The sequence below is a fragment of the Phacochoerus africanus genome, chromosome 11 (genome assembly GCF_016906955.1).
Source record: "Phacochoerus africanus isolate WHEZ1 chromosome 11, ROS_Pafr_v1, whole genome shotgun sequence".
In the NCBI taxonomy this organism is placed as follows: Eukaryota; Metazoa; Chordata; class Mammalia; order Artiodactyla; family Suidae; genus Phacochoerus; species Phacochoerus africanus.
Window position 1 is genome coordinate 29495604 of NC_062554.1, and position 72089 is coordinate 29567692.

The following is a 72089-nucleotide window of genomic DNA, read 5'->3' on the forward strand; positions in this document are numbered from 1 at the left end:
TTATTATAAGAGATAAAATGGCAAAATAGAGAAATCAGAAAACTCTGCCTTAGCCTCATTGCAGCAGAAGCTGGATGAAAACAGAAGCCTGTGTTTTTTCAAAATCCAGACATCAGATATTATTTCCTGAATTAGGATTAAACTAGCAATGGTACAGAAGAAGACAGAATTGATTGTGAAGCTATGAGCTATCTCTCTGGCCATAAAATATAAATGTCCCACCATAAATATACATACAATTTTAAACACACTATTTTGACATTAATCTCAGGTGAATACATATACCTCTTGTGGGGGATCACTTCATTTGAATAGCTTATCTTGCAACCTGAAAAAAATAAAATGTATAATTCATCATATACTGTTTCCATATATATATGTATATATACACACACACACATATGGAATGAGAAAAATTCAGAATTTAATTAAAAATGTAAATGTCTACTCTTTATTATATGAACATACTCCAACTGTGAAATAATGTTATTAGACTTATTTTTTGGCACAAGACAGTTAATTTTCCTTTTATTTTTTTTTATTTTTATTTTTTTTTTGTCTTTTTGTCTTTTTTGTTGTTGTTGTTGCTATTTCTTGGGCCGCTCCCGCGGCATGTGGAGGTTCCCAGGCTAGGGGTCCAATCGGAGCTGTAGCCACCGGCCTACGCCAGAGCCACAGCAACACGGGATCCGAGCCGCGTCTGCAACCTACACCAAAGCTCACGGCAACGCCGGATCATTAACCCACTGAGCAAGGCCAGGGACCGAACCCGCAACCTCCTGATTCCTAGTCGGATTCGTTAACCACTGCGCCACGACGGGAACTCCTCCTTTTATTTTAATGTGACTAAGCTAGATATATTTCAAGTGAGACAAAAACAGTGAGGTCAGTAGTCTTTCTGTGATTATTAAAGATTTGAAAGCAATCTTTAAGCGTGGGAGGGTATTTCCCTTCTATATCTGGATGAGGTCCAGTTGAGGTAATTACACTCCACTTGCCAAATTTCTCCCTGTAGTTTTCAGTCTGCAGAGCTGTTAAGCAGCTGCTACAAGTTATCCCAGCGATGGTAGCAAATTTATGATGAAGGAAATGGCCCTTTCTTATGTCTTTACATATTTGAAGATTTAATAAACATCAATAGTATCAGCAGTTGTCTTGGGGAAAAAAATATTATGTCTATCGTACAACATTTTTGTACAGACATGCAACCTCTAGGCCATTTAACAGTAAAGTTTAAAAATGATAGTAAGTTATTTTCCTAGATGACTTCTATTATACAAGATAAAGAAGTCTCTTTGAATGCAGGGAATAGGGGAAAATAAACAAATTGTTTTGAAAACATAGATGAAGACTTAGTGAAAATGATGGCTAGCTCTACATTATGAAGGGCATAGCTATTCATCCTCATCATGAAGAGTTAAAATTCTAAGTCTTAACCTACTATGTAGATTTTGGTTTTCATCACTTTACAAGAATGCATTTAAAACATTTAAAATGATCTCAGCTGACATATTAACTTAAACTTTCCCAGTGTGAATGCCATTTTATTTTTCTGTCCTCATATTTCTTGTCTTTAGATTCACATCATGGACCTGCCTTGGTGAATATTCTCAATTCTTTTCCATTTCAGATTTCCATTTCCTATTAATCTCGCTAACTTCTCCTTTGCTATTAATCATGGAAATTACTCAGATAGGACATTTTCCAATTCAGGATTTCTCAACTTTAGTTTTATGTATGTGTGGATTATGAAAAGTTATTTTGCAGGAAACAAGAGTCACATTCTCTCTGGAAAATTAAGTAAACACACACACAAGTATTTTTTTATTTATTGAACTTGTACTCTTTACATTTTAATTCGAGTGTTATCTCCTTAGAAAAGAGTTCTTTTTTTTTTTTTCTTTTTTTTTTTTTTTAGGGCTGCACCCATGGCATATGGAGGTTCCCAGGTTAGCGGTTGAATAATCAGAGCCACAGCTGCTGGCAATCACAGTCACAGCAATGCAGGATCCCAGCCACATCTGCAACCTACACCACAGCTCATGCCAACACCAGATCCTCAACCCACTGAGTAAGGTGAGGGATAGAACCAGCAGCCTCATGTTTCCTAGTTGATTCATTTCCACTGTGCCCCAATGGAAACTCCCTTAGGCCAGAGTTCTGATTGACCCACACATAGTTCAATTCAGATTGGTTTGTTATCTCTTAGTATAGAAATCTTTTTTATTTTGCTTTTACTGAAGTTTTTTCCTAGAATTTAAATTTATGGATGTTTTTATGTAATTTCATGGTTACCGTCTTCTCTATTGGGAAACGGCATTTTGTGTAAATACTTTATAAACATTTTTAGTTAATCAGTTACAATTTGGGAAACGTTGCTCTAATTCTATGTTGTTTGCCCTTATAGCTTAGCTTTTCAAAAAAACTTTTGTGTATTTGATATTGAGCATTTGATAATTATTAAGCACAATACTAATTTATTTCTCGTGTATCATTTAGCTTTCACAATTAAATGAATGACATGTTCATATTATAATTTTGCAAATTAGGAATTGGAAATGTAAAAAAGCTGTGTAATTTGGAAACAATTATATCAAATGAGCAACTTTTGTATTAGAACACTATAGTTTCGGGGTTGAAATTCAGTGAACATTTTCTTTTTTTCTGGCAAGCTCTGTTACAATCAATGTACATCTCTAGAAATTTCAAAAGCCAAGGAGCTGAAAGCAATCTTTTAGCTTTAGGCAGAAACTACTAAAATACATTTTTCAGTGCAATATTTCAAAAGTATATATTGATAGGGTGAAAGAAAGTCTCTCCTAAATCAACTCAATATAATCCAAAGGACTAAGTGACAATCTCATTAATCATAATAACCACTGTATTCTCAGTACATACTAGATCCCAAGTCTCAACTAGGTTAGTTTTCTACAAAAATTTCAAAGGCATATGTATATTGAATGGTTATTTACTTTCTAGGCTGATGTTAGATCTTTAGCACATGCATACATCACCAGGAATGCACACAATAGTTCAACGTTTCCAAGATCTAGGCTGTCCCTAAAATAATTAAAACAAGAGTCTAAGAATGGGAACCCAAAGTCAGCAGATGACTCCAGTGTGCAAATAAAATGGAAAAACCACTGCTCTAGTGAAGTGAGGACATCCAGGGGTCATCCATTGAACACCAAAGCAGGAATGATGCATGGTGGGTTAGATTTGAGTTTCTTCTATCATAAATTTAATCACATTGGTGGGTTAGATTTGAGTTTCTTCTATCATAAATTTAATCACATCTTCAATGTCTTAATTACTTCCCATAATTATCTACCTTAATTGAATCCTGCCATAGCATGAAGAAAGAGTCTTCTGGAACTCCAGGTTAGGTGGGATCCGTTGATATTCCTACATCTATTTTCTCCCACAAGCAAGGAGACAGGGTCATATTTTTTATCTTTCCATTCCTCTCCCAGTCTAGTTTCCTAGACTTACTTGCAATTTTTTTGTTGTTGTTCAAGACTCTTATATCATCTGTGGTGCACCCTCTGTCTCGTTTCATTTTGTCCATCAAAACACATAGTTCTAAATGTTTCCTCAACAAGTTATTTTGGAAAATTCGTATATTGACGTTTGAGCAAGTCAACGAGAAATTGAACAAGTCAAGGACTGTGAAGTCCACAACTGTGAAGACTGTATATCATTTATACATTTGGCTTGTGCACCACTGTGGAAGACTTCACTTCCCCATGGATGATTCATTCATCATAGAAGCTCTCACACTCCTTGACTTGCTCAATATCTATGATTTTTGACTCAGGTCCACTTAAATCCCTCAAACCCACATTTAATCTTTATTTTCTCAGCATATAGAGTGTTCACATATACTAGAATTTGAAAATAACATTATCCAGAAACTTAAATTATTTCAGAGTATTAATTTCTTTGGGGGGGGGGGGCGCTGCACTCATGGCATATGGAGATTCCCAGGCTAGGGGTTGAAGGAGAACTGCAGCTGCCAGCCTACAGCACAGCCACAGCAATGACAGATCCGAGCCGCATCTGTGACCTACACCACATCTCACAGCAACGCTAGATCCTTAACTCACTGAGCTAGGCCAGGGATTGAACCTGCAACCTCATGATTCCTAGTCAGATTCGTTTCCACTGCACCATGATGGGAAATCCCTGAGTATTTCTTACTCCCACTAAACATGTCTTTCAAATTAACCAAAAGCATTTATTGGTTCTCCAATTTATCACTATATATTGGCCTCCTACAGCACTTAATAATTTTCCAACTTACCCAGAACTCACAATCCATCAGCTAGACTACCTTGTTTCCATCCTTAGACTTTAATCATTTTATTTTTACAATTTATCATTTCTTTAAATTTCTTCATCAGAAAGATCCCCTTCAAAAATTGCCAAGGGTGATTTTTCTCAGCATTTGAGAAATAAGAAAAATATCAAGCAATCAAAGACGGAAACTTTCTTGGTTGGCGTGGTTAAGGGAAAGGCTAAGAATATTTATTTTATAATTGCTTTGCTCTTACAAACACAAACCTCATCATTTCACCAAAGCATAATCTGCCTTTGCCTTTATAGTTGGGTCAAGATTTTCTCTGTATTGACACTAAAATATTAATTGTTATATAATAGCTAAAATAGATGGATAGATAGACAAAAAAATGTTGAGTGAACATTTGGGTAGATGAAAGAATGGATGATTGGAATGTATACCTGCTAAGTTACTGACATTTTATCCTCCAGGCAAGTAGTTGTCCCATAGGAAACTGACCTAATTTTATCAACAAATAAATTGCAAGCTAAAAAGAGGAAAGATATATACAGATTAAAAAGACAAGATATATTTAAACTATTTGAATCATGGAAATTAAAGTTTCAAAAAAATATAGCTTTTATGTGATAAGAAAATACGAGCACAGCCTAGATATTACATTATATAGTTATGTATGTGAATGGTATTTTGGCTATCATTTTAAGAAGGAACTTTTTTTTTTTTTTTTTTGGTCTTTTTAGGGCTGGACCCACTGCATATGGAAGTTTCCAGGCTAGAGGTCAAATCAGAGCTGTAGTTGCTGGCCTACACAGCAGCCATTTCAACACTAGATCTGACTCACGTCTGCAAACAACACCACAGCTCACAGCAACACCAGATCCTAACTCACTGAGCGAGGCCAGGTATCAAAACTGTGTCCTCATGGATACTTGTCAGGTTGGTGGTTATTGCTGAGCCATGATGGGAACTTCAAGAAGGAACTATTTTTAGAGATGCATACTGTAACAGTTACATATGAGATGATGTAAAGTCTTGGATTCCAGGAAGAATCCAGGTTATCTGGGGCAGGAAGAGAAAATAGCCATATAAAGGAGAAAGAATAGCTGAATTTGATGATAACTAAATCTTTATTGTATGTGTATGGAAGTCCGTTAACCTACTCTTTCTCCTTTTATATGTGATTGAAATGTTCCAAAGCAAAATGTTAAAAAGCACAATTTCCTAAAATAAATGTTGAACTCATCTTTCATAAAATTTTGGATAGATATTCAAATTATTGGCAGCATTACTAATATATTCTTTAATAAAATCAAGAACTATTATTATTCCTCCCATCAAATATTCAAATCTAAAAATAATTATTTTATATAATTATATAATAAATATGTTATTTTATATATTAATATATAAATATAAAAATACATAAAATAAAGTAGTAATTACATATTATTTTATATTATAATAAAATTCTTATCAGAAGCGAATATTCTTTTTCTCGTCTCTGAAAATCGTACTATTGACTTTCAACCCAAAGACACTGACACAGTCCCGTTTCATACCAGTCATGAACCAGTGACAAACCTGCCTGCTGGAAGTGCAGGAATCCAGATACCATGTGACTATACAGTGAGAAGAGAACACCTTTTGAGAAATTGAGAATAACTTTGTTGGGTAAAACTTTGCTCAAAATACCATTGTTCTTGCACATTAATGTTTATGAAAAGGTTATGTAAAATGAAAACTTGAAAATAAATTAGCTTCCATGTGATTCTGGAAGGCATGTCTATGTGGAGACAGGCCATGCAATCCAGTACATAAAATAAAATGAGACAAGATAAATAAGAATCAGCAAATAAACTGAAACATTGAATACAATTTGTCTATCTCTCTATCTCTTCCTATCCTACTCAACTTTCTCTCTCTGGTTCTCTCTCTCTCTCTCTCTCTCTCTCTCTCTCTCTCTCCCCCCTCTTTTTTCCTCTTAACAAGACTTCTGTTTAATTGATGTTAGAAACTAATTGCAATCCTCAGCAATATATTTTACTGGATAAGCAAGGACCAGCAAGGGGGCAGATGAGGAATAATTCTGATGTATCCCTAAGTAGGATATTTTTGCTATTCTTGCTTAAGGAGGATTAATGGGCTCTGAAATAATATCTGAAAGACAATTCAAAAGACAAAATGAATTGACCATTCATTTGTACCTAAGACTACTTTTAAAGAATCTCCATGAGGTATCATAGTATCCACGAGGGGTGTTCAGGTGTTTCCGTCAGAAAGTTAGACTTCTCACATGGCAGCTCAGGTCTTTAAGGAACAGGACAAAATCTGACTATTTTCTTGAAGAATGGCCCTGGAATCAGCATGGTGCTATATCTACTGTATTTTACTTGTTAAAGCAGCTATAGGCCACTTCCTAGGTGCAAATTATTACATTTAGAATGGATAAAACATGAGGTTCTACTGTATAGCATGGGGAACTATTTCCAGTCTCTTGAGATAGAACATGATGGAAGATAATAGGTGAAGATGATTATGTATGTGTGTGACTGGGTCACTTTGCTGTGCAAAAGAAAATGTCACAACATTGTAAATCAATTTAGTGTCACTGAGCATGCAGTTTTGATCCCTGGCCTAGCTCAGTGGGTTAAGGATCCACTGTAGCTGCAAGCTTTGGCATAGGTTGAGGATACCGCTTGATCTAGAGTTGGTGTGGCCGTGGTGTAGGCAGCATCTGTAGCTCTGATTCAACCCCTAGCGTGGGAACTTACTTATGCTGTGCCATAAAAAGAAAAAAGAAAGAGGGAGGGAAGGATGGAAGGGAAAAAAAGAAAAGCAGAAGAAGAAGGAAAGGAGGAAAGAAGGAGAAAGACTCTTCTTGATTGGAGAAATGTCAAAGATTTTAGCTTCTTATTCAGTCCACCATAGAAAGGAAAGTGAAGAAAAATTCCCCTGAAAGATAGATTTAAAGGACAGCATTTTGAAAACATTAAATCCAATATATCATCTTTCCTATACAGTGGATTCTGTGATCTAGAGTCTTCTGTTAAAAATTCAGAGACTTGCTGCTGCTGCAGGGAATTCTGCACATAGCTGAATTCTTGTTCAAATATCGTTCCCAAAGGAATCTTCTCTTACTCAAAATTTAACCCCTCTATGGTGCGTATCACATCTGATGACTGGCCAATGTGGGGCACAAAGGCCTAGGTTTCTTCCACTCAATTTGGGATGGTGCTGAGTTGCCATTTCAGCTCCAGAGTTCCCTGTGGAAGTACTTAGCAGATCAAATCCTCCCTGTGCCCACAACAGAGCCCTTATCTCTCCCTGGTGGTGTTTTTGAGAGTTCCTCCCAGAAAACAGCATCAGAGAATTTCCTGGGTAATTGCACCATTATGACACTTTTTCTATGTTAGATAAATGAATATGCAGCAATCTAAATCATAAAACATAGTTCATTACTGTTTTTTGACACAAAATGTACTATATGCATTGTACTATTTTTGATGTACAAACCAGTGATAAGAACTTTATTTGATATATAATACATGTAGTTAAATTTTAATTATTTTTCTACTATTTTCAAAAGAGACGGATAGTTACCTAAAGTCATAACTGGCAACTGCATAGCATTTCTCTGAGTGTTTTTAAGTGATATTTTTAAAAAGTAAATTCAACAATCAGACAGTTCCTCTTTCAAAGATCAAATACATTATGGTGTCATTATTTATAATACTCTGCTGATTCAACTGTCTATTTTAAAGGAATTAGGGCTTATCCTAAAACAAAATCTTCACAATCAAGCAGCTTAAGAGTACAAAAGAGAAAAAGGCAATCAGAACAGCAAGTGGGCTGTAAATCACATTGATTTTTAAGATTAAAGATTGAGATTGAATGAGTCAAAAGTAATGCAAATTTCATGCCAAACCCAACCTGAACAAAGTCATTTTATTTTAGTTCACAAAATTGTAGTCTTTGTAATTTTTCTCTGTTTTCTTTTTTTTTCACCTGCTTTAGCTATTTCTAGGTTTTGAAGAAAATAAAAGCACTGACAGACTGTGAGACCACATATATTGACACTAAGTATTTTGTTCCCAGGGTAAAATGATTAGAATCATCATATTTGAAATTTTCAATCTAAATATTTCTATCTAGGGACTCTATTTATTTATATAACTGACATCATTTTCCAAAGAAGCCAAGTAGGACCTCTTACTGTTCTCTGTACCTGATCCATTCCTTTGCCATCAGTATTCCTGGTTCCTTTGCTTCCTTCCTTTTTTTTCTCCTTAGATACTAACTTTCCTCAATGTTAAGGCCCTTATTATCAACACACTCTCTTTTCAGGTATCACTTTCTTTTAAATTTCACACATCCTTGAATATGTTAAAAAATAAAAATAATACGCTTACATTTGTATTTCCAGTCTTAACTCTCTTCTGAAGTCTGATCCCATTTTTTAATATGTATCTAGAGAATTTCCACTAAACGTTTCACCATTGTCTCCAGTCAGTATACCCCAACTTGTATTGACTCTTCTATCTACATATGATTTTCTCATTATTATTATATCAATTTTAATAACATCATCATTTTTATACTTTTATCATATTTTCAATCTAGCATTCTTTGGTACATTCTCTTCTTTTGACTCTTGTATCACTTTAAGTCAAATTTCATTGTCAAGACTTCCTGGTCTCTCTAGTTTCTTTAAAGAATCTTTAAACTAGGTTCTTATAAACTTACACCTGGAATACCAGATTTTATTTATTCAACAATGTTAGTTAAGCTCTGATAATTTGACAGATTCTATCCTCAGAATTGAGGAAACAGTTATTATAAAGATATGTTTAGTGCTTGAAGTCAAGTACCTTACCTTCTCCAACAATAAAATAGTATTGGTAATATGGCAAGTGCAGGGGTTCTGGGGATATAAAGAAGTTTTCTGGCTTGTTCTTAAGCTCTTATTCTTTAATTCACAGCTGGTAAAGGGAGTATGCAATCTTTTTTTTTTTTTTTTTAAGTAGTATACAGTACTACTAAATTAGTAGTATTAAAGGAAGGAAGAGGATAAAAATAAAAATTACATGACATTTTAACTGCATGAAAATGACAGCCTGTGTGTAAGCACTTTTAGATGAGGCATAAACGTTTAAAAAATAATTGTTTAATTTCAGTAGCACATAGATAATAGAATCATCAATTTAAACAAATGTTCAGGGTACATTTTTCTTCAACTTAAAATGCCTGCTTTTCATTTGTGTTTAATCACCCCAATTAATCAGATACCTTATTATAAATAAGAGGCAATTGTTTTGAAATAATTCTATAGATACTTGATTTTTGTAAACTCTTATCTTTCCTTTAAACTTACCTAAAGTTCTTTGAGAGAGCGATATCTGACTCATATTTCTATGTCTTAAGTGACAGTTCAGTACTCTGTACTTAATATCATTTAATGTATTATTATATATATTTTTTGTTTCTATTTTTAGGGCCTCACCCATGGTATACGGAGGTTTCCTGATGAGGGGTTGAATTGGAGCTGCAGTTGCCAGCCTACACCAAACCACAGCAATGCCAGATCTGAGCCATGTCTGCAACCTACACCATAGTTCACAGCAACACCGGATCCTTAGCCCACTGAGGGAGGCCAGAAATTGAACCTGCTTCCTCGTGGATGCTAGACTTCTTTGTCCTGAGCCACAATGGGAACGCCCATTTAATGTATTTTTTTTCCATCTTTTTTTATTACTCAAATGAATTTATCACATCTGTAGTTGTATAATGATCATAACAATCTGATTTCACAGGATTTCCATCCCACAGCCCAGGTACATCCCCCCACCCCCAAACTGTCTCCTCCGGAGTCCATAAGTTTTTCAATGTCTGTGAGTCAGCATCTGTTCTGCAAAGAAGTTCCGTCTGGCCTTTTTTCAGATTCCACATGTCAGTGAAAGCATTGGATGTTGGTGTCTCATTGTATGGCTGACTTCACTTAGCATGATAGTTTCTAGGTCCATCCATGTTGCTAAAAATGCCGGTATTTCATTCTTCTTAATGGCTGAGTAATATTCCATTGTGTATATGTACCACCTCTTCTGGATCCACTCCTCTGTCAATGGACATTTAGGTTGTTTCCATGTCTTGGCTGTTGTAAATAGGGCTGCAATGAACATTGGAGTACATGTGTCTTTGCAAGTTGTGGTTTTCTCTGGGTAGATGCCCAGGAGTGGGATTGCTGGATCAAATGGTAGTTCTATGTTTAGTTTTCTGAGGAATCTCCATACTGCTTTCCACAGTGGTAGCACCAATTTACAATCTCACCAACAGAGTACTAGGGTTCCTTTTTCTCCACACCCTCTCCAGCACTTATTGTTTGTAGACTTTTGGATGATGGCCATTCTGGCTAGTATAAGGTGGTACCTCAGAGTGGTTTTGATTTGCATTTCTCTAATAATGAGTGACGTTGAACATCTTTTCATGTGTTTCTTGGCCATCTTTATGTCTTCTTTGGAGAACTGTCTGTTTAGATCTTCTGCCCATTTTTTGATGGGATTGTTTGTTTTTTTGGTATTGAGCAGTAGGAGGTGTTTATAAATTTTGGAGATGAATCCCTTGTCAGTCGATTCACTTGCAAAGATTTTCTCCCATTCTGTGGCTTGTCTTTTTGTTCTGTTTATGCTTTCCTTTGCTGTGCAGAAACTTTTAAGTTTGATTAGGTCCCATCTGTGTATTCTTGGTTTTATTGTCAATACTCTGATAGGTGGATCTGAGAAGATGTTGCTGTCATTTATGTCAGAGAGTGTTTGGCCTATGTTTTCCTCTAGGAGTTTGATAGTGTCTGGTCTTATATCTAGGTCTTTAATCCATTTGCAGTTGATTTTTGTGTATGGTGTTAGGGAGTGTTCTAATTTCATTCTTTTCCATGTGGCTGTGCAGTTTTCCCAGCACCACTTATTGAACAAGCTGTCCTTTCTTCATTGTATATCCCTGCCTCCTTTGACATGGATTAGTTGGCTGTAGGTACGTGGGTTTAATTCTGGGCTTTCTAGCCTGTTCCACTGATCTATATGTCTGTCTTTGTGTCAGTACCATGCAGTTTTGACGAATGTTGCTTTGTAGTATAGTCTGAAGTCCGGAAGCCTGATTCCTCCAGCTCCATTTTTCTTTTTCAAGATGTCTTTGGCTATTCTGGGCCTCTTGTGCTTCCAAACAAACTTTAAACTACTTTGTTCAAGTTCTGTGAAAAATGTCCTTGGTAATTTGATAGGGATTGCATTGAATCTGTAGATTGCCTTAGGCAGTATAGTCATTTTGATAATATTAACTCTTCCAATCCACGAGCATGGTATATCTTTCCATCTGTTTGTGTCATCTTGGATTTCTTTCATCAGTGGCTTGTAATTTTCAGAGTATAGGACTTTTGTTTCTTTAGATAGGTTTACTCCTAGGTATTTTATTCTTTTGGATGTGATGGTAAACAGGATTGCTTCCTTAATTTCCTTTTCTGCTTTTTCATTGTTAGTATATAGAAACGCTGTCGATTTCTGCATATTGATTTTGTATCCTGCGACTTTGCCAAATTCGTGGATGAGCTCTAACAATTTTCTGGTAGAGCCTTTAGGATTTTCTAGGTATAGTATCATGTCATCTGCAAATAGCGATAGTTTTACTTCTTCCTTTCCAATTTGGATTCCTTTTATTTCTTTGACTTCTCTGATTGCTGTGGCTAGGACTTCCAGAACTATGTTGAAGAGTAGTGGTGAGAGCAGACATCCTTGTCTTGTTCCTGATCTCAGCAGGAATTCTTTCAGCTTTTCACCATTGAGAATGATGTTTGCTGTGGGTTTGTCATATATGGCCTTTATCATGTTGGGGTAGGTTCCTGTTATGCCCACTTTCTGAAGGGTTTTTATCAGAAGTGGGTGTTGGATTTTGTCAAAGGCTTTTTCCACGTCTACTGAGAGGATCATGTGGTTTTTATTCTTCAGATTGTTCATGTGGTGTATCACACTGATGGATTTATGGATATTGAAGAACCCTTGCATCCCTGGGATAAATTCCACTTGATCGTGATGTACAATCCTTTTAATGTATTGTTGGATGTGGTTTGCTAGTATTTTGTGGAGGATTTTTGCATCGATGTTCATCAGTGAAATTGGCCTGTAGTTTTCTTTTTTTGTGGAATCTTTGTCTGGTTTTGGTACCAGGGTGATGGTGGCCTCATAGAATGAGTTTGGGAGTATCCCTTCCTCTGCAATTTTTTGAAATAGTTTCAGAAGGAGAGGTGTGAGCTCTTTTCTAAATGTTTGATAGAATTCGCCTGTGAAGCCATCTGGTCCTGGACTTTTGTTGGAAGTTTTTTAATCACAGTTTCAATTTCAGTACTTGTGATGGGTCCATTCATCTTTTCTCTTTCATCTTGGTTTAGTCTTGGAAGATTGTACTTTTCTAAGAATTTGTCCATTTCTTCTAGGTTTTCCATTTTATTGGCATATAGTTGCATATAGTAGTCTCTTATGATCCTTTGTATTTCTGTGATGTCTGTTGTTACTTCTCCTTTTTCATTTCTAATTTTATTGATTTGAGTCCTCTCTCTTTTTTTCTTGATAAGTCTGGCTTGGGGTTTATCAATTTTGTTGATCTCTTCAAAGAACCAGCTTTTCATTTCATTGATCTTTTCTCTGGTTTTCTTTGTTTCTATTTCATTGATTTCTGCTCTGATCTTTATGATTTCTTTCCTTCTACTAACTGTAGGTCTTGTCTGTTCTTCTCTCTCGAGCAGCTTTAGATGTAAAGTTAGCCTGTTTATTTGGGCTTTTTCTTGTTTCCTGAGGTGGGCTTGTATTGCTATAAACTTTCCTCTTAGAACGGCTTTTGCTGCATCCCATTGGTTTTGGAGTGTCATATCTTCATTGTCATTTGCTGCTAGGTATTTTTTAATTTCCTCTTTGATTTCTTCAGTGATCCATTGGTTGTTTAGTAGCATGATGTTGAGTCTCCACGTGTTTGTGTTTTTTGCTGTTTTTTTCTTGTTGTTGATTTCCAGTCATATAGCGTTGTGGTCAGAAAAGATGCTTGATATGATTTCAGTTTTCTTAAAGTTACTGAGGTTGGATTTGTAGCCCAGGATATGATCAATCTTAGAGAATGTTCCATGTGCACTTGAGAAGAATGTGTATTCTGTTGCTTTTGGATGAACTGTCCTATAAATATCTATTAAGTCCATCTGGTTTAATGCTTCATTCAGGGCCTGTGTTTCCTTATTGATTTTCTGTCTGGTTGATCTGTCCATTGCTGTAAGTGGGGTGTTAAAGTCCCCCACTATTGTTGTGTTATTGTTGATTTGTCCTTTTAAGGTTGTTAGCAGTTGCCTTATATATGGTGGTGAACCTGTGTTGGGTGTGTAGATATTTAAAATTGTTATATCATCATCTTGGATTGATCCTTTGATCATTACGTAATGTCCTTCTTTGTCCCTTAAAATAGTCTTCATTTTTTTTTGTCTTTTGTCTTTTTTTGTTGTTGTTGTTGTTGTTGTTGCTATTTCTTGGGCCGCTCCCGCGGCATATGGAGGTTCCCAGGCCAGGGGTTGAATCGGAGCTGTAGCCACCGGCCTAAGCCAGAGCCACAGCAACGCGGGATCCGAGCCGCGTCTGCCACCTACACCACAGCTCACGGCAACGCTGGATCGTTAACCCACTGAGCAAGGGCAGGGACCGAACCCGCAACCTCATGGTTCCTAGTCGGATTCGTTAACCACTGCGCCACGACGGGAACTCCACAATATTCTTCATTTTAAAGTCTATTTTGTCTGATATGAGTATTGCTACTCCAGCTTTCTTTTGATCCCCGTTTGCATGAAATATTTTCTTCCAACCTCTCACTTTCAATTTGTATGTGTCCCCAGCAGTGAAGTGGGTCTCTTGAAGACAGCATATATATGGGTCTTATTTTCCTATCCATTCAGCCAGTCTATGTCTTTTGGCTGGGGCGTTTAGTCCATTGATATTTAAGGTAATTATTGAAATGTATATTCTTATTGCCATTTTATTAATTACTTTGGATTTGTTTTTGCTGTTCTTTTTCCTTTCCTTCTTCTCTTATTCTTTTCTGCCTATAGAAGTTGCTTTAGTATTTGCTGTAAGGCTAGTTTAGAGTTGCTGAATTCTCTCAGCTTTTGCTTATCTGTGAAGATTTTGATTTCTCCTTCAAATCTGAACGAGAGCCTTGCTGGATAGAGTAATCTTGGTTGGAGGTTTTTCCTTTCATCACGTTGAGTATATCATGCCACTCCCTTCTGGCCTGAAGAGTTTCTGTTGAAAAATCCGCCAATAGCCTTATCAGGGTTCCCTTATATGTTATTTGTTTCTTTTCCCTAGCTGCTTTCAAGATTTTCTCTTTAATTTTGGTCAGTTTGATTAATATGTGTCTCGGTGTGTTCCTCCTTGGGTTTATTTTATATGGTACGTGTTGTGCTTCCTGGATTTGAGTGAGCGATTCCTTCCCCATGTTAGGGAAGTTTTCGGGTATTATCTCTCGGAATATTTTTTCTGTCTCTTTCTCTCTCTCTCCTCTCCTTCTGGCACCCCATAATATGGATGTTGGTGCGTTTCATGTTGTCCCAGAGTTCTCTGAGACTCTCTTCATTTGTTTTCAATATTTTTTCTCTTCTCTGTTCTGCATCCATAATTTCCACTAATCTGTCCTCCACCTCGCTTATTTGTTCTTCTGCCTCCTGTATTCTGCTGTTAGCTGCTTCTAGTGAATTTTTAATTTGTTATTGTATTTTGCATCTCTTCTTGTTTAAGTTTTATATCTTGTATCTCTTTGGTCATTGTTTCCTGTAAGTTATCCATCTTTGCCTCCAGTTTATTTCCAATGTCTTGCATCATCTTCAGCATCAACAGTCTAAAGTCTTTTTCCTGGAGGCTGAGAATCTCCTCATGGCTTAGCTGTTTTTCTGGAGTTTTTCCTTTCTCCCTCATCTGAGTTATAGTCCTCTGTCTTCTCATTTTTATAGGTTTTTGGTGTGGTGACCTCCTTTCAGATAGTAGAGTTGTAGCCTGTCTTACTTCTGATGTCTGCCCCCCTGTCGCTGAAGTCAGTATGGGGGCTTGCTGTAGGCTTCCTGATGGGAGGGCTGATGCCTGCCCCCTGGTAGGAGGAGGCGATTCTAATCCCTCTTGTGGGTGGGGCTTAGTGTCTGGATGGGATTAGAGGCAGCTGTGTGCCTGAGGGGTCTTTATGTAGTCTGTTTACTGAGGGGTAGGGCTGTGATCCCACCTGGGTTTTTGTTTGCCCTGGGGCTTCTCAGCAGCTGACTGAAGGGTGGGGCCAGATTTTCCCAAAATGGCCACCTCCAGAGAAAGGCACTGCTCCTGAATATTCCAGAAAGCTTTGCTTTCAATGCCCTTCCCTCACAACAAGCCATGTTCACCCCTGTTTTCCCAGGATGTCCTCCAAGAACTGTGGTCAGGTTTGACCTAGATTCCCTTGGAGACTTTGCTCTGCCCTGGGACTTGCACGTGAAAGTCTGTGTGTGCCTTTTATGAATGGGGTCTCTGTTTCCCCCACTCCCATGGAGCTCTTGTGCACAAGCCCCACTGGCCTTCAATGCCAGATGCTCTGGGGCTCTTTCTCCAAGTGCCAGATCCCCACACGTGAGAGTTTGATGTGGGGCTCAGAACTCTCACTCCTGTAGGTGAGTCTCTGTGAACCAGTTAGTTTCCAGTCTGAGGCGCTTCCCACCCAGGAGGTATGGGGTTGTTTATATAACGAAATCACCCCCTCTTACCTCTTGATGTGTCCTCTTTTTCTTCTGGAGTAGGGTATCTTTTTTAAGGTTTCTGGTCCATTTTGGTGAAGAGTGCTCAGTCTTTAGTTGAGAATTTTGTTGTTTTTAGGAGAGAAGTTGAGCTCCAGTCCTTCTATTCTGCCATCTTAATCCCGTCTATCCCATTTAATGTATTATTTGTTGATTTTCTTCCTCAGACATTTTAGTTATATCATTCTTCCAATCAGAAATCCCAACTTTAAATTCTTATAAATGGATTCCTCCAAAACTAAGTCAAAGCCAATGTATTTTTTTCTTTTTCTTTTTTTCTGTCCATACCCATGGCAAATGGAAGTTCCCAAGCCAGATATTGAATCTGACCTGCAGTTGTGGCAACACTGGATCTTTTAACCTGTTGCGTGGGGCCAGGGATTGAACCCAGACCTCTACAGCAAACTGACAGCTGCAGTTGGATTCTTAATCCACAGCACCTGAGCAGGAATTCCACAGCAAATGTATTTATTGTTTACTGTATCTACAAAATTTTAACAAAACTCTTCAGAAGTGAAATTAATTTATTTAAAAAGGAAACTTTCAACTTTGAAATTTCATAGACAGTTGTCAGTGTAAGTCATTTTTCAAGAATCATGATTTAAATATAGAAAAAGATGGTCAGCTTGAAGAATGGATCTTAAGTCATCTTGTTCATTTGCCCAGAGTTTTTGGTGAACATAGTTCTACATGTCACAGCTGCTATTAAAAAGCTTTTGTTAAAAATACACACTGCTGCCTCTGCAGTGTTCCCAGGACAGCCTTCCTGCTGTAGGTTCTGGCATTGGCAAACCACTATTTGAATTAATTAAGATAATTGTTTTCCAAAAGAATTGCCTGGCCAAGAAAAAAATGAAGTCACTAGGCAGGCTTCTTCTTTTTTTTTGATTTATCTTTATGATGCTATAGGATATTAATTACAGTTCAAATAATTTGAAATTTATGACTCTATACTAAGGAGAGATCTCCTACAGTGAAGAATTGGCCAATTTTTCCTATTTTCGCATTAAACTTTTTAATATATATTTGAGACTCAGAGGGATACTAGCTTATTTTCTAAAGATATTTTCTTTAGCAGGGGATATGCATTTGAACTACTCATATAAAAATGTAAGGAAATCTGGGAAGATGGGCAATAAGCGCAAATAGTTAATTTCAGCAGGTTATAGGGATATAAGGAATCATTACTTAACCTATAAATTAATTCTCCAGAGAAATCAAGGGTAATGTTTACATCCCAATATACAAACTTTTACAATTCATATTATAATTGTAGCACTGAATTGATAATGATTTCATTAATTTTCTTGCCAAAATTTTAGCTTCATTTTCAAAATGTATTCTCTTGATTAATTCCTTTCACAACCTCTATATTCCAGCCAAATCCTTTTTTCCCATATGTGAAATATACTGACTTCATAGCTTTACCCAAGTTATCGTCCCAGATTTTCACACGTTCTTATTTTCATAATCTACCTATCTTTAAAATTCAATACTCAACTAAAGGAGTTCCCATCGTGGCTCAGTGGTTAACAAATCCAACTGGGAACCATGAGGTTGTGGGTTGGATCCCTGGCCTTGCTCAGTGGATTAAGGATTCAGCGTTGCTGTGAGCTGTGGTATAGGTCGCAGACGCGGCTTGGATCCCATGTTGCTGTGGCTCTGGCATAGGCTGGTGGCTATAGCTCCAGTTGGACCCCTAGCCTGGGAACCTACACAAGGCACAGGTGTGGTCCTAGAAAAGGCAAAAAAGACAAAACCAAAAACAAACAAAAAAAGCACTCAACTAAAAAGTCTCTGTAATGTCTTTCCTAAAACTTTACCCCTGATTAATTTTTCTTCTGTTGTATTATATTAATATAACAATTTTTATGTCATCAATAGTGTCCTACTAATTCAAGAACCAAGTACTATTTCTATTGGAGACATCATCCTAAACAGATAAGATAGGACGTTAAGAATGAGTGTGCTCCATGCCTTTCAATATCTTGCATCATGAAAGTTGTCATCAAATTTGAAAGCTGAATAATAATGCTGAAAGGTGAATGGGGTTATGCTAATGGAATTATGTCAGTTATTTAAAATAAACCCAATATATAAAGCATCAGAGTGACTTCTCTGAGGCCATCTGAAGAATAAGGAAGTTCCTGCTGGGGTGCACTGGGTTAAGAATCTGACTGCAGAGGCTCAGGTCACTGCTGAGGTTTGTTTTCAATACCTGGCCGGCACAGTGGGTTAAAGGATCCAGCCTTGCCAAAGTTGTAGTGTAGATCACAGCTGTGGCTTGGATTCAGTTCCCGACCCAGAAACTTCCATATGCTGTGAGTGAGGCCATAAATATTAAAAAAAAAAAAAATTAAAAAGTAAAGTAAGAAGAATAAATTTCAGTGTGAGGAGTTAGTGTACCCAAAGGAGAAAGAATCTGATGGAAAGCTAGGATTGGGTGACATAATGACAAATTTGAAGAATTATAAGACATGAGGAAAGCCAGAGTGAAAGTACTCTTGAGAACTAATTCAGAATGACTTATGGAGAACTTTGTATAAAAGAATCTGAAATCTCAAGAACAATTTAATAAAGTGAATAATATGAAATTTTCAGTTTGGGAGTTCTCTCTAATTATACTGAAAAAATGAGTTGGCAATTAGTAAGTGAACCTTGAGAAGTGGCAATCATCATGAAGAAAATGACAGGAGTTTTGTATATTTGTAGGCTGTGATTTGCAAAATATTTTTGGAAATTTGTAGAAAGGGATATTTACATTTTTCTCTTGGGCAATTAGTGCCACACTACAAGATACAGTTTATTTTGACAAAGGTGTAGGGGATATTTGAAGCTGATGAGTTGACTGTTTTATTAATTTTAAATGTTTGTGCTGAATATTTCTAGTGAATATTTCTAGTGTATATAAATATTTCTAGTGTATATACATACATATTTATAGTGTATATACATATATATTACTCTGTGAAAATGTATATATGAATGACATCTGTATATGTTATATATGTATATGTAGAGATCTAGAGAGAACTATATTGATATATAGTTTTATATATGGATTTGTATACTGTTTTCATATATTTATATATGTACATGAAGATCCATGTGATTTGGAAATTTACACATCTATAAATATGAAGAAAAATATAGATCTTAAAATTGAGTTAATTAGCCTCAAATTGAATAAGTAAATTGAATAGGTAAAAAGAACTCTATAGAAGGGGGTTTCCAGGGAAGTTCTTTCTAAGACTGATGTTAAATGAGGTACCGTCTTTATAAAACCATATACAATCTTTTATTAGTTGAATTTGGTTATATAAACATATGCATATACTTTATAAAACCTTTTATGAGTTGATATAAAAACCAGACAAAAACAACTCCAATTAAGAAAGTAGATGCAAAAATTCACCAATGTATGTAAGTAAAACAAAATATCATGCCACAGGAATTTGCTCCCTTAACCCTCACCCAGAGATTTAGGATGAATTAGTATTAGAAAATTATACAAAGACTTTCTGGCTTGCTTTTTGGCAGATTAGATTTTGGAGGGTCCATCTTGTCCAAAACTATTAAAATGCTGTAATATATTACATATATATAACATATATAAGTGCTATGTAATATATGTATGTAATAATTACATATTGTACATAAATTACATGTATAATATATTGATACATATGCTATGTATGTGCAATATATTCTATGTGGTGGTATTATAAAATGTGTTAAATATTATAATTTAACATTATATATAATATATAATATGTGTAATATATATTGCATATGTGTTAATGATTCATGATATTTTAATTTTTCCAGTTTTATCAAAATATAATTTATATACAGCATAGTATAAATGTAAGGAATATAGTATAAATAATTTGACTTACATATGTTGTAAAATTATTACCACAATAAATTCAGTTAACTTCAGTAATCTCATATAGATATCAGAAAAAGAAAAAATGTATTTTTCCTGTGATGTGAACTCTTAGAATTTATTATTTACAACTTTCATATGTACCAAAATCAGTGTTAACTATAGTCATCCTGCTGTATATTACATCCTTAGTACTTATTTATCTCATAGTTGGAATTTTGTACCTTTTGCCTACCTTTGTTCAAATTCCTTCTCTCTCCTTATCCTGCATCATATCACAAACAGAGCTGATCTCTTTTACCATGACTCTCTTTTTTGTTGTTATTTTTTTAAAAAGTTCTACACACAAGTGAAATGATACAGTATTTATCTTTCTCTGCCTGACTTATTTCACTAAGTATAATGTCCTCAAGGTCCAAACATTTTGTCACAAGTGGGAGGAATGCCTTCTTTTTTATGGCTGAGTATGTTCCATTCCATATATATAACATTTTCTTTATCCATTTACCTATCATTGGATATGGAGGTGGTTTCCATGTCTTGGCCATTATAAATGATGCTACTATAAAAAGGTGGGTGCAGATATCTCTTTGGCAGTGTTTTCCTATCCTTCAGATATAGTCCCATAAATGAAAGTCCTGGATCATATGGTAGTTATACTTTTGATTTTTTGAGGTACATCCCTATTGATTTTTGTGATGGCTGTACCACTTTACAGTATCACATTTTTTGTGTCCTATCCCTCACTGATAACTGTACTCCCTACCTGATGTCTAAGATTCCAAGGAATTTTGTCTTCTTACTGAGATGATGAGATGAAAATGGATATATGCTAAGGCTACAAAGGCTAGATTTCATAGGGCAGAGTTCCAAAGAAAAGAGAGCTACACAGAAATAACACTTTAGAGGTATGAAGAGGATCCTTCTCAAGTCTTTAGCTGATACTAATATATGTATATATGAGAAAAACCTCTAAAGCCTGGGAAAATAATTCAAAAGCAAACAAACTCGAAAGCACGCATTGAGCTAGAGATAGTTTCTTTTACCTCCACCAATGCATGAGATTTCATAAATTCACCCTCATTGGGTAGAATATTCAAAAGAGTATTGAAATATTAGCTCTAAATTAAACTTAGCTCAACACAGACTAACAAATATTTTTAAAATTCCTGTATTATACCTGGGAGTGGGAAAAAGCCAACCATGATAACACTGGAAAAATTTGAATAATTTCTTAGTTTAATTAATAATATTTTATGAACATTATTATTGTAATTTTGATAATTTACTATCATTTTGTAGTATGTTAACACTAGTAGAAAATGAGTTTAGAGTCAAGCAGAAACTATCTGTAGTAACATTGCCACTCTTTTGTAAATCTAAAATCATGGGTAAATTAAAAGTAAATACCAACAATAATAAATAGAAATAAAGGAAGTGTACTATTTCCAGGTAGTTTAACTGCATCTGTGAATAGACCTCAATAATATTTATAGAAATAGGAAAATATTTTGCACCCAAGGAAGTAAAACAAAAATTACCAGACATGCAAATAATTAAAAAATACCATGAAATAACCCATTCTAAGAAGAAAAGACAATCAATTGAAAGATACCCAGAAATTTCAGAACTAGAATTAGTAGACAAGGACATTAGCACTTGTTATAAGTCTATTCTACATGTTTAAGCACTGAAGGGAAAAATTGAATATGACACTGAAGATATAAAAATTACCCATTTTACAAGTCTAGGGATTAAAAAGTCTTATTCAGGGTCGATATAAAAGAATACCATAGACTAGGTGGCTCAAAAACAAACATTTATTTGTCACAGTTCTGGAGACTAGGAGTCCAAGATAAACATAATAGTAGATTTGGTATTTGGCCAGAGCCTGCTTTGCCAGTCATCAATAGTCCTTGTCACTGTACCTTCACATGCTGAAAAGGAGCAAGAGAGCTCTCTGGGGTCTCCTTTAAAAGTCCTATCCTATTCATGAGAGCTCCATACTCATGACCTGATCACTCCCTATAGGCCCTTTCCTAAACACTGTCACAGTGTGGATTAGGCTCTAGGATATGAATTTTAAGAGAACACAAATATTGAGTACATAGTAAATGCTAAAATGCATCAAATGAAAATTACACTGAATGTAATTAATGGCTGATTAGATATTGCAAAGAAAAGATTACCAGTTCTTGAATAAATAATAGGAAACATTCTCAAATGGAAATGAGAGAAAAAGATGGTTAAAAAAGAAAAGTTAATAGAAACCAAGTGAGTGGTTTGTAATTTTTAATGTGAGAGGGGATAGGAAAAAAAATCAGAAAAATAATAGCTAAAATTTCAAAGTTTGAGATACAAGAAGCTCAGAAATATGAAGCATAAGAAATAAGAAAAATAGTTTAATGATACCAAGACATAGTATAATCAAATTCCTCAAAATTAGTGATAAATAGAAAATAGGCAAAGTAACGGGGAGGGAGCATAGTGAAAAGAAGTAGTATGTACAGAGGCACAGCGATAAGAATTACAGTTTACACCTGGCTAAAAACAGTGCAAACCAGAAGACAACGGAGCAAAATCCTTAAAGTGATTAAAAAAAAAGGCAAAACAACAACCAAAAAAAAAAAAACCTGTCAACCTAGAATACGATACACAGTTAAAATATATTTCAAACAAGCAAGGGAAGTAAATACATTTCCAATGTGTGAAAAATGAAAGAAATAACCACCAGCAGAATCACAAAAATGCTAAAGCAAGTTCTAAGGAAGAAAGAAAATTTATAACAAATGAAAATCCAAATCTAGGAGTTCCCATCATGGCTCAGTGGTTAACGAATCTGACTAGCATCCATGAAGATGCAGGTTTGATCCCTGGCCTTGCTCAGTGCTTAAGGATCCAATGTGCTGTGAGCTATGGTGTAGGTTACAGACGTGGCTTAGATCCTGAATTGCTGTGGCTGTGGCATAGGCCAGCAGCTACAGCTCTGATTTGATACCTAGTCTGGGAACCTTCATATGCCATGGGTGCAGCCCTAAAAAGCAAAGGAAAAAAAAAAAGGAGAAAGAAAAGAAAATCAAAATATATGCAAAGAAATGAAGAACAAAATAAAATGGTTTATTTGCAGGTACAATTTAAAGTTTTTTTAAAGGTATCATATAAATCTCTTTAAGAGACAATTGAGTATTTAAAGCAAAACTAGTTTGGGCATAGCATGGGATTTTTAAAAATTTTGAAGTGATACATACGATAACAATAGAATCACACTCTTGTAAGGGTCTTCCTCCTTGTAAAGTGGCATAATTTTACTTGAAGGTAGATCATGTTAAGTTAAAGATTTATGCTATGAACACCCAAGCAACAACTGAATCAACAAAGCAAATGTTTTTTCCCAACTACCCTATAAATGAGATCGAATAATATAAAAATAATTATTTAATGAAAATCCACGTAGTAAAAGAGGAAAACCAGAACGACAAATAGTTGGGACAAATGGAAAGCAAATGATGAGATGGTAGATTAGATTTAAACCCAGTCATGTTAATAATTACATTAAAGTGATGATTTCATACTTAATAAAAAGGAGAGAGGCTTCCAATTCCATTTTTAAAAGCAAAAATGGGGGATCCTGTCATGGCTCAGCAGAAATGAGCCTGACTAGTATCCATGAGGATGGGGGTTCAATCTGTAGCCTGTTCAGAGTGTAAAGGATCCAGCATTGCTGTGAGCTGTGGTGTAGGTTGCAGATGAGCCTTGGATCCTATGTTGCTGTGGCTGTGACATAGGCAGGCAGCTGCAGCTCCAATTCAATCCCTAGCCAAGAAACTTCCATATGCCACAGGTTTGGCTCTAAAAATAAATAAATAAATAGCAAAAAAAACCAAACCAAAACAAAACAAAAAAGTCAACCAAACCGAAATCCTATCAGGTCAATAAAAATCCATGTAAGTATAAAGATAGACTTAAGTTAAAAGAAAACAATGAAAAAAAAAAAAAAACTACCATGGTGCTAATTAAAAGAAAGAATGCAATGGCTGCATTACTGTTAAACAAAATAGATTACAAAGCAAATAATACTACAAAGAAAAAAAAGTCATTTAAATATGATTCTGGATGGAGTTCCCAATGTCCTTCAGCAGGTTAAGAACCTGACATAGTGTATGTGAGGAGGTGAACTTAATCCCTGGCCTCATTCAGTGGGTTAAGGATTCGGTGTTGCCCCAAGCTCCCATGTAGGTAGCAGATGCGGCTTGGATATGGTGTTGCCGTGGCTGTGGTATAGGTGAGCAGCTACAGCTCCAATTTGACCCCTAGTCTGAGAACTTCCATATAATGCAGGTGCAGCTTTAAAAAAACAAAAAGGAGTTCCCATCATGGCGCAGCGGAAATGAATCCGACTAGGAACCATGAGGTTCTGGTTTGATCCCTGACCTCGCTCAGTGGGTTAAGGATCCAGCGTTGCCATGAGCTGTGGTGTAGTTCACAGGTGCAGCTTGGATGTGGCATTGGTGTGGCATAGGCCAGCAGCTATAGCTCTGGTTAGACCCCTAGCCTGGGAACCTCCATATGCCTTGGGTATGGCCCTAAAAAGAAAAAAAAAGTAAAAGAAAGAAAAGAAAAAAAAAAAGTGATTCTGGAGTCAATTCATTTAAGGACACAACAATATACCCAGTAAAACAGATTTAAAATAAATGCAGAAAAATTAATCAGTGAAGGAAAAAGAGACAAATTCACCATTGTCAACAAACATGTCAATATTTTTTACTAATTAATAAAACAATTGGAAAGAAAATCAGTAAGTATATGGAAAACTTGAATAACATAATCAGAACTAAATGCCATTTATAAAATATTTCACCCAGCAACAGCGAAGCATACATTCTTTTCAACATTTGGAATATTTACCAAAATATTAGGGGCAATAAGACAAGTCTCAAATTGAAAATAATTCAGGTGATAGAGTATTTTGCCTGATCATAATGTAATTGAATTCAAAATTTGTTTTAATATCCTCTCGTGGATATAATACAACTGGAGCAGATCCTGAAAATGAGTCTCTACTTTTTGTTTGAGTTTGTGATAGTGCACATTGATCTGTCAGGATATATCTGATTTTTATAGGTGCCAGACTACGAATGAATGGAAATATAATAAGGTCCCAACTTCAGCATACTTTAGGACTAAAAAAATGGCTTCAATCCCCACTCTTCTTTCAAGGATATTATATTGCTCTTGATTTACTATCTTTGTGGGAAGAGGGTTAGTTTCTGAGGCTTACATTTAGCTTTTTCCATATGATCTCTTACCTCCTAGATTAAAGAAGCCATGTAGGGAGTCTGCAAAAGAACAAGGATACAAACAACCAAGTATTATACATTTCAATAGCAAAGAAATCACCATCAAGTCATTCTGTATACCTATTAACCTATTAGCCCCTGTGAGTCATGCCTGGTGTAAGATTTCATTTATTTTATGACCCTCTATGCCATTGGCAATGCCCTCTGGCCATCTTAATGGGGAAGATGACTATCGTGACAATTCACTTCTCCAGGAAAAAAGGTCAACTCACTTCCTGCATCTAATATATTTTTTCAATGTAGGTAATCCATTTTCCTGGATTATAGTTACATAGCTAATTAGCTATAGGTCCCTTTGAGGAAGAACCAGATTAATCATTATATATTCTTGCTAAAGTGTTATACTATCCTTCTATGCAGTGGTCCAGCTTCTTTTCACTCTAGAACTCCAAGCGCTAGTGCCTACAATTCCTTTACTGTAGAATTTGTGGATAAAAAATGTTGCCTGCCCTATCAGTAAACAAAGGACGTTTCAGATTTATTGAAGAAAGGTTATGAGTAATTAATAAGCCAAAGACTCTAGTAAGCAGTATATAAAAGGGTCTTACCTCCTATAGCTCCAAACCAGAAATAGACTCAATAAATAGGGCACAACCATTAAAAGAATGACATAGTCCTTGAAGATATGACAAAAATTTAGATCTAGAACCAACTAGATCCAAGATGGTGGATTGCTTGACTTCCAGTGGACCTTGAATTTCACTATATTCTCATGCTAACACATTAGCTGCTGAATGACACACCCAGAGGCACCAAGACAGATCCTAAACTCACCATAAAAGGTGAAAAAGTGAGTGGTGGCCCAATTCCTGGAAACTCCCACCCCTTCTCAGAAATAGTTTTAATAATCCTCACACTCATCAGTCTATGAAATTACTGAGCCCATAAAAACTCACCACCCATATTTCAGTGCCTCTCACCTTCTGAGATAATCCACATTGTCTGTGGATTGTGTTTCTTTCAGGGGCACCATCTCACTTTTTGAGATAGTCCACGCTTTGTCTATCTCTCAATAAATCTACTTCTTACATATCACTTTACCTCTTGCTAAAATCTCTCTATGCTGAGAATAAAGAACACAGACTTCAGTAAGTCCTGAGCCCAGGTGTGTGATTTTAATTTAAAAAAAATTGGGTTCATTGCCAAAATTTGGCCTTTGTCAGCTGGTGCAGAACTAAAATGCAGAGACAGAGTTTTAGGTAAGGGAGAAAAAGATATAGCTTTATTGCTTTGCCACGCAATGAGGGCCATGGCAAGCTAATGCCTTAAAGACTGTGCCCCCTTTAGAAGGGGTTAGGAGGTGGTTTTATAGTTTGGGGAGTTGGAATAAGGATCAGGGCTATAAATAAGGATCAGGGTAGAGGCAAGTTTGCATTGTTTTTCAGAGCCGGTGTTTTGTGGCCCCAGGACTGGTTCTGGTGGTGCCCATTCTTCCAGGAAAAAGAATGCTTAATCAAGTAGGGGATTTTAGTTCTAAAGATAGGCTCAAAGATATTGTTATGTATACTCTTTGAGGAGGAACCAGGACCCTTTCCCAAGACTGCATTGTTCCTCCCTGGTCTCTGTATCCCCTCCCTTCCCTGATTAACAACTGCTTTTGGAACTCAAGAAAGGTCCTGGAGGCTGAGGCTTATTCCCTATAAGCAAGAAATGGAGGACACAGAAAGGCTTGTGTGCCTAGGAGCCCCACAGGAACTAGCTCAGTTATAGGTTCAAGTCCCAATCTGGGTCTTGACCCAATTTGAGCACTAGCCCATGGTTTCATGTCCCAATCTGGTCTTGTCTGGTTTAGAGTCTCAGCACATGAGTTCAAGTCCTAAACTGAGGTATACAATTGAAACTGACAGTACTAATGACCTGAATTTAGCCAGAACCCAGATTGGTACTTGAAGCCATGTGCCAGGACTCGAACCCAGCCTAAACCTAGATTGGGACTTGAACCCACAGATTTTAAATTAGAATTACCCAGTGTGTGGACTTACTGAGGTTCAAGTTCTTTGTGCCTCCTCACAGGAAAAATTCAGCGAGACAAAGTGATAGGTAAGAAATAGCTTCATTAAGATAGGACACTCGTGAGAGAGGCATGTGGGCAGGCGAAGAAGCTCTGCCTTGAGGATCAGGTGGACTACAGTTTTATAATCCGAGGGGGTGGGGGGTGGGAAAAGACCACCTCTTCATTTTACTTGAGTAGTAGCTCCTCCTTCATATACACGGTAAGAGAATATTTGACCCTATAAGGTCAAAATAGGACTGTCTGGTGCTTATTCAAATCAGCAGAAGCATAGTCCTTAAACTCCTGCTTGGTCTGAACCTGAGGCAGGCCTCACTCCATCCCCCACCAAATGACCTGAGGCATATTTTATGCCTCCATAGTCAAGCAAGCCTGCCTTGTTCTGATGGCATTCTTGAGCAATTATTAACTTACAGTGATCCCCTAAAGTTCCCTAGGTTTCCCTCTCTGTCTCTGGCCCCTTACTGGGACTTCTACAACTACCTATGTAACTATCCTATTCCATCCCGATCACAGTTTCAAATCATTAACATCCAGCAAGTATAATCAATTCCATATTCTTTACTATTACTGTTTGTATTGAACCTCTCACATGGTTGAAATTTCCTTGCCCACACATTCCATTTTACATGTATATCATCTCAATTCACCCCTGGAGGAAATTTTAACAATTGCATTTCAATAGCATGCCAAGGACTATTACTACTGAAACTTGACCAATGCTGGGATCCTTCATTAGCCTTTAAAGCTGACCAGTTTTTTGCATTAAAATCTCATTTTAGGACCAACTTCCTAGGATTATGTTCAATACCAATACATTTAGGGTGATCAGGCGACACTTGAAGCAAATGCAGGAATCAGTAACAAGGTGCTTAAATGGTAATCTTAGCACTACTCCTACAACATTTGCTGGAAAGCAATTGGTCTTGATGATCCTCAAACATAGGAATGGCTATGAATATTAGGAGAGAAGATATATTTTCCTGAATAGCCTGGAATTCTGAGATATATCTCTGCACACTTACCAATGGAAGTGCAAGTGTCAATGCTGAGGAGTAGTTGCAAGAAACACTTTTCTTATAGGGAAATGCACATGCAGAGGAAAAAAAACAAATTAGAAAGTCACTGGAAATCACGAAAATATTTTACTAAAATTAGTCCATAAACTTGATGCTGTTTCTCTTAGTTTAAAAGAAAAGCAAAACAATTCTATATCAATTTTAAATTGTACGTCGAAATAACATTCATTATTTTCTCAGAAGCAACAATCTTTTCTCAACAATTAGATTCAAAATAGTTCTTAGAGGGAGTTCCCATTGTGGCTCCTTTGTAACAAACCCATCTAGTATCCATGAGAATGCAGGTTCGATCTCTGGCCTCATTCAGGGGGTTAAGGATCCAGAGGTGCTGTGAGCTCTGATGTAGTCAGAGACGCAGCTTGGGTCCCACATTGCTGTGACTGTGGCATAGGCAGCCACAGCTCCGATTTAAGCCCTAGCCCAGGAAATTCCATATGCCACAAGTGCCTCCCTAAAAAGCAAAATAATAATAAAAACAACATAATAATTCTTAGAGATATACAGAGAAGCATGAAAAACACATAAATATATTATTCAATCTGCTGAAATTTCATTTGTCTGTCTGAAATAGGTCAGAATACATTTGTCAGTTAACAAATGGTAAAGAAAATATGTCCTCCAGCTATTACAAGGACATTTTTTCTTACTAGACCATCTTGTTCTATTTTGTTTGTTTTTGGAGATTTGAGACAGAGGATGCTTTTCGTTTCCAAGTAATTGGTAGGTAGCCAAGATTCTAGGTTTTAGTTGACTGAGGCAAGTAAGATGTCATTTGAATGTTTATATTTTCTGTGTGTAAGATTAATTCTAAGATTATTGCATCAAAATACCTGCTTCATATTTTGCCTTTAAGTTTATAGAAAGCGGAGGATAGTAGCTGCCTCAAGTGCAGAGTGACAATCATCTCATTTATTACTACTTTACTAAAGGACTATTCCAATTGTGTTTCACTTTAGGCTCCTTTTTCACTCAAATAGACTTGGGAGTTATTGTAGATTTGTTATGTCAGCATGTTTGAAATGCCCCGTTATGTAGGTTATTATCCATGCTACTTCATTAGTTATTTTCTTATTGGGGGTCAAAAAAGTTGGCATGTATTCATTGCATTTGATATCTCTCAGTGCTTTGCACTGGATGTGAGTTTGTGATACATTTTTATTCATTCTATGTTAATTTATTTTGAGACTTGGCTGTATTTGTGATGTTTATTCTCTATGAATTGTTTGCCCTGTTGAAATTTGATTAATTTGTACCTCTGATAATGGGCCAAATTAAACAAAATAAAATGTCAAACTAATAAATATATAATATACATTGCTAGGAGATCAGTAGGTACTCTGCCTCAAACTACATTATTAATAAAATTAAAGTTAATTAAAGTGCTGATTTCAAAATGAGAACTGTAATATATTATTTGTGGATCTTACAAAAAGCAAAAGTTCTCAAGGTCATTTTTTTCCCCTTTCTTTAAAGAACAAACCAAATAATTTCTGAGGATAAGAGATTGCTTTAAATAATAAAGGACAGTGACAGAGGTAGATTTTTTGGGAAGTTAATGAAGCTTAAGCCTCAAGGTCCTTAACATGCATGAATGTCATCTGAGGCCTGGAAGGGGTGCTAGTGATGTGTTTTAAAACACATGTTTTAATGAATTTTCCAAAAGTGAACTATTTCAAATTCTGACTATTTTTATTCTGACTTTTTCACCATCACACTTTCCCCAGTGCTAGCTAATGTGAAATACCAAGAGAATTTTGGGGATCTAGATAAGGGGAGATAAGGTTTATGTGATGTTTTATTTGGCACACAGTCACTTCTGAAATTAATATATTGTTAGCCACCCTATGTATTTTAATGACTTCTAGGGTACTTCTACCACACTGTGTTAATTCACAAAGATGTGGAACCAGAGGTGCCATGGACTTTCTTACCCAAGAATCTTCTGTTCTAGGTGACACTGAAATGTGTCATCTTCTCATGTCATCCGGTATATGGGTCAGAGCAATATTTCTAGATGTGAAATTTATTGCATCCTGAATCCAAAGGCTGTCTGCAGGTACTGTGCTTCCTTCTTTTCACTAGGAGAAGAAAAATGCAGCAATTATTCTGATACTCTGGACATGGTATTTCAATATGTTCCTGAGTACCAATACTATTGGGTCTGTTTCTCTGGAAAATCCAGACTCCAGCAAAGTATGCTCACTTTATATTTATTTATATTTTATTTATAGAGAGATTTCTGTAAGGTCACATCACCGAGCACAAGTGCTCATACAGGTGGTCTGCTTCTGCAAGTCTGTAGTATTTACCAAAAACTGCATTACCAAAATCCTTAAGAATATTAACCAGACGTCCTCCTCACATTTTGCATATTCACCTTTTATAGTGCCTTTAATTCTCATTATTTTCTTACATAGCCACTCATTATGGTTTTTAATTTTCATCTAATATCATCACATTTGACAGCCACTATTATGTATAGAACAACTTGTTTATTGTTTTAAAAAAGATGTTCCTAAATGAGATTGACATTTGACTCACCAAACTGTGTAAACAAATTGCTCTCACCAACATGGGTGGGCCTCACCAATCCCTTGAGGGAGTAAAAAGAATAAAAGGCTGAGTGAGAAAGAATTCTTTTTCTCAGATTGTTTCTGAGCAAGGAAGATGGTGTTCTGCCTTTGGATTTGGACTGGAACTCAGTCCTTTGGCTTTTCTAATTCTCAGGGCTTTGGATCAGCTTGACTCTATTTTTGGTTCGTCTGCGTCTCTAGCTTGCTGACTGCAGATCTTGGACGTCAGCCTCCATAAATACATGAGCCAATTCCTTGCTAAATCAGTCATAATCTCTCTCTCATTCAATGTGCATATATATGCAGTGTATAACTATCACATATATATTTTCCTTATTTATGAGATAGTTTTTTCTTTTTTAATAATTTGTGACTTTGATCACTTCTCTTACTTCTAGTTTATCAACCATATCTATTCTTCATTTCCAAATTTCTGATTTCACTTTTAATATATATTTTAAATAATATGTAATAAATATACTAAATTAGTGTATATTTGCAATATATTTCAAATAATATTTGAAAGTAATTCTGTTTGCCGTATTCTGCCATAGTTCTTTTCCGGGCATTATTGTCACTGGAGGAGTAGAGTTCTGTAGCTTGTTTCAATTCTCAATTCTTTCTTATTTTTTTCCTCCCTTTAGGTTTCTCCTTTTTTTTTTTTTTTCTCTTGTTGCCACACCAGTGGTATGCAGAAGTTCCTAGGCCAGAGACTGAACCTGTGCCACAGCAATCACCCATGCCACCGCAGTGACAATGCCGGATCTTTTACCCACTGAACCACAAGAGAACTCCTCCCTTTAGAAGTTCTCGTCATGGCTCAGTGGTTAACAAATCCGACTAGGAACCATGAGGTTGTGGGTGTTCCATCCCTGGCCTTTCTCAGTGGGTTGAGGATCCTGCGTTGCCGTGAGCTGTGGTGTAGGTTGCAGACACAGCTTGGATCCGACATTGCTGTGGCTCTGGTGTAGGCTGTCGGCCACAGCTCCTATTCGACCCCTGGCCTGGGAACCTCCATATGCCGCGGGAGGGGCCCAACAGACAAAACAAAACAAAACAAAACAAAAAAAACAACAACCAAAAAAACTCCTCCCTTTAGTTTTGTATGAAACTCTTCTGCTTTTTTTTCTAGTGTTAGGCATTGCATAGGCAGTGTTCTTAGTTAAGACTATCTTTTTATGTTTCCGTAGTGGCTGATTTTCATGGTGATGGTAATAGAGATTGGGAGGTTTAGGTTTGTATTCTGAATGTTTTTGTTTCTGCAGGATCCTTACTTTTCATATCTTATTTTATTTTTACTTATTTTTCTCCTGCATGGCAAAACCTCCAAGGAGCACATTCCTTCTTTATTTATTCCTTTATCTTCTCAAAGCCATGTTTCCTCAAGGCTTCCTTTTTTAGTCTCATTGTCTTTCACAGTCTTCTCTGTATTTAATGCTATGAACTGGCAAATGCATCACTCATTTTCTCTAATTTAATATTTAGTATTGACTTTCTTCTTTGAATGGTTTTGTTTTTGCTTTATCTGAAATCTTAACTCTCATCTTTACCATGAAGTATCTTCAGATTTTCCCTTCCCTACTTTCTTCCTGTCTTTTTCTTTCTTTCTTTCTTTCTTTTTCTTTTTTTTTTTTTTTTTTAGGGCTGCACCCATGGCACATGGAGGTTCCCAGGCTAGGGGTCAAATTGGAGCTACAGCTACCAGCCTATACCACAGCCACAGCGGCACAGGATCAAGCCAAGACTGTGACCTACACCACAGTTCACTGAAATGCTGGATCCTTAAGCCACTTAGCAGGGCCAGGGATCAAACCTGCATCCTCATGGTTCCTAGTGGATTTGTTTCCACTGCACTACAAAGGGAACTCCTTCCTTTCCCTACTTTCTATACCTGCAAGTTTATAGGAGTGTTTCCGCTGACAGCTCTGTTATAATTTGGTATGTATCATTCTACTTAACAGATAATTTAAGGACTGGTATTGGCATTCTCATGTTGCTCAAAGTTGTTGTCATGTGTAGTTTTAAATGAAACTCTTATTTACCATAGCTTTTTCTAAAGCTCTCTGAGAGATTCAGATATAATCAGTCACTATTATCCTAGGATTGTTTTAGTCCTTCATGAAATTTTTTTTTGGCCACCTCATGGCATATAGAATTCCTGGACAAGGGATCAGATGAGAGCAGCAGTTGTGATGTATTCCACAATCGCAGCAACACAGCAACACTGGATCCTTAACTCACTGTGCTGGGCCTGGGATCTAACCTGTATTCCAGTGCTCCTAAGATGCCACTGATCCCATTGCACCACAGCAGGAACTCTAAGAATGAAGTTTTCTTAATAAAAGTATTTCATGGAGTTCCCGTCGTGGCTAGGTGGTTAACGAATCCAACTAGGAACCATGAGGTTGCGGATTTGATCCTTGGCCTTGCTCAGTGGGTTGGGGATCCTGTGTTGCTGTGAGCTGAGGTGTAGGTTGCAGACATGGCTTGGCTCCTGCATTGCTGTGGCTCTAGCGTAGGCCAGCAGCTACAGCTCCAATTAGACCCCTAGCCTGGGAACCTACACATGCCTCAGGTGAGGCCCTAAAAAAAGGACAAAAAAAAAGGTAAAAGTATTTCATATGTATGTGCTATATACACACATATATGTGCATTTGTGTATACATAGTATACAGACACATCTAATATTCCTTTTTTTCAATATATCAGTGTTTCCCTCACTGATTTGTCCTCTATGAAGTGAGCAGAGAGGTATGAGTAATATTTTACAAATTATGTAACTAGATTCAACAGTAACTAAACCAGATAAACAACAGGATTGTGTAGAACTATCACCAAACACCTCTTTAATTTTATTATTTTATTATTATTAATTTTATTATTAAAATTGAATAAAACAAGTGATCATAGTCACCATCTGTTTTTTCAATGAATATGTTTGTGTGCCCTTTTTCCTCTGGTAGATAGTTACTGCAGGAATTATTTACCTGCAAAATTTAAGCTTGAAATGCAGTGATCTGTGATGAATTTTAGAAGGACTTATACAGGTCATGTATGAAATATTTCTTCTAGGCCCATCATTTCAAATTCCTTGGAGGCAGAGCATATTATAATATATAATTCTTAAAGGATTTACTATGATGCAATATTTACCATGCCTGTACTTTTATAAAATATGAACCTCTCCCAGAATAATTCAGTTTTACTAAAGGTAATATGTGCATCCTAGTAATTCTGTTCTTGAAAATGACCACACTCTATATTTAATATATTTCATTCATAATTTCACATTTATTTAAAAGCAATTTCTTGAGATTCTAAGTCAAAATTTCCCTTAACCCATAGAGAATCACAAAGCTGAAAAGATCTTAAAATAACATTTTGTCCAGAGGCCTGGTTTGATCCCATTTGAACTGCTGTTGCAGAAAATTTTTGAATTACAAAATAAATGCCTACATTTTATCTTTAATTAAAGTAATAATATACATAAAATAAGATTAATTTTTTTCAGTATAAGTAAACTGTTTTTTAAAAAAACTATAAATATGTTATTTCCCTAGTTACATAGTCATTCAGATTCATGAGCTGTTTTCACTCTTATTTAAATATCTTCCTAAATCTCATATTGCAGCCTTTTGTTTAATCCTTAATTTTTAAAACTGTAGCAGCTCTTTAAGGCTCTTACTTACTACGGAATCAAAATAATGTTTAGTAGCTTATGATTTTTAGTTTGTTGTATAATCACATATTGCTTAACTTTTACCTGATTGCTGAGAGCACTCAGTGTGAAGTAGAATAAGCTAATCATATCACCAACTACAAGGTAGTCAGAATGAAGGTGAATAGTAGATATCAGAAGCTTTGGCTATGTTGACCAATCATTAATTAATTATCTTTTTGGTGTAAATACCCCTTCCTGAAGATAGAACAGAAATTTTTAAGCTGTGTTATTCCACTTGGACTGATAAAATTCTGCAGACCAGGTGGCTTATAAAGTATAGACATTTGTTTCTCACAGTTCTTGAGGCAGAAAGTACAAGATCAGGATACCAACACAGTTGTTTCTGGTAAAGACCTTCTTCCTGGCTTATAGCCTGAAACTTCTTGCTGTCACTTCATATAGGAGAAAGGGCTGGGGAGTTCTGTGAGATCTCATTTATAAAGGCACTAATATCCCATTCATGAGAGCACAGCCTTCATTATCTAATCACCTCCAAAAGTCCCCACTTTCTAATATCATTTTTGGGGTGGAAGTTAGGATTTCAATATGAATTTAAGGGGGACACAATACCTTAACATAAACCAAATATGTAATGAACCTGCTCTGTTATAGTCATGCAGCTTTGTTGATATAAAACCACTGCCTTTCTTTACATTTACTAATTTTCTTTCATGTTCCCAACATTTTTTTTTTTTTCTTGGTCTTTTTGCCTTTTCCAGGACCGCTCATGCGGCACATGGAGGTTCCCAGGCTAGGGGTCGAATCGGAGCTGTAGCCACCGGCCTACACCAGAGCCACAGCAACGTGGGATCTGAGCCGAGTTTGTGACCTAAACCACAGCTCACGGCAACGCCGGATCCTCAACCCCCTGAGCAAGGGCAGGGATCAAACCCGCAACCTCATGGTTCCTAGTCGGATTCGTTAACCACTGCGCCAGGATGGGAACTCCCCGACATTTTTTCTATTGAGAAAAAGAAGAAAAAAATTTACTGCTAATCATGTAAACATAATATCAAAGTGAAATAACAGCAAATGTTTGCCTGGATTCATGTGACTAAGTGAATGAATACAGTATTAATTAACGAATTAATGACTTTGAGTCTTTGTTTAGTCAGAAGACCCAAGGTGTACTGCAAACCAGCTATCTTTCATGAACAAATCAGTGATTTCTCTGTGCTTTATCATTCTTATTTATCAAAAATAAGCACATTAATTAGTTGACTAGGTTTTGCATTGTTCACCTATAAGTGTATGGATAAAGAACATTTTTTCCAGGAGATATTTTGAAAACATCATTTAGTCAATTTATACTGGTATTTCGAAGGTAAAATGAAAAAATATAAAAAATATATTTTTAACTTTTAACACGATCTTTTGGTGTCATGTTAAATTTTTTTTTAAACATGATCTCATGATCTCTTGGTCTTTTTTTTTTTTTTTTTTGTCTTTTTGAGGGCCACACCCATGGCATATGGAGTTTCCCAGGCTAGGGGTCTAATCGGAGCTGTAGCCGCCATCCTACACCAGAGCCACTGCATCATGGGTTCTGAGCCACATCTGCGACCTGCACCACAGCTCACAGCAACGCTGGATCCTTAACCCTCTGAGCAAGGCCAGGAATTGAATCTGCAACCTCATGGTTCCTGGTTGGATTCATTAACCACTGAGCCATGACAGGAACTCCTTTTGGTCATTTTTTTTATGTTCAACTTAATTTTTTTGTGAGTAAACATTATGAAAACAGTTCTTGTTTTATCAATTAATGGTAAATTTTCTCTAATGTAGAGTGTTTAGTGGAGAATGTGAAAAAAAATTAAGGGTAAGTCATTCAGTCTCATATAAAATGTGTTCATTGAAGTACCCTTTTGGCACAGCAAGTTAAGGATCTGATGTTGTCACTGCATTGGCTTGGGTCTCTGCTGTGGCACAGATTTAATCCCTAGCCCAGGAATTTCTGCATGCCTTGGGTGGATAAGTTAAGGAAAAAGAAAAGAAAGAAAATATATTCATTTACTAGGAAATTGTTGGCATTATAAACAATAATTAATCTACTCCATTGCTTTTATATAAACATAGTATATTTTACAATTTTGTGGAAAACATAGTATTTAAATGAACAATAAATGTTAAATAAAAAGAAAGCTGATTTAAACATAAAAGGCAATTAAATTTGAACTGAAAGGTGTTGAAATGAAAATGAAGAAACTCTTAACACTATACCTTAATATTAAATAATGTCTTCTTTTCTAACCCCAACTCTCCTTGTTCTCCATTTTCATGAACCATCATCGAATTAATTAGTTGATATAATTCTCTTTAACACAACTAACTCATCCATGGAATTGTACAAATAAAAACTAGGTAAATAAGGAACTAGGCAAAAAAAAAAAATGAATTCAAACAAACAAAAATATAGGCAATTAAAATAGTGTCTGAAAATTTTTCCAAGTCAATTCCAATTGTAAGTCAAAACCTTTACCAAATGTTTCCATACAGGCTTATTTTTGTTATCCTCTCTGGACTCTAAAGTCCCTAAAAAGTCACTGTTTTGTTTGCATTTATATTGCTAACAATTAGAAAAATAAGCATATATTTGCCCCAATCTTACCTATCTACATTTTATACTAGGAAATTTCAACAGAGTAACTACGTAATTTCATCATTTTACACCTCACTTTATGTAAAAGAAAATACTATAAAATATAGTAAGAATTTTAGGGTCCAATATTACATAGCTAAGCTACTTGGTGAACCCAATATTTGCATTCAAGACACATATTGCCCCTCTTTTCTGAGTCAAAGTAGTCAGTAAACACACACACACAGACACACAAACACACAAACATACACACAATGATACAGAGAGATGTTAAAAATAGTTTTATGATTGTACAAGATTTTATTTTTAAATCCTCAAAAAATACTCTGAAGATAAAAATGAACTGCAACTCAAATAATTGATTCTACAGAGGTATACATTATTTATGTACAAGTCAGTGGCCTTTGGGTTCTTTGACTGATATGAGGGAGGATTTACAATTCCTAGAGGAATGTATGAAATGTATGGTCATTAGATCAGGTGTCTGAAACATCCATTTTTTTAGTCAGGATTTTGACATTTAAGAAAATGGTATTCTGTTCCTGCTTAAATCTCTATTGAGAATCTAATGTGGAGATATTTTATCTAAGGACCTAAGAAGCTTCATATCTTTTGTAATTAAGAAATGCTAATGGGACTTTTAGAAAGGTGGAAGTGGCCCAAAAGACCATTCCTCTAACAAAGAACCTAGAACACCAGCAAAAATGTCAAATTTAACTTTTACAGAACTCTCCAAAGTAACCATAGACTTGTTAACAACCAGAGAAGCATTATTCAAGGAAAACTGCTAAATCTTGATAAAAGCAGTGAGCATTGTTGTAGTTAAAACTGCCTTATTCTTTTTTATTCTTCTTAAGTTTTTCTATAGCCTTGAAAATGAGCAGCCTCACAACCATTGTTGCTGTGAAAACAGCAATTTAGAAGCCACTGAAGGGAGAGAAACAGATTTGGAACTGTTCAAATGGCCTTTTCCCAGAGCACTGTCATTATATGACCTAATTGGAAGCTTCCAGGAGAAGTCTCATACTCTGGGCTTTTTTATATATTGGACTGACTCAAAACTCCATTAGTGGGAAAAGCATTATTTCCAGGCCCCTCCCCCCCCTTTTTTTCAAATATAACAGCCCAAACCATTGTTTAACACTATAGCTGCCTGAGACATAATCCCAGATGGGGCAAATAAGAGCCTTATGAAAAAAACAAAAGGATCTAGGGGATGAGATGCCCCTAGGACACTTCAAATAGCTCTAACATATTTCTGAAGATTTAGAGGTTTGGGTATATTCAAAGGAAAGACCTGAGGAGGCCCTAATATCTCAATTCTAGCTGACATTGAGACCCTGCATATAGAAGTGAAGCTTAAATCAGAAATTTAAGCTGTAGCAATACCCTATAGTAGGCACATAAAGACCCTAGGCAAAAAATGGAATACTTATTTGTTCTAGTCATTTATGGAAATCTCTGTCTAGTTAACTGACTACCACACCAACCAAACAGATGTCATTGGCCACAAAAGATAGAGTATATACTTCATAAAATTAGTCCTAAAGAGAGAGATTAAACAAAAATAAGATCACCTACCAACTTTAGGAAGAGGATCATGCTTCTAGAGTTGTCACATGATTTTCAAAATGTCATTTCAAAGAAAAAATTTCAAGACACAAAATAATAATGACAACCACAAAGTGGTTAGGAGAACTGTCCCTGAAGAAATCCAGATTCAAATTTGGCAAAGAAAAATGTCAAATAACTAAAGAAAACAACATCTATATAAAACAAAGTGGAGTTATACTATGTCTTACCAAATAGTGAATATCAATATGATCTTGGTTATTTATATAAAATTATTATATTATTGTACAATTATATATTATAATATATATATATATAAATTCTAGAGTTGCAAATTTCAATAACCGAAATAAAAAACTCACCAAAGAGGTTTAGCAGGAAATCTCAGAAGAAGAATCATTGAACTTGAAGATAAGTCATTTCAGAGAAGTCAACACAAGTAACAGAAAGAAAAAGAATGAAGAAAAATTAATGGCAACTCAGAAAAATATACAATACCATCAAATATACCAACATATGCACAATGAAAGTCTCGGAAGGAGAGAAGACAAAATATTTGAAGAGATAACTTGTCAAGTTTTAAGATTTTTTTTTGTCTTTTGTCTTTTTGTTGTTGTTGTTGTTGTTGTTGCTATTTCTTGGGCCGCTCCCGCAGCATATGGAGGTTCCCAGGCTAGGGGTTGAATCGGAGCTGTAGCCACCGACCTACGCCAGAGCCACAGCAACGCGGGATCCGAGCCGCGTCTGCAACCTACACTGCAGCTCACGGCAACGCCGGATCGTTAACCCACTGAGCAAGGGCAGGGACCGAACCCGCAACCTCATGGTTCCTAGTCGGATTCGTTAACCACTGCGCCACGATGGGAACTCCAAGTTTTAAGATTTTTAAGATTTTTAAAAGATTAACATAGAAGACAGAAGGCAGTTAATTACCAATTAAAAGCTAGATGTGAAAATTAGGGTAGTTCCTGTGTATGATATAAAATATGTCTGATTAACTGAAGGAAAGTTGATGCTTCTGAATGTCTGATCACACATGAAGAAAGAATGATTTAAGGACCAGATCTAGTACCTATCATGAGATTTACTCATTCTTTACTAAGGGAATTACACTATGCCAAAATTAAAGCATGATGGGAAATTAGTGGAACTCTGGGATTTAGAATGTAGATATCAGGCTATCATAATGATAAATATCCTGAATTTTCTTAGGTTGAAGAAGTAGCCCATACCTACCTGTTAAAGATAAATAATTTACATTTTTGATGATAGTATATAGCTGATGTATTACCATTTATTATTTTGACCAAGACTAGAAAAATATCTCCCTTTTTTAGTGATTACTATTGTAACATACTTTTAAAGGTATTATAAATCTCACTACATATTTTGTTTTTGTTAATGTTTTATTAATAAAAAAATAAAACCCTGAACCTAGCCCCACCTTCATTTCTGCTTACTGACATATTTATTGCTTATGATGTTCCTCATTCTTCTCTATAATTTCATTTTAATATTTAGAATTATTTTGTTCTTTAGCTTGAAGGCAATTGTACATCTTATCCTTTATTACTCCTTCAACTGTAATTTTTATTTCAATTTGATTTTCAAAGAAAATTTTGAGATACATAATTTTTTAAAAAGTAGAATTGATTTATAATGTTATGCCAGTATCTACTGTACAGTAATCATATATTCATTCCCTTTCTTATATTAACTTCCATCATGGTCTATGCTAAGAGACTGGATATATTTCTCTGTGCTGTACAATAGGAACTCATTGTTTAGAAAGATACATACTTTGATATTGTCAGATTATTTCACACTTTAGAGATGTCACTTTACTATCATATTATTTTTATTGCTTTTGTTAAAATTTAGATATCATGCCCCTTGTTGCTCCACTGACAACACTTGTCCCTTGTTTCTCTTGGCTGTTTTAATATTTTCCTTCTCTTTGATGTTCAGCAAAGTGACTACAAGATCCATAATTCTTTTGTATTTATATTCTGTTTTATATTCTTTGAATTCTTGAATCTGAAGTTTGATGTGTTCTTAAATGGAAAAATTCTGTCCATTAATTGTTTTTTTTTCAAGTATTGCTTCTGTACAATTGTCTCTTTTCTCTATTATTAGGATTCTAGTTAACAGTTAAATGGATGAAAATATAGAGTATTTCACAAGAGAATTTGAAACTCTAAAAATATACCAAAGCACTATTCTAGATGTATAGAATATAATATCTAAAATTAAGAATTTATTTTATTGGTGTAATAGCAGAACACATAGCCTAAGACAGCATTTAGTAAATTTCAGGATAGGTCAAGAAAAATAGAGAAAATATTGAGAATAAAGACACAAAGGGAACAGTGTTGAACACCAACTATATGCTACTTTAAAAAGACACATTAATATACAGAAATATAAATGTTGAAACTACTGTGATGAAAAAGCATTATTTAAGCACTAACTGAAAGGCAGTTGGTTTGGCAGTATTATTTTAAAAATGGAAACATAAAAAAATACTATAAATGATATTGCATAATAACAAAATATCAATCAACAACATGTAAAAACCTAAACTTAATTTTTTTTTTTTGGTCTTCTGTCCTTTTAGGGCAACACCCATGGCATATGGAGCTTCCCAGGCTTGGGGTCTAATCAGAGCTGTAGCTGCTGGCCTACACCAGAGCCACAGCAAAGCCATATCTGAGCCACGTCTGTGACCTACAGATCCTTAACCCACTGAGCCAGATCCTTAACCCACTGAGAGAGGGCAGGGATCCAACTCAAAACCTCATGGTTCCTAGTAGGATTCATTTCTGCTGGGCCACGACAGGAACTCCAACTTTACTTAATTTTATAGTTTAGAAATAAATGAAGCAAAGTTTGATGGATTAAAGGATTCATCCTTCAGACATTCTATTAAATTATTTTAACATTTAAAGCCACTTGGAAATCCATGTTACATATATAACTCCTAAAAGTAACATAAAATATATTTGTTCTTAAATTTCTAAACATAAACTTAGGTTTCTGTGTGTTAGGAAGTATTTACCACCAAGAAAACCTCTTATACCTGGAATGTTTTTATTTCCATGTCAGAGGGTTGTTATTGCATATAGAGTACATACAAGTCTCTTGATTGGTATGTGAGATACTGAACAAAAGATATCTAAGCTCATTATTCCTGATTTTCTTTTACAATCACTCTTATAGGGACACATGCACTATAGAGGAATGTATGGTCAGGACATCAAGATGGCTGTTCTCTTGCTTTCTGTCCATCCCCTACCTGACCAGTGCCTACTTTGCCTACACATTGTCCATAACTAACCTTCCTTTGTACTTACCCTAGGCCTCAGCTAGTGAGAGCTTGTCAAAGGGCTGCTGAGGGACCTGTCCCCCACTGGTTTCCCTGGTAACTAATGAGCCAACCTGAGGTAATTGTAATACATCCTGTAACTGGCAATTTCTCCTTCCCCCCAGAGCAAAGACTTGATCATCAAGTCCTGCCTGCCTGCAGTCCTGGCAGGAGGTAGGGTGTTGCCCCAGGACCTTGCTTCAGATTAAACTATTTATGCTTCTGTTGCTGACTCAAGGCTCTTTCTTTGGGCTTGAGGCTGGACAAGCATAGGGCCTTGTAGGCATCCAGCAGGGTACAGCTCAATAAAGAATTTAGTACCTTGTAGTTTCACAAAGACTATTTTACTTTTAGCAGCTTCTAAATTTTAATATATGGTTAATTCCTTCATTAATAGGATGATAGTTTCAATTTTATTACATAGTTTGAGATAATGGAATTTAGTAGTATTTTCACACATTTTCCTTTTGAAGACATTCACAACTATATATGTATATGATAATATAAATAATATCATAACATTCTTTCTGATTCTATGCATATTCCATGACTTTTCCTGGCTATATATACATAAATATGTGTGTACAATTTTACATATATAAACACATACACATTTTACTGTATGTTATATATCATAGTGTTTAAGGAGGCAATCTCTAAAATTAGAAATACTTAGGTTTGAATCCCAACACAGCTCTTGTTTCTTTAACCACAGAATGAATATAACTGCAATAAAATAATCATACACATAATTACTGTTAAAATTTTGCTGCTGCCATACTGTTCACACAAACATATCTACACACCTATAAATGCATACATATATGCTGCTTATTTGTATATACATGTATATACATATAATAATATTTGCTATTTTTATTCATAAAAGGATATTAGATTATGCTTCATTTAAAAAATATAACTATTGCAATGGTTAATAATCATATTACAAATATACGAGATGTAAAGAATTTAAAATTTTATTAGAATAAATATTAAGCTCTGAAGAAAATGTATAAAAAGATAACTGCATAATTAATAAATTTTTCAACATATTAATAGTAATAAGTCCTCCAGACAAAACCAATATTCTTTAAAAACTAAGGAAAATAGAGATAATAAAAGGTAGAAATGCCATCAAATCCATCCATTAACATTCCCCCAAAGAATTTTCACCTGAAGTTTTTGAAGCTTTTTGAAAGGCCTTCTTGTACTATAGAAGAATTTTTTACTCAGAAAACTTATTTTTTCCATTCCCTTGGTAAAAGAACATGCTACAAAACACCATAAACTATAATAACCTATCAAGATGTATTACATTGCTTATATTACAATGCTTTAGCCATTACAGGGCACTTTATTTTTTCACATTTACTGTTTTATACTAAAAAATGACAGCTATAGAAACAGTAGAAACACATTGTAAAGAAGTTTCTACTCAAACAATAAGTAAAATACTGAGGATTAGTACATTACTTTTCATTCTGAGGACCATAATCATGAGTTTGCCGTTCTTTGTAATTACCATGACTGATCAGCAACTTAGGAGCTGTTATATGTGCTTACCTTTTTAAATTACCATGGAGATATTTTCCATATTTTTATTGAAACCAATGTTTCTTTTTCTATTTCAGACTGGAAATATTTTGTTTTGTTCCTATTGAACATCATCAGTGTTGAGCAACTTAGTACTTATGTTATTCCTGTGTATAAAATATCTTTAAACTCCAACTCCTCTTACTATTACTCTCATAAGTTTAGTTCCAGTCTGCTGCTTCTTTGGTCAAATTTTTCCAATTATCCCATATGTGTCACTATCTTACAGTCTTTTTCTCCTCTATTTCATTTCCATTGCCTAGAGAGGAATATGTAGACTAAAAGAAAAATCTAAGACAGTTCTCTCAACTTATATTCTTGCACAAAGAACATCATATTGTTTGTACAGGCAAAAGGAGCATCATTTGTTTAAAATACTTTTTTAAAAACTTCTTTTAGGAATACTGTAGAAATGATGACGACTTCAAGTTGAAAAGATAAATAACCCTATCATATTGCCCTAGCACAAGGCAAACTAAAAAACTTAATAAATCAATGCATGTAATCATACAAGGATAAATGCTCTCACAAAGGAAAAAATAAGATAATTGAAAACATTCAGAAGGAAGAGTGAAAAACAAAAACATTCAAAGTAGAGTTTTCCCATTTTAAACAATGGCATTGATAGACTATATAGATTCTCATAGTGATTACTGTGAAGAATGTTAATTATTTAAATGTTCAATATATTGTCTAAGACGTTACTATATTTATTATCTTATTTTAATAAAGTGCAGGTGTTAATTATGTGAGCTGGCCAGCTTCTAGATGTTCTCTCTTGGATGTTGTGATTAACAGTAATGTTCACGAGAAAAAGACTCAAGTTTATTACTTCTGGCACTGCTCACATGGAAAAATATCTTCAATGAAGATAATGAAACTATCTCTCTCATTCTCTCTCTTTATATAAACACATACACACCCACACCTACCCCCCGCCACAGAGTGTATGTGTTCTCTGTTATTTCACTCTATTGTTGATCCTCCTTTGAGATCATTAGAGGAAAGTACAATAAAACCAAACTTTGGTTCTCAATTGCACATAAGGTCAGAATTCATTGTCTCAGCAGTCAATCTGCTACACTTTTAAAGGATTGATGTAGTCAAAGCTTGCCTCCTGGGTATGGGCTGTGTGTGGTTCCTTAATATTTTAATTTAAGTGGGTATTGACCTCTTAACCCAACACCTTGCTTTAAATTCATTTTTCTCAGATGCCACACAAATTACAGAATCATTTAGCTAATGCCTCACTGATATGATTGCACATAAACTTTTGAAGTGTATTCAAGTGCTTATTAAAATAAGACCAAAAAATGATATTATCCATTGTGGTGCTGATCTACTATGTATTATTCATGAAGGGTACAAAAATTAATTTTCTAATTCAATTATTATAAATACTTTTAAAATTGGAGTATAGTTGATTTGCAATATTGTATTAATTTCAGATGTATAGACACACATGTCAATTATTTCATTATTGTTGATGTTTTTTGTTGTTTTTAATGACAGGTCCTTATTAGTGATTTAGACAATTACTGTTTATTTTTAAAAATTTCATTGTAGTTGATTTACAATGTTGTATCAATTTTTAGAGAATTATTTAGTGTGGGTAAAAACAGTGATAAATCCATTTCAATAGATTATTATCTATGCTATTTGGTTATTGCTATAAAAAATCTATATTGCATTTGGCAGAACTTCTATCAGAGATTTATAAATACTGTTCCATAGCCAGGTTATATGGTTTTTGACACTGTAAATCTTTCAACTTCCTTTTAAAACAATAATATCTGGAATTCTCTTTGGATAACTCTTACTTTGAGTAACTGGTCCAGTCAGAGTTGTGGTTCCATTCATATTTATGCCAACATCCCCTCCCCAGAAGTGGACACCAAGACTTAATCTAATAAGTTTATTTCATGTCTCTAATCAAAATTGTTCAAAAATGGGCGTAGGACCTAGTTCTGGCCAGTGAAAAATGATATTTCTGATGGATTCGGCAAAGCAACTTTCCTTGTCTTTTCCTCAGTCCTTACACGGATAGACTCTCTTTCATATTTTAGACTTGATTATTGAAGGCACAAGGCCTAAACGTGGAATGGAGACTCTTCTTCGCATTATTTTGTGGGTAGTAGCTGAAGTACAGACAAGTTTTTTCTTTTATTCAGGATTACATGGCTAGTAAACATCAGAACTGGGATAGGAAGCCACATTGTCACATTTGGCCTGCACTCACTAAAACCTCTTAAGGTATGTATTTATCACTCCCAATTTACAGATGAGAAAAAGGAGAATCTGTGAGGTTAGTACAATACCGATTCAACCCCTGGGCATTTAACCACATATGTTGTAAAAACACCTGTTGCAAAAGTGCTTGGTAGGGGCTCATACACCTAAGTGCACACCAGAGATGGTCACTGCCGTTATACACAAATTATTCAAGCCTTCCTCCAGTTGCCTTGGCAGTCATTCCCCTAATGCACTGCCACTCTGCAAGTCTTCTCAAAAATTCAAAAATCCATGTCTACTTCAAAATGTTGCCCGTTCACACCTACTCCAAGACATCAGTTTTGTATGTACTATATATGGGTAAAAATATTGTGCATGCACACACACGCACACACACACCTGAAAGTACACCTATTTGGGAACCACAAAGGAAGAGCAAGTGAATGGATACAGATATATAGTTTTATGTGGATAAGAGAAAGCAGAGCAGAAACCAAGATTATCCTTGTACTTGAGGAAAATACTTGAGGTTATGGACCAAACCTTGCCTGATCTAGTTGTGCCTCTGGATTTTTCAATTATGAGATGTAACACTTCCTCTTACTATCTAACAGACAATGAGATGAATTTTCTGTCAGTGGAAATAATCTTCCTAAAAGACACATTAATGCTCAGAGCTTTTTGCTTTTCAGAAACACTGTTGATAATAGTACCATTATCCTCATGAATAAGTAATATAGGAGATGGAATCATACGTAACCATAATTTTGTATTTTTAAAATTTAAAACAAGAGTTGACTTCATTGAAAAGATCTGCAATGCTGTATTCATAGGCTAAGAGAGTATGTAATATCTAGAGGCTAAATTCTTGGGAGACAACTCCATGTTGTCACTAATATTAATTTTCGTCTTCAGGAAATGTTCACACTGTCCCCTTTCATCAACAGCCCTGACCATTCTTTGGATTAGACCCTTGCTATATCCTATTTTGAAAATTGCATTGTTTCTATTTTCTAACTATTATTAAATAATAGTTTTCCATTATTACCTAAGAGTTTCTATTTAACTTTTCTAACTCTGAAAGAGTAGAGTGAAAGGGAAAGATATAGATCTCCTATTATTTCTGCTTCTCTGGAGAATCCAGACTAATACATTGGTTATAATGGGTAAGCACCAGTATAGATACTGATAAATTTCTGACAGGTGAATGTAGGCACATGAGCTGATATGTCCCTGCTTGTAACTTGGAAGGCAGTTAGTCAAAGAGAGAGTACCATCTGCATTAGTTCCAACCTGATGGGGTTCCTCTCTGCTCTGAGAAATATTTACAAGATACTTAAACACTAGCCTGCAGGAATAAGTGGGTCTACGTGGCTGTAACAACTTGGCATATACCAGGGTTTCAGGGGAGGCCTTTGCAAAGACTCCTAAGATCCAAATGTAATGTATGGGTATGTTTGCCCCTCAGCTGTGATCTGAGCATGGTTCCAATGGTGACAGTGATGGTAATGTCAGTGATCTGGATACAAATTTGTGACTCAGTAGGCACTACTATCATTTTGAATGCCTGCACTGGTTTATATCCTGAGACTGGCTTCTATACTGTGAATGGATTTCTTATACTAGAATATGAAATTTGGTATTGTAGGCTCACATACTCTGATTAAAAACTAAAATAGGACACAGAAAAAGATAGTGCCTTAATTTTGTAATACTTTTACCCAGGAGAATACCCTTGTTCTGTTCTGTATGTACAAGTTCAAATTGGATCAAGGCCCCAGATTAACTGGTGTGCATATAAAAGGCAATTTTTTTTTTCTAAAAGGGATAAATAATATTATAGCATTACATTTATGTTGAATATATTTTTTTTTGTCTTTTTTGTTGTTGTTTTGTTGTTATTGTTGTTGTTGTTGTTGTTGCTATTTCTTGGGCCGCTCCCGCAGCATATGGAGGTTCCCAGGCTAGGGGTCTAATCGGAGCTGCAGCCACCGGCCTACGCCAGAGCCACAGCAACGCGGGATCCGAGCCGCGTCTGCAACCTACACCACAGCTCACGGCAACGCCGGATCGTTAACCCACTGAGCAAGGCCAGGGACCGAACCCGCAACCTCCTGATTCCTAGTCGGATTCGTTAACCACTGCGCCACGACGGGAACTCCTGAATATATTTTATATTTGTACATGTCCAATATAGTAATCACAAGACACATATGACAATTGTATAAATAAGTGGCTAATAAAGCCAATTTTTAAGTTTTATTCATTTTGAAACACATATATTTCTATTTCTTATATTTAAGTCTGAATGTTAATAGCCATGTGGCTAGTGACTACCAACTCGAAGTACTGAAGTGGATGGAATATCTCTAAATATCTGAATTCCCTTAAATTATGCATTAGCTGTATCTCACCTTTTCACAATTAGTATTTTCATTTTTATTTTCTTTTCAGGTTCAAGAGTTTAGAAATTTTTGTGTTTCATTTATAATCGATAGACAATTTATTAGTCTATTATGGCATTTCTGAACTATATTATTTTTGCCTTAATAATGTTACTTTATTATTTATAGCATTCTTTTCAGACCATTAAATGCACCAAAGGTCACGATAAGCTTTTATTCTAAAAAAGATGAAATGCTATTAAATTGTTTTTCAGTAGGCAAAGAGATGGCCACGTATATTTTATTAGACATGTAAGTTTGGCAATTGTATTACTGGACTAGGATAAGGATGGAGTCAGAGAAACTAGTTAGAAAGCTGCATATATCTTTTATGTATTATTCATATTATATACAATATAAATATATCTCATATATGAATATGAAAGAGAGAGAAAGACACAGAAAGGCAAAGACATGAAGAGAGGGATTGGCTCACATGATATAGAGGCTGAAAAGTCCAAGATCTAGAGTCCTCAAACTAGAGATTCAAGAAAGTCAATGTTATAGCTCCAGTCTGAGTCCAAAAGCAGGAGAACCAAGAGAGTTGATGGTGTTAGTTTTAGTCCATATCCAAAGACCTGAGATCTAGGATTGAGGAGAGTATAAGCTCCACTCTGAGTCTGTGTCATTCAGGATAAGCTTATTTATACTACGTTAATAAACAAACTCACAAATTTCAAAAACTTAAAAAATCAAGTTTATTTCACTCATTGTATAGCATCAGTGGGTTTCTGTCCTCACAGACATTTCAGAGCTCTATCTAATAGAGATGTTGATCATAGCTCGGAAAAAGAGAACAAGTCACACCATACCTGGGTATTTAAAATTCCTGCCCTGAAGGGCATATATTACTTTGGTTCACATTTCCTTGATACTGGTGAGTAACAACAGGTCCATGCCTGAATTTTGGTGGAAGAGAGATGAAGCCTAATATTTACATAGATTGAGAGTGTCAATAGTTTTAAATATCTATAGTGAAAAACACAATTTCCTCTTTAATTCTATAAAGTATCTGTTTATTTTGCTAATTTCTCTAACCCAAGTCTTCCATGGATTCTTATTATATTTTTTAAGGAAGTGTTTTGTCTTGCCTAATCTCCTCTGTCTTATTTTCAAGTTAGCTTTTATTTGCACTATATAATTTTCTCTCAATTATTTTGAACTCTACCAGCTTAAGTTCATTTTGCCATATTATTTTCTGAGCCTTTAGGTCTATACTTTGAGCCTATGTGTGTGTGTGTATATATATATATATATATATATATATATATATATATATATACACACACATATGTATACATATTTTTTTTTTCCTTTTTATGGCTGCACCTACAGCATATGGAAGTTCTCAGGCCAGGGGTTGTATTGGAGCTGCAGCTGCTGGCCTATGCCACAACCACAGCATTATCAGATCCAAGCCACATCTGTGACCTACACCATAGCTTGCAGCAACACTGGTTCCTTAACCCACTGAGCAAGGAAAAGGATCAAACCTGCATCCTCACTGAGACAACATTAGGTGCTTAAGCTGCTGAAACACAATCAGAACTACTAAGCCCATATTTTTAAATGCATGATATGCTAGTTTCATAAATAGGGTCACAAATTTTTTGAAAATCTTCCCTTCAAGTGGTGGGCCCTAATTCATCCCCTTTTAATTCAACTTGGTGACTTGCTTTTAAGAAATAAAGTGAAAGTGATGACATAAACTAGGTTACAAAAAGGCATTGTGACTGATATTTTTCACTCTCTTTTTCTCTCTTTATCTCTTTCTCACCCTTTCTTCACTTGTTCTGGGGAAAGCATGCTGCCATATCTTAGCAGCTCTCTGGAGAAGCCCACATGGAAAGGAACTGAGATATCGTGACATCAGCTACATGAATGAAGCGGAAGGTGGATCCTTCAGCCGCTCTCAAGCCTTCAGGTGACTGCGCTATAGGTAGGCATATCAATGACAGTGTTATGAAAGGCCCTAAATCAGACCTACCCAGCTAAGCTTCTGAACACCTGAGCCACAGAAACTGTGAAATAATATATGTTTGTCATCTGAAATTACTAAAATAACTCATTTCCTAAACTGCAATAGATAACAAATACAGTTTATTACTTTGCTACATTGTTTCAAACTCATGTGACAACTTTAACCGTTTTTAATCAGCTGCATTTGACAGTGACAGTATTTGGAGAATTTACTTTCTATGTTTATTTTTTTCCATTAATTTGCTTATTTTTTAATTTTGACTTTTTAAAATTAATGACTGATTTTGAATGAGACTGGTTCTTACTTTGCCGGTTTGTTCATGCTAGAAATAATTATCTCTAATTCACAAGAAGTTGTCTATGAGCGTCTAAGTTATTTTGCATCTTTCTTCTCTAGTGCTTAAAACCTTCATTTCTTCTCACAATACAATCTTTCTCCTTCAACATGCTTTGGTAACATATTGCATGCCTGTGTTATTCTACGGCTATGATTTATCAAATTATTACTCAAATTCCTTTGGCAGGATATTTTTTGGTTTCTAATTTTTTTCTATTATAAGCAAACCTAAAATAACTACCCTTTTAAATATTTTGTGGGTTTATAATGGATATATTGGTTTGGAGTCCCTCTCTTCAGCAGTAGGGGACCTACTCATCATCAGCTATCAAGATTACATGTCTTCAAATCATATTCAAGGGGAATATCCATTGCCATACTGTGTATCCACTCTTGTTATAAACAACAGATTTGTACTTCTCTTGAAGAATTGTCTTGGCCTTAGGCTGGCATTACAGCCATCTTTTCAGAACATATTTTTCTCCTCTCTGTTTGACTTTCACTGTATGTAGCAGCTCCCCTGTCCTGATTTGAAGTTACAGAGGCTCTTATTTGTGTGGAAAATTACAATTGCTCTTCTGGGTCTATTTCTCTTTGTTGTTGTGATATGAGTTCTGAGCAGGAAAAAAAACAGTTCTATTTTATCTCAGACATTTTAAAACTAGAAGCTTTTCAGTTTCAAGAAACTCCTTGTGAACATAGATGGGCAGCTCCAATAACCACATGTACTTAGGTAACTAACAACTTTAGTCAGAAGTATTATTTCCTTTTTTGTTTCCATCCAATCCAAAAATTGCCAAAGTTCTCTTCCACAATGGAAGAATAGTCAGTTCTTAATTTAATAATGAATAGCAAGTTTGAGAAGATCAAATAAAGCATTTGTATTCTTTTATTTTACTCATCTCAAGACTGATCAAACTGTAGAGTTTTGCACTGGAGGAAATATTGGATAAGTTAAATCTCTCTCTCTCTCATTCTGAATCTCTTTATTAAGCTCCTTTAGAGCATCCTTATTTTACCAATGAGTGCAATGCCATACTTGCTAGATATACAATGAAACTGTTCATTGTTTTGAAAAAAAGATACATTTCTTAATTATTACTATTTTTTTGTTGTTCCCAGGGCATATAGGGATGGTAAAAATGACAGTTACCTTTCAAACATGTCTGAGTAGGCATTCCTGTCGTGGTGCAGCAGAAAGGAATCTGACTAGGAACAATGAGGTTGCGGGTTCGATCCCTGGCCTCGCTCAGTGGGTTAAGGATCTGGCTTTGCCATGAGCTGTGGTGTAAGTCACAGACGCGGCTCGGATCTGGTGTTGCTGTGGCTCTGGTGTAGGATGGCAGCAACAGCTCTGATTAGACCCCTAGCCTGGGAACCTCCATAGGCCACGAATGCGGCCCTCAAAAGACAAAAAGACAGTAACTACTAGTAATAAAAATAGCATATATGTATTTCTTTTTAGTCATGTGCTAATCCCACTTATAAACACTTTATATATTTTAACATTCAGTTTTTGCAATCATCTTATGTGATATATCATCACCATTATACAGATTAGGAAAATTATGCCCAATGAGTAACTTATGCAAAGTCACATCATGTATAACCTGCATAACTAAAATCAAATTAAACAATCTAATTCCAAAAGCCACGCTTTTAAACACTGGTCTCTTTCCTCTGTAAGCACAATGCTAAATGCCTTAAAGGAAACACGGACTCTTACCAGCCACTCTGGAACTGGATTTTACAGAAAATACAACTAAGATTTGGAGAAGTTAAGTAATATATTTATATTTACACAACTTGAAAGTGAAACATTTCATATTTTAACCAAAGCTTATGTTATGTTGGTCTTTTGGCTGTAGACAGACTGATGACCATACCTACTTTGTAAATGGATTATTTGAATATTTGGATGTAACTTGCTCAAATCTAGGAAATAATTTATATTTTTGATTAGCTGGCTAAGATTTTTATTTTGATAGGGAATAAAAGACTATACCATCCTGTTCAGATAACACTGTTTCATACTAATGTTGAAACCTCACTGAGGAGGTGAAAGACATATATGATAAAAACTACAAAACATTAAAAAGGAAGTTAGGAGTTCCCGTCTTGGCACAGTGGAAATGAATCTGACTAGTATCCATGAGGACTCAGTTTAATCCCTGGCCTTGCTCAGTGGGTTAAGGATACAGTGTTGCCATGAGCTGTGGTGTAGGTCGAAAATGTGGTTCAGTTCTGGCATTGCTGTGGCCAAAGTGTAGTCCAATGGCTACAGCTCCAATTTGACCCCTAACCTGGGAACCTCCAGATGCATGCCGCAAGTGCAGCCCTAAAAAGACCAAAGAAAAAAAAAAGGAAGTTAAAGAGGATTCAAAGAAACGGAATGATATCCCATGCTTAGAAGGATTAATATTGTTCAAATGGCCATATATACAAAGCAATCTACAGATTTAATGTGATTCCCTATCAAATTACCCATGACATTTTTTACAGAACTGGCACATATAATCCTAAAATGTTTTTGGAAACCCTAAAGGCCAAAGCAATCCCTAAGGAAAAAGAACAAAGCAGGAGGTATAATCCTCTCAGACTTCAGGCAATATTTCAAAGCTACAGTAATCAAAACAGCATGAGATTGGCACAAAACTGGATATGGATCAATGGAACAGAATAGAGAGCCCAGAAATAAACCAACACACCTTCTTTCTACAAAAGAAGCAAAAATTTACAATGATGAAAAGATGGTCTCTTCAGCAAGTGGTAAGGGAAATGTGGATAGCCACATGTAAATCAATGAAGTTACAAGACACTTTCACAACATACACAAAAATAAACTCAAAATGGCTTAAAGATTTAAATATAAGACACTGTAAAACTCCTAGAAGAGAATATAGGCATAACTTTCTCTGACATAAATTGTATCAATATTTTCTTAGGTTAGTCTCCCAATGCAATAGAAATATAAACAAAAATAAACAAATGGGACCTAATCAAACTTATGATCTTTTTCTTAGTAAAGGAAACAATAACCAAAATGAAAAGACAACCTATGGACTAAAAGAAAAGGTTTGCAAACAATGCAACTGACAAGGGCTTAATTTCCAAAATGTACAAACCACTCATACAATTTAATAACAAAACAAACAAATAACCCAATTAAAGTATGAGCAGAAGATCTAAATAGACCTTTCTCCAAAAAAGACATGCATATGTCCAGAGGTTCATGAAAAGATGCTCGTCATAGTTAATTAGTAGAGAACTGCAAATCAAAACTACAAGATACCACTTCACACTGGTCAGTTTACAAATAATAAATGTCCATCCACAGGTGAGTGGATAAATATGAAAAATTCAGGTTTGATATTTATGAGATAAATGACTTTTATAATATATTTTCAAAGGAAATCTTAGAATAAGTTTTCAGTCTCTAGTATGATACTACCCTAAACTTATATTCATTTTATGACAGGTGATTCAGGTAGTAAGGGAGAAAGTATTTCCCATATCTCTAAGAATATCTTGACATATACTGAATCGAACAAGGAAGGGGGAGTTCTTAATAAGCCTGCATTTTTCTTTCCATGGGTGCAAGGATACATTTTTTTGCCAGATGATCCACCAGATGACTATTATATCTGCTGATACTTTGGAATTCAACCTCTTAATAAGTTGCTCCTTTCCAACTAATCACTGTCACTGAGAATGGCACATTACCAAAAATATGATTCAAGTCATAGCTTGGAAAGATTAATGTATAGTGACAACTGGGAACCCTAGGAAACTCTGGGAATAGAGAAGGTTAATTGGAAATACTTAAATTAATGTTCATTAATTTAATGAACTGAAATGCCCTTCATTGTTAAGAGTAGATTTCATTACTTTTCTTTCACCTAATATTGCCCCTTATTCATTTGAGAAGATTCATTTTAGATGTGGAAATTAATAAACAGAGAATGGAAAGAAAATGAGAGTTAAATAGTTTCCAAAGAAGTAACCTTTGAACTCCTTTCTAATTTTAAAATAAATAATTCATGTATATTTGATAACTAATACCTGGAACCTAAGCTAATTTAACAAATTATGTTTTAGAGTCTAATTATTATATAGTGTTATACATATAGCAGTGATTAATATTGCACCTTCCCAAAATGAGGTCTCTAAAACACCTATTATAAAACAAGTTTCTGGGGTCATATAAATTTGGGAAACACTAAAATAATGTATTTCTTGTAAAGAGTCACAATGCTGATTAGCATTCACATAAACTATATTTAACCCCAAATTTGTCAGCTTTTTACCATTGAATATGTTTTGAAGCAATACCTAGTAAGAGATGATGAAAACATAGTTTGACAAAAGCTGATCTAAGAATATTCAAACTAACTCAAGTAATCTACCTTTTTTTTAAAAGATATATCTCTTCAGAGGAGAGTAGGGGAAACAAAACCAAACATTTAAAACTATAAAATATTGACTTATCCCAACATAATAAAAAACACCTACAAAATTTAGATTTGCAGCATTAAAATTTTGTATAGGTTAATGCATGTTTTATTTTTATTCAACTTAAGACAGGTAAAAAATCTTATTAATTATTCAGTTTATTAAAAAATGATGTATATTTGAATCATGACCAAGTACTTTTTTATTTTGTTATTTTAGCTTCAATATTTTATTTATTTATTGAAATATAGTTGACTTAAAATTCTGTTTTAATTTCTGCTATACAGCAAACATTCTTTTTGTTTGTTTGTTTCCTTTTTATGGCCAAACCTGTGGCATAAGGAAGTTCCCAGGCTAAGCTTCGAAATAGAGCTGGAGGTGCCAGCCCATGCTACAGCCACAGCAATGCTTGATACATGCCTCATCTGCAACCTGTGCTGCAGCTCATGGCAAGGAACAAGAATCCTTAACCCATGGAGAGAGGCCAGAGATGGAATCTGCATCCTCATGGACACTGTGTTGAATTCTTAACTCGCTGAGCCACAATGGGAACTCCCAAACTGTCTTTTTTTAATATTCTCTTTAAAAATATTCTTTTCCATTATTTCTTATCACAGGATAGTGAATATAGTTCCCTGTGTTATACAGTAGAATCTTGTTGTTTGCCTATTCTATATATAATAGGTTGTATCTGCTATGCCCAAATTCCCACTCCATTATTTCCTTACTACCCTACTCCTTAGTAACCATAGGTCTGTTCTCCATGTCTATGAGCCTGTTTCTAATTATTAGATAAGTTTATTTATGTCATATTTTAGATTTCACATATGTGATATCATATGGTATCTGTATTTCTCTGTCTGACTTACTTCACTCAGTATGATAATCTCTAGGTCCATCCATGTTGCTGTAAAAGACATTTTTATGGCTAATATTCCATTGCATATGCTTATCACATCTTCTTTATCCATTCCTCTGTCAGTGGGCATTCAGGTTACTACCATGTCTTGACTACTGTAAATAATGCTGCAATGAACATCGGCATACATGTATCTTTTTGGATTATGGTTTTCCCCAGATAGATGACCAAGATTGGCATTGCTGGATCACATGGTAGTTTTATTTTCAGTTTTCTAAGCAACCTCCATACTGTTTTCATAGTGATTTTACCAATTCACATTCCCACCAACAATGTGGGAGTGTTCCCTTCTTCCCAAACCTTCTCCAGCATTTATTGTTTGTAGATTTTTTCATGATGGCCATTTTGACTGGTGTGAGGTGAAACCACATTGTAGTTTTTACTTGTATGTCTCTAATACATAGTGATGTTGAGCATTTTTCATGTGTTTTTTGATTATATGTCTCCTTTGGATAAATGTCTATGTAGATCTTCTCCCCTTTTTTTGATTGGTTTGTGTTTTTTTAATATAAAGCTACTTGAGGTGTTTGTATATTTTGGATATTAATCCCTTTTTGGTTGCTTCTTTTGCAAAGATTTTTCCCCCATTCTGTTGGTTTTTTTTTTTTTTTTTAATGTTTTCCTTTGCTGTGCAAAATTTGTAAAGTTTAATCAGGTCCTATTTCTTTATTTTTGTTTTTATTGTCATTATTCTAGGAGGTGTATCTAACAAGATATTGCTACAATTTATGTTAAAGATTTTTCTGCCTATGTTTTCCTCTAAGGGTTTTATAGTATCTGGGCTTACGTTTAAGTCCTTAATCCATTTTGAGTTTATTTTTATGCATGGTGTTAGAGGACATTATAATTTCATTCTTTTACACAAATCTATCAGGTTTTCCCAGAAGCACTTATTGAAGATTCTGTCTTTTCTACCTGCGTGTTCTTGCCACGTTTGTCATAGATTAATTGACCATAGATGCATGGATTTATTCCTGGGCTTTCTATCATGTTCCACTGATCTATATTTTTGTTTTTGTGCCAGTACCATACAGTTTTGTGGTATAGTCTGAAGTTAGGGATTCTTCCAATTCCATTTTCTTTTACAAGATTGCTTTGTTTAATCAGGATATTTTGTGTTTCTATACATACTTTAAAATACTTTGTTCTAGTTCTGTGAAGAATGTCATTTATAATTTAATAGGGATTGTATTAAGTCTGGGTCTTTTGTTTGTTTGCTTGTTTGTTTCTTTTTAGGGCCACACTTCTGGCATATGGAAATTCCCAGGCTAGTGGGCAAATCAGAGCTCTAGCTTTCAGTCTGTACCATAGCCATGACAACACTGGATCTGAGCCACATCTCTGACCTACATACACTGTAGCTTGTAGCAATGCTGGATCATTAGGTCACTGAATGAGGTCAGAGATCAGACCTGCATCCTCACTGATACTAGTCAAGTCCTTAATCTCCTGAGCAACAACGGGAACACTGGTTGCTTTGTTGTGATTTTATCTTTTGGTAGTTTTGTTGTCCAACACATTTAAATTTACTCCCTAGAAATTTAACTGATACTGGATCAGCCTAAGAAAAAAGATTAATGTCAAGGTCAACTGAAGCATAATTTCAATAAGTCCAAGAAATTCTGTCTTGTAATTCTTTGAAGTTAGGATTTTGTATAGATAGTAGCAAATTTTAAAAATAATCTAAAAATTCACCCAAATCTCCCTAACTCACTTATTGAATGATCCATCTTCATGCCACATGTGAAATTTTACAACACAGTAAATATCTCTATATGTAAATACTTATTTCTACACTCTCTAAACTCTCATTTTTATTTTAAGCTCCTTTGCATATTCTTGTGGCAATAAATACATTTTTGTATCACAGATGAATAGATGCTTTGACTTCTGAATAAGAAAACTATTATATCTTTGTTCCTAATTTCCAAAAATATTCTGGTTTTTTGGATTATATATTTTCTATATCAAATTTAAGATCGACTTAATAAAGTTCAAAATATCCTGTTTGGATTTTGATTGAAACATCATTGCATATACCAATTAATCTGGGCAAAATTTTCAACTTAATGGTACTGAAATGATCAGAGAATTGAAAGGATGGGTAGACATAATAGCAATCCTTTTTAATCAAGATCATTACATCCTTCTGTGGAGTTTTACACTTTAAAGAAACTGTGATTAGTGTAATTCTGAGTTTCTTGAGTTTTTAATCATCAAATGAACTATGCTTTCCTATCATATATTCTTTTTTTATTTCTGATGTAAAAGAAATCTATTGATTTTTCTGTGTTTTATCTTTTATCAATTAATATTTTATTCATAGGAAGCCTAGAAGTCCTTATAAAGTATGACCCATAGTAGCTTGCCAATTGACTTTACAATAAGTAATTGAATATTAAAATCAATCTTTATGAATCTTCTTTCCCATTATTTAATACATTTTAATTATTTTCCTGTTTCATTGTTTTAGGATAGATATCTATGTAATATTGAAAGGTTGGAGGTAAAAATCAGGTATCCTTGTTCTGGTCCAGATTCTATGGTCACCAATTTAATGTCATTGCTAAGCATGATGTTTGCTTTAGATTTGGGGTATCCAATTCTTTAGAGTGGAGAGAAATTTCTTCTTCTTCCTGTTTTCCTAAAATTTTCAATAGCAATAAAAAGTTAATTATATCGAATGTTTTTGTGATGTAAAAATATTTTTTCTCTATTTTAGAATTTTAGTAAATTATATTGGTGCATTTTCTATACTGAGACATACTTGTGTGTCTGAGATAAGTCCTACTTGTTCAAGGAATTTGGGTTATGTTATAAATTTGAGTTTTATTAGACTCATAAAGAGATTTGATAGTTGCTTTTATTTTCAGTTCTCTGAGTTTCTTTGTATAAATAAGAAGTAAAGAGTCCTACAAATCTTGATAGAACTCAGCTAAAAGAGTTTTTTTTCAGAAGCTGTATCTTTGATTTTCTCTGCATATTGTAGATTTGGGTTTCCTATTTGTAAGTCAGTGTGGCATTTTGTGTGTTCCTAAGAAGAGGTCCATTTAATCTTTAATATTTATCTTAATAGAAATATTATCTTAGAAATAACCTCTTTATGTGGTTGTATTCCTCTTTTTAATAAAGATTATTTGTACCTTATTTTATCTTCTTTATAGTTGTGGTAGGGCATCCCAATTTCGAAGTAGTCAAAGGACTTTTTTCTCTTTGATAAATTCTATTTTCTTTGTTTTATTGTACCATCAGATTTATTTCTGTTTTATTTCTGTTGATTAATCCTCCTTAATTTAGAGGCTTTTAAAATATGTAAAACTTGGACCTCCTTGGTGGCGTAGTAGTTAAGAAGGTCACTACTATGGCTCCTTATCTTTGCAATGGCCAGGGTCTGATCCCTGGCCTGGGAACTTCCACATTCTCTGTCCAAAATAAAATAAAATGTGTGAAATTTAGATATTTTCTTCAGTCTTTTTGTCTTTTTGTTGCTGTTGTTTGCTTCTTATTTTTCTAATTTTTTTTCTTTTCATTTTATAGCTGCACCTGGGGCATGTAAATGTTCCCAGGCCAGCGGTTAAATTGGAGCTACAGTTGGGGCCTATGCCATAGCCATGGCAACACCAAATCTGAACTGCATCTGAACCCTATGGCACAATTTACTGCAACACCAGATCCTTAATCCACTGAGTGAGGTCAGTGGTCTAACCTACATCCTCACAGAGACAACATTGGGTCCTTAAACTACTGAGCTACAAAGGGAACTCCCTGTTTATTTCTTAATAAAGGCTTTTACGGTTATGAATTTTTCTCTGGGTATTTAGGAATTTCTATAATTTAGGGCAGGATTGTTTTGTTATGACTAGTAGTAATTTATATATTTTATGTATTGTTTTTATAGTTGTTTAGAATTGTTTATAAGTATGGTCAGGCCCTCTATAGATTTACATATTTTTCAGCACTTGAATTGGTGTTTTACAAAAGAGATTGTCAATTATGTTTTAGATTTTTATATCAGCTTCTGATTTACATAGTTCAAAATTAAATTGTTAAGATATTGCTGTTCTTTACCAAATGGTATTTTTCCTCATGAATTTTTTTAATCAGTAAGAAATAACCTGCTTTTCTCTTTCTGATCAATTAATTCTATATCATTTGACAGTATTATAATTAATTGGAATTTTTATTGTTATCATTTTCTCTTCCCTCTAGTTTCAAACTTGCAATGGCATTTTTATTTTATATTATTTTTTATTTTTATTTTTTTGTCTTTTCAGGGCAGCACCTGCCGCACATAGAAGTTCCCAGGGTAGGGGTTGAATCAGAGCTGCAGCTGCCGGCCTATACCACAGCCACAGCAATGCAGGATCTTTAATCCACTGAGCAAGGGCAGGGATTGAAACCACATCCTCAGGGATACTAGTTGGATTCTTTTCCACTGCACCATGATGGGAACATTTATATTTAAGAAGTACTTCTTTAAACAATATATAGATGAAATAAATATGTCTAATAGTACAATATGATATATTTTGTAATATACCTACATATTTACATGCAGATATTATCAGAGTTTCTATGACTTTTAATATGTATGTTTACCTGAGGTATCTTTTGAGGGGCCCTATTCTATCTACCACATATGGCTATGCCATATTTATTGCTTCCATTCACCACATGATGGATTTCTTTGTGATTATTTCATATGAGTTTTTTTAATCCTTCTTAAACTTGAGGATTAATATTTTCTAAATAATTTGGAAATTTTTCAGCATTATTTCTTCAACAAAATTTATTTTCCTTTAACCTCCCTCCCTTTTTCTGGAACTCCATCACATATTGACTGCTATATCTCAGAAGCCTTGAGTATCTGTTACTTTGACTTTAATCATTTGTATTTCTGTTCTTAGGATTTGACTTTTTTACACATCTCGCTTTGAATTTCCTTATTACACCATTTAAAATCCATAACCAAAGTAAGATAGTGAATTTCCACTTGATTCTTCTTCATAATTTCCCCTTCTGAATTGAAATTTTGTATTTGTTGAGTCAGTCTCATTAATTTTCTTTATTCCGTTGAACATAGATTTTTTTTTTTTTTTTTTTGCTTTTAAGGGCGGCACTTGCTGCATATGGCGGTTCCCAGGCTAGGGGTCCAATCCAAGCTACAGCTGCCGGCCTATGCCACAGGTGCAGCATTGCCAGATCCGAGCCGTGTCTGTGACCTACCTACATCACAGCTCACGGCAATGCCAGATCCTTAACCCACTGAGTGAGGCCAGGGATTGAACCTGCAACTTCATTGTTCCTAGTTAGATTCTTTCTGCTGCACCACGATAGGAACTCCCCTTTGAACATAGGTTTTTAAATTCTTTAACAGATTTATAAAACATGCTTTGAAAACTTTTTTGTTATTTCAACCTCACAGCCCCTTATAGTCATATTCTTTTGAATATTTTTCCCTGAGTACACCTTATATTTTTGTTTTTCATGATTTTGTTGAAAATTGGACATTATAGATAGCATGATGAATCAACTCTGTATTTATGTTGTCTTTCTAAGTATTATTGTTGTTGTAAGAAACTTGCCTGGAATAAGACTGCAAAATCTGCCTCCTCTCAAAGGCATATAGCCTAAGATATATCTGATATTTTTATTGTTTTTTTCTTTCATTTTAACCTAAACTTTGAGGGGGTTGCACATTTCATCACCTCGCTTAGTTGTCAGCTCATGATTTGAGCTGAAGTTTTGCTCAAACTCCTCAAGCCTAAAAGCCTTTTATACAGTGCTGATTGATGTTTGTGGGCTGAGAAGTGTATTCAAAATTCATCCAATTCTTAAAATATCCTTCTTTCACTTCCCATTGGTGTCTTTAGCTCTCCTTTGTTCAGGAACTGTAGTTTCTCAGTCAGGTACTTTGGCTTATCATAACAAAATACAATGGAATGAGTGGCTTGAGAAACATTAATTTTCTCACAGTTATGGAGGTTAGAAGTCCAAGATCAAGAGGCTGGCAGTTTTATTTTCCCCTGAGGCTCTCTCTTTGGCTTGCAGATGGCCACCTTTTCACTGTGTGTTCACACTTTGTGTCTCTCCCTACACTTACTAGGACATCAGCCATTTTGGCTTAGATCGACCTATACAAGCTCATTTAACCTTGATTACCCTTAAAGGGCCCTATGTCCAATATAGTCATTCTGGGAATTAGGACTTCAACACATGGGTTTGGGGGGACACAGTTCAGTCAAATTATGACTCTCTAATTTCCAAGATCTCTCTGTTAAATTTCTGGATGACCCATTATTTACCCCAATCAAGATCATAACTTCGGATGTGTAAGATAGTAAGTTTTCCCTAATAATTTCCTATCAATGTTGCCACTCTTTCTTAGTTGACAGAGCCTTGGGTTTTTGTCTTCTACTCTCCTGCCAAATTGAGTTTGCACATCCTGGCAGCATAACTGCTTGATTTTCAGTCAGTCCTGCTTTAATAAACCTACAATTCTTACTAATCTGTTGTGAGAGTAACAAATGGAAAGACCTTAGGCATAGCCTCACTTTCTCTCACCCTAAGAATTACTGATTTTACTCTTGGTCAGTTTCTAGAAATCTGAAATTGTTGTCAGTTCTGTAAGTGTCACCCTGTTTTGCCCCCATCTCTCTCTCTTCCCCACTTTCTTTTTTTCTTTCTTTTAGAGGTTTACTAATTCTTTCATTTATCCATATATGGAAAGTCCCCTTTGTCTCAGGTCTGCTCTTCTCTACCTCCTCATAGATGTAATTTTATTTTTTCAAGAATCATCTTCTGGTTATTACCTACAAAAATTTTCTTTAACTTTGATAAACTTTTTTTTGGCTTTTTATATATAATGATTTTTATTTTTTTCTATTATACCTGGGTTGCAGTGTTCTGTCAATTTTCTACTGTGTAGAATGTGACCCAGTTACACATGCATGTATACATTCTTTTTTCTCACATTATCATGCTCCATCATAAGTGACTAGATGTAGTTCCCAGTGCTACACAGCAGGATCTTATTGCTAATCCATTCCAAAGGCAATAGTCTGTATCTATTACCCCCAAGCTCCCAAACTTTCCCACTCCCTTTCCCTCCCCCTTGGAAAGCACAAGTCTATTCTCTAAGTCCATGATTTTTTTTTCCTGTGGAAAGGTTCATTTGTGCCTTATATTAGATTCCAGATATAAGCGATATCATATGGTCTTTGTCTTTCTCTTTCTGACTTAATTCACTCAGGACGAGAGTCTCTAGTTCCATCCATGTTGCTGCAAATGGCATGATTTTGTTCTTTTTTATGGCTGAGTAGTATTCCATGGCGTATAAATATATATATACCACATCTTCCCAATCTAATCATCTGTAAATGGACATTTGGATTGTTTCCATGTCTTGGCTATTGTGAATAGTGCTGCAATGAACATGCAGGTGGATGTGTCTTTTTTACAGAAAATTTAGTCTGGATATATACTCAAGAATGCGATGGCTGGGTCATATGGTAGTTCTATACATAGTTTTCTAAGGTTCCTCCATACTGTTTTCCATAGTGGTTGCACCAGTTTTCATTCCCACCAAAAGGGCAGGAGTGGTCCCTTTTCTCCACACCCCTCCAGCATTTGTTATTTGTGGACTTATTAATGATGGCCATTCTGACTGGTGTGAGGTGGTATCTCGTAGTTTTGATTTGCATTTCTCTAATAATCAGTGATATTGAGCATTGTTTCGAGTGCTTATTGGCCATCTGTATATCTTCTTTGGAGAAATGCCTATTCAGGACTTTTGTCCAGAATTTTTAGTAGTGTTCTTTGTTTGTTTGTTTGTTTGTTGCCATGTCCAAGGCATGCAGAAGTTCCCAGGCCAGGTCCCAAGCCAAAGCAGTAACAATGAAAATCCTTAACTGATAGGCCACCAGGGAACTGCTATATAGAGGATTTTTGTTGCCAAATTTTCTGATTTCTTATCTATTTGAAAATGTCTTCATTAAATAAATTTTAGTTGGATATAAGATTCAAGATTAAAAGTTATTTTCCCTCATGACACAGAAGAATTTTTTTTTTGTCTTTTTTCTTTTTGCCTTTTCTTGAGTAGCTCCCGTGGCATATGGAGGTTCCCAGGCTAGGGGTCTAATAGAAGCTGCAGCCACCGGCCTACACCAGAGCCACAGCAACGGGGGATCCAAGCCACGTCTGCAACCTACACCACAGCTCACAGCAATGCTGGACCCTTAACCCACTGAGCAAGGCCGGGGACCGAACCCGCAACCTCATGGTTCCTAGTTGGATTCATTAACCACTGCGCCACGACGGGAACTCCTTTTTTTTTATTTTTTATTTTTGTCTTTTTGCCATTTTCTTGGGCTGCTCCAGCAGCATATGGAGATTCCCAGCTAGGGGTCGAATCAGAGCTGTAGCCGTTGGCCTACACCAGAGCCACAACAACGCAGGATCCGAGCCGCGTCTGCAATCTACCCCACAGCTCACAGAAGACTTTTTTGAGCATTATAAGTAGATGAAGACTAACTATATTGTCTTCCAGTGTAGAACCTTTTATTCCTTTAAATATATTTAGGATTTTGCTCAATATATTTTAATTTTTTTCTTAATTTTCTATAGAGAATATGTATATATGTATTTGACATTTTTATGCACTAAGAACCTATGGGGTATTTCATGCTGCCTGTGGAATCTCTTGGCCAGTCCCACTTGTTGTCTATGAAGCCTCCATTCATAGCAGATACTTAATGGGGGACACATCATACTAATGATTTTTCTCCTTTTATCTTTTTAATTTTTATTTATTTATTTGGCCAGGCCCTTGGCATGCAGAAGTCCCTTGGCCAGTAATCAAACCCAAGCCACAAAAGTGACAACAATGGACCTTTAACTCACTGAGCCACCAGGGAACTTCTTTTCTCCCTTTTTAAACTCAATCCTCTCCCCATTCTGCAGGTACAATTGGCAATGCCTTCAGGGAAAAGTAACTTGCAATAAAAAGCTCATGTCAGAACAGTTCTTTTTCTTTGAAATTTAGTTCATCTGTTCTTTATTGTTTCTACAGTTTTCTGATGCCTTTAAATATGAGATTTTTTCTAATATACTTGGATTTTTCCAGATGGCATGCTATGATTTATGTAGCAATCTCAGAAATAAAATCTCTGTACTGCTTTTTATTTATTATTATCTTAACTTGAATTTTAAGATTTTTTTCATGACCATATCCAATATTTGCAGGTTATGTGGTAACAGTCTCAGCAGAAGTGATGTAATTTGTTAACTATTTCTACTTCATCTGTTTTTAAAAAGTTGTGCAACCCACCTGTTCAACCTGTTTAATCATTGACGTTCCATCGATTGAAATATATTTAAACTATCAAATAACAATCTGGTTTTTTAAGGGAATTAAAAGAATCAAGTAAATTTTATAAAAAGTCAAATATATGATTTATTTTTTCTTAAGTGCTAGATTTAGGAACAAAAATAGAAAATAATAACTACTTTCTTTCCAATATCCTATATTATAGACTTTAAGTAACTACATTATCTTTCATTGGGAATGCAGTGATGTCTGGCCTTGCAACCTTATGGAAGAAATCTATTACAAAAGTAAATGATGAGGCTTATGACAAGTGTCTTAAACAAAAACTCCATTCCTTTGAAATTTCTAATAGAAAAAGTTACTTATTCTGGGGAGGCAGAATTGAAAGTGGCAGGGATTCTTTCTAGAGAAAGCAATGCTTAATTATAACTTGAAAAATAACCATCGCCAAGATTTCACAATTTCTAGCACCTGGTTTATGGTAAATATTTATTGTATAGGAGGTACGTATACAAATTATTCGTTTGTGTGGATGTCAATGATAGAAAAATATGAAAAATAATATTAAAATAGATCAATGCATGACAAAGCCTGGAAAGGGGGGTTGACTATAACACATGCACAAAACTAAAAGAAGAAAGGCACTATGGGTGGAAAGAAAAGGAAAGGAAAGGAAAGGAAAGCTTAGCACAATTTTAGAGTAGGAAAGAAATTGACTTTTACATTGAATCTTTAAAGCTGTTTTATAGACTTTGGTATTTATTCTTAGTAAGATAGAATGACATTGAAAAATGTTAAGCATGGAGTTCCTGTCGTGGCGCAGTGGTTAATGAATCTGACTAGGAACCATGAGGTTGCAGGTTCAATCCCTGGCCTTGCTCAGTGGGTTAAGGATCTAATCTGGCGTTGCCATGAGCTGTGGTGTAGGTTGCAGGCGCGGCTCAGATCCTACGTTGCTGTGGCTCTGGCGTAGGCCGGTGGCTACAGCTCCGATTCAACCCCTAGCCTGGGAACCTCCACATGCCGTGGGAGTGGCCCTAGATAAAGCAAAACAAAACAAAACAAAACAAAAAATGTAAAGCATAGAATTGATTTGAAACAATCTGTATTGCAAAAATATTTTTGTCACTGTGTGTAGAATAAGAGTGGAATGGATGAGATATTGTGATGAAACTAGTGCTGTATTCCAGGAGATTGCTGATGGTATATTTTCCTGGAATGGGGAAATATGAATGGAGAAAAAAATGAATGAATTGTGGAAATTTTGTGATATAGAATGCATAGAATATGGAGTTGTTTGCCTGTGTACTGGAAGAAAAGGGACCAAGGAATAAATTATTACATTCAGACCTGTGAATAAATAATAATACTGTTTATCATGTTGCTATATATAATAAAAAAAGAAAGAAGTATGCAGGGGAAATAAGTAAATTTAGTTCTGGTCACATTAGGTTTCATGGGCTCATAAGATAACAAAATGGGGATATAAATGAGAAATTAGGCTTTTAGAAATGTTTTTGAAACAGAGAAGACAATTAGACCTAATGTAAATATAAAAGAGATAAAAGAAGGACCTATAAAAATGCACGTGGTAACCTAGGATAAGATATCATTTGTAGAAGAGAAAATAATCTAGAATACATCCTGAAGAAGCTGGTCATTAATGAGATACTGAATGAGAAGCGGCTAGCAAGAGAGTTCCCTTTGGCGCAGCTGGTATGGATCAGATGTTGTCACTGCAGTGGCTTCAGTCAATGCTGTAGTGTGATTTAGATCCCTGGCCTGGGAACTTCCACATGCCGTGGGTGTGGGGAAAGGAAAAAAAAAAAAGGCAAAGTGGATGAAATAGAGGATCAGTTAAGTAAAACAACTGTGGCATGAAAACAAAACAAAGCCCACAAATAAATAAGAAATGTGTTGAAATGATAGCCAGTAAACAGTTTGATATAAAGAAGAACAAGTGATGAGCAAAGGTAGCAACTAGAAACTCCTGTTTCTCAACTCATTTTTCTCTCTCATGGTCCCATCATCAAATTTACATGTGAGGTGTACCCCTCAGCAGGAGTACTTGCATCCACCATAACTAACATTATCCTCCATTCTCTTGACTCAACTATGTAATAGTTGTGTGGAGGTTGTGTAACTGAACAGGAACCATGGTGGTTTTCCCAGAAAAGACCTCCACCCACGTTCTCTGCCTCTTTTTGTAGGAAAACTTTAGTTAAATAATATATTTAATCAGAGAATTGGGAAAATGCAGAGAGGAAAAAAAGTCAAGCAAGACAAGATAATAATAGCTCATCCATTCAACAAAATCAAGAGCATTTAGCTTTTCCTCAAGGTCTACAGATAATATACTGTCATATCTTTGGAGCTGTCTTGCAGATACTGAAACCCTGACCAGATGGAAGAGGTTAACTACATGTTGCCCATAAGCATGTAGACCCCAGACCAGTTGGAACCAGAAGGCTGATGACACTAACTCCCAATTACTTCACCACCAACCAATAAGAAGAATGTCTACTAGCTGATGACACTCTGCTCCGTGAACACTATAAGACTCCTTACCAACCCCTCCAAAGCAGGACACAGTTTTGAGGGCACTAGCCTACTATGACACCCTTGCCTGGCAAAGCAATAAAGCTACTCATTTCTTCTCTCTCAAAACTCTTGTCTCCATGATTTAATTCAAGCTGGTGTACAGAGGCTGAATTTTGGCCAACAGTGGCAACATTTTGCGGAACCGGACAATGAGGATTGGGGTTCGATCCCTGGCCCCACTCAGTGGTTAAGGATCCTACATTGCCATGACCGGTGGTGTAGGTTGCAGATTCTCCTACATTGCATGGGATCCTGCATTGCTGTGGCTACAACATAGGCCAGCAGCTGCAGCTCCCATTGACCCTCAGCCTGGGAACTTCCATATGCCTCAGATGTGGTCATTAAAAAAAAAAAAAAAAAAAATTCTTCTGCTCTAGGGAGGGTAATTTTATATGGGAGTTTTATTTCTTGCTTTAGGAGGAAAAGAGACAGACCAGAGTGTCTATTTTGTGTCTGCTGCTTCTCAGGCATTTTTAGCTCAAAGTGGCGTATTTGAGATGGCATATGCTAATACTCTTCAACTGCATGACTGGTTTCCCTACCTCTCCTCTAGGCCTACTAGAAAAAATTCTTCAAATAGGAGTTCTGATTGTGGCTCAGTGGGAACAAACCTGAGAACCCAAGTTCAATCCCTGGCCTCACTCAGTAGGTTAACTATCCAGGATGGCTGTGGCTGTGGCATGGGCCAGCAGCTGCAGCTCCAGTTTGACCCCTAGCCTGCAAACGTCCACATGCTGTAAGTGTGGCCCCAGAAAGCAAAAAAAAATCTTCAAATAAGCTCAATAGCGATGATTTAAAAATAGGAATTACAAATGTAAATCAAATCAGATTTACCTCCTGCTCTAATCCTTCAGCTGTTTCCTGCAACAACTGTAATAAAACCCAGACTATTTACCAGGGACTTTACATCCTTTGACATTCTTTCTGACTTTATACCTTTATTCCATTTGCTCCTTGAGTTCTAGCCGCAGTGATCTCTGTTAGTTCTGAATGTGACAGTCATAGTCCAAGCTTAAGCCCTTGCACAGAGTTTCTGTGGTAGATCGATTGCAAAAATGACTGTAGTTCTTCGTTCTTCTCTGTATACACATTCTTTGTAAAATGACTGCAGCTCTTTCCATCAAGACTTAGGGTCTCTTTCTTTCACCTTTTAATTTTTGGCTGGTCTCGTGACATTTTTAGGTCAAGAGAATGTACATATACAAAAGTAAGTGGGTTCTTTTAAGAGTCCAGGCTTCAAGAGGCTTTGAGTGCTTCCCTCTCTTCCTTGGACAATCCTGTCTAGCCTATTGGAGTATGAGAAATCACATGGAGCAGAGCTAAATCTCCAGTCAAGCTCAACCCTTTAAATAGGTAAGCTAACCTGGAAGCTCCCTCTCTGGAAACAGATGCATTGTTCACCTTGGATGAGATGAGCCAAAAGAATTGCCCAGTGAATTAAACGCATTCTTACTGTTTTAAATCATAGCGTTTGGGGCTGGTTTCATTATGTAGCAGTACCCTACTGCTTCAGTTTCCTTTATGTAGTCTGATAGAATCCAAGACATTTTCATCAACAGTTTTCTCATTTAAGTCACATTTCTTATGCCCTCATCCCCTCAGGGAATATTTCTCTTATCACAAAAATTTACTATCTTTTTATACTGCTTCATTTCAAGTTTTTGTCCTTATTATCAATACATCATATATTTATTTTTAATCTCATAATCATTATTTTTGGTATTAAAAGGGCAATGCAAGTATAGCACTTAATAATTACCTGGCACAATAGAATGGATCTATAACATTTTATTTTATTTTACAATTTTGCAATATTTAAGTCCATGGTTTTTTTAATGAATTATTTGTCAGGCTTTCCAGTCACTCAAGTAAATAAGCCTCTGATATCCCATTTCACATGGTTTATGACATATTAAAAATCTAGGGTAATGACAACTTGGGAAGTCAAGCTGAGCCATTGCTTCATTTGGTGAATTACAGAGGACAATGTTCAATGGTCAATGTGAGTGTTACTTAAATATCTATTAATTATACAGTTGAACTAGATGAAGCCACAAAGCATTGTTATAAGGTTAAAGACTGTTTAGAATTGTGTTCTGTTGATAGTTGTTGTTCACACTTCAATGTACCGATCCAGCAAATGAGAAGTGCAATGATTAACATTTATCAAGGCTCCTCCCTGTGCTTTTTAATTTTTCACAAAGTGCCTGAAGTGTCTGAAGTGGGCTATGAAGACTAAAAGCCAATAATTCACTATCAGTTTTTGCATTTAGTTGACATAAGTGTCACATGAGCACTCAATTTTCCACATCCCTCTATAAGAAGACATGCTTGTTAAAGTGCTCACTCATTTACATGCACTAAGTATTTTCCATTGCTGGTCATAAATCAAAGTTTGCTATGATCTTCCATAGTAATTACTACAAATTTTATAAACAAAGCCAGCTTTACGTACTCCTGTATATCCTTAAAGAAATGCATCCTCTGTTCTGGTTAGGGATAAATGGCCTGGAAGAGACAAGCTTGAGAGCAGCGTAGGTGAGGATCGTCCATTTGATTCTAGTGAAATGAGATAAACAGCCTAGATGACTCATAGGACTTTTTAGAATAGAAGTTAAGCTAGTCCTGTCCTTTAAAATCATATTTTTAAGTAAAAGCAAAATGAGACTGAAACAAAAAGTTTACATTCACAGACATATAAACCAATAAAACTAATAGACAAGGACTATAACTCTTGATGGTGGCAAACTTTACCCCTTACGTAGTAAAAAGTCAGCTATCCTCCTTAGTTTTTAGAAAATCTTACTGCTTCTGATAAAGAGCTGTGAGGATTCCAGTATGATGATGTGAGTACCTTTGCTACATCACTCTCCAATGAAACTTAAGGGTAATACATATTATAGATATGTCTGTCTGTGTATACTTAACATGTATTATGTTCTATATGTTATGCATATGTACACATATATTTATATTCACACACACTTTTAAAACCTCCGGAAATTGTCATAGGAGCTACCAGCAAATTTAAAAAATGTATTCATGAAAATCTATGAGAACGTAATACTAAAGGGGTAAGACTTTGGTATTTAAACCTGATTTTCCCCCCAAAATTCTCTGTGTTCTGTTCATTTAGGGCTTAGTTGAGAAATTAAGTTATCCTTGTAAGTAAAATCAAGACATGTTATCATAGCTTACACAATTCAACTAAGGCTAATATTTTAATAAACATTTTATTTATTTATTTATTGCTTTTTATGGTCTCACTCATGGTATATGGAAGTTCCCAGGCTAAGAGTCAAATTGGAGCTACACCTGGCCTACACCACCACCACAGCAGTGCGGGAGCCCAGCCATGTCTGCGACCTATACCACAGTTCATGGCAATGCCAGATCCTTAATCCACTGAGCAAGGACAGGAATAGAACCTGCAACCTCATGGTTCCTAATCGGGTTTGTTTCTGCTACGCCACAATGTGAACTCCTTAACAAACATTATAAATACCTAAACCAAAGTGTAATAAGGAAATTAGGAGTATTCCTGTAAGTCTAATAGGATAGAAATAAACTAGCTATAGTATAGTAATTTTAGGATGAAATCAAAATAAGTCCAAATATATGAACCTTCCTATTTTGTCTAAATCGTCCTATCTTGAAACATAAGAATAAAAGCAATACAATTATTTCAGCAAATATTTAAATTACATTTAAAGCAAAGATAATTTTAAAGGACCAGGAAAGACATCTATGCTGTAGGTAACCTTAGTTAGTTGATAGCTAGATAGATCTCAGTAAATCTGTGTCAAGGTTTTTTGTTTTGTTCTGTTTTATTGTTGTTGTTTTTTCCATTTCTTTCACTGCCATCTTAAGGCAATACCTCTTAAGAGCAGAATCCTCCTGAATTCTTA

At 35.4% G+C, this 72089-nt stretch overlaps 1 long non-coding RNA gene across 1 annotated transcript; it reads right to left on the reverse strand.

The window, feature by feature from the left end:
- Nucleotides 1-25252: 25252 nt before the first annotated feature.
- On the reverse strand, nt 25253-30536 carry LOC125110828 (uncharacterized). The gene is made up of 3 exons (XR_007130740.1): nt 30395-30536; nt 28410-28460; nt 25253-25352 (listed from the first exon to the last, which is right to left on the reverse strand). It is a non-coding gene; the product is annotated as an uncharacterized LOC125110828 (long non-coding RNA).
- Between the last annotated feature and the right edge of the window lie 41553 nt (nt 30537-72089).